This window comes from Lycium barbarum, chromosome 1, assembly GCF_019175385.1.
Source record: "Lycium barbarum isolate Lr01 chromosome 1, ASM1917538v2, whole genome shotgun sequence".
Classification (NCBI taxonomy): Eukaryota; Viridiplantae; Streptophyta; class Magnoliopsida; order Solanales; family Solanaceae; genus Lycium; species Lycium barbarum.
In genome coordinates this window covers 156,905,452-156,976,916 of record NC_083337.1, presented here as the reverse complement: position 1 = coordinate 156,976,916, position 71,465 = coordinate 156,905,452, and the positions used below count along the sequence as shown (strand labels likewise).

At 34.9% G+C, this 71,465-nt stretch overlaps 5 protein-coding genes and 1 pseudogene across 12 annotated transcripts; 5 read left to right on the top strand and 1 right to left on the bottom strand.

Annotated features, from left to right (window-relative positions):
* The first annotated feature begins 88 nt into the window (after positions 1-88).
* LOC132599649 (serine carboxypeptidase-like 45) lies at positions 89-3,669 on the top strand. The gene is made up of 10 exons (XM_060312948.1): positions 89-446; positions 563-664; positions 758-853; positions 1,194-1,286; positions 1,382-1,461; positions 1,705-1,986; positions 2,087-2,211; positions 2,530-2,622; positions 2,753-2,870; positions 3,133-3,669. The coding sequence occupies exons 1-10, from the start codon at positions 218-220 to the stop codon at positions 3,280-3,282; spliced, it is 1,368 nt and encodes a 455-aa protein (XP_060168931.1). The 5' UTR covers positions 89-217; the 3' UTR covers positions 3,283-3,669.
* A 12,417-nt stretch (positions 3,670-16,086) lies between these two features.
* On the top strand, positions 16,087-19,453 carry LOC132599638 (transcription factor ICE1-like). Its single transcript, XM_060312944.1, has 4 exons — positions 16,087-17,255; positions 18,148-18,384; positions 18,494-18,664; positions 19,168-19,453. Exons 1-4 carry the CDS (start codon positions 16,242-16,244, stop codon positions 19,249-19,251), a joined length of 1,506 nt encoding a protein of 501 aa, XP_060168927.1. The 5' UTR covers positions 16,087-16,241; the 3' UTR covers positions 19,252-19,453.
* Positions 19,454-19,825: 372 nt separating this feature from the next.
* On the bottom strand, positions 19,826-30,789 carry LOC132599619 (probable alpha-mannosidase At5g13980). Of its 2 annotated transcripts, XM_060312932.1 has the most exons (30): positions 30,368-30,788; positions 29,781-29,864; positions 29,598-29,686; positions 29,217-29,391; positions 28,938-29,057; positions 28,685-28,771; positions 28,530-28,601; positions 27,972-28,085; positions 27,378-27,478; positions 27,204-27,297; positions 26,938-27,105; positions 26,750-26,839; positions 25,934-25,999; positions 25,735-25,791; positions 25,274-25,493; positions 25,016-25,155; positions 24,729-24,806; positions 24,584-24,643; positions 24,430-24,501; positions 23,972-24,019; positions 23,729-23,848; positions 23,590-23,655; positions 23,037-23,149; positions 22,818-22,902; positions 21,307-21,417; positions 21,135-21,230; positions 21,006-21,053; positions 20,762-20,830; positions 20,442-20,656; positions 19,826-20,335 (listed from the first exon to the last, which is right to left on the bottom strand). In XM_060312932.1, the coding sequence occupies exons 1-30, from the start codon at positions 30,575-30,577 to the stop codon at positions 20,311-20,313; spliced, it is 3,093 nt and encodes a 1,030-aa protein (XP_060168915.1). In that variant the 5' UTR covers positions 30,578-30,788; the 3' UTR covers positions 19,826-20,310. The 2 variants fall into 2 exon arrangements, with proteins under 2 accessions (XP_060168915.1, XP_060168920.1); XM_060312937.1 differs by lacking the exon at positions 21,006-21,053 and having other exon boundaries at positions 30,368-30,789.
* Positions 30,790-37,920: 7,131 nt separating this feature from the next.
* Positions 37,921-44,929, top strand: LOC132599500 (uncharacterized). Of its 7 annotated transcripts, none has more exons than XM_060312879.1 (8): positions 37,921-38,059; positions 39,947-40,472; positions 41,110-41,223; positions 41,332-41,475; positions 41,697-41,933; positions 43,219-43,332; positions 43,443-43,930; positions 44,280-44,929. In XM_060312879.1, exons 2-8 carry the CDS (start codon positions 40,002-40,004, stop codon positions 44,716-44,718), a joined length of 2,007 nt encoding a protein of 668 aa, XP_060168862.1. In that variant the 5' UTR covers positions 37,921-38,059; positions 39,947-40,001; the 3' UTR covers positions 44,719-44,929. The 7 variants fall into 7 exon arrangements, with proteins under 7 accessions (XP_060168862.1, XP_060168845.1, XP_060168868.1 ...); XM_060312862.1 differs by having other exon boundaries at positions 41,332-41,559; XM_060312885.1 differs by having other exon boundaries at positions 41,332-41,559; positions 43,443-44,052; positions 44,280-44,418.
* An 872-nt stretch (positions 44,930-45,801) lies between these two features.
* LOC132599555 (protein BONZAI 1-like) lies at positions 45,802-57,924 on the top strand. Its single transcript, XM_060312892.1, has 16 exons — positions 45,802-46,330; positions 49,970-50,017; positions 50,925-51,073; positions 51,155-51,203; positions 52,390-52,446; positions 52,904-53,092; positions 53,178-53,312; positions 53,992-54,053; positions 54,139-54,241; positions 54,320-54,434; positions 54,962-55,038; positions 55,120-55,257; positions 55,370-55,534; positions 57,101-57,214; positions 57,301-57,394; positions 57,528-57,924. The coding sequence occupies exons 1-16, from the start codon at positions 46,160-46,162 to the stop codon at positions 57,614-57,616; spliced, it is 1,755 nt and encodes a 584-aa protein (XP_060168875.1). The 5' UTR covers positions 45,802-46,159; the 3' UTR covers positions 57,617-57,924.
* A 1,870-nt stretch (positions 57,925-59,794) lies between these two features.
* LOC132599489 (ethylene-responsive transcription factor ERF113-like) lies at positions 59,795-65,712 on the top strand (annotated as a pseudogene).
* The last annotated feature ends 5,753 nt before the right edge of the window (positions 65,713-71,465 follow it).

Genomic DNA, 71,465 nt, shown 5'->3' with positions numbered 1-71,465 from the left:
CGCCTGCAGACAAGAAAATATGACATTTTGATTATATTAACAACACTATAGTAAATTGGACTAGGCATGCTATTTGTTTAATGCCCCCCACTCATAAGTCCATGACTTTCTGTTTTTCCCCTCCAATTAGCCACAGTATATAACTCACCTCTCTCAAGTATTGTCACTCAAACTCCTTTTTTTTTTCTCCAACAAGGACTTGCAAACTTCAAAAGCAATGGCTATGTCTGTCTTGTTCTTTCTTCTTTATGCTTCTGTAGGAATTGTGAATGCATTTCCTCATCCAGACAAAATCATTCTATTGCCTGGACAACCTCAAGTGGGATTTCAACACTTCTCAGGCTATGTCACTGTTGATGACAAGAAACAAAAAGCTCTCTTTTACTACTTTGTGGAAGCAGAAACAGATCCAGCTTCCAAGCCTCTTGTTTTATGGTTAAATGGAGGTACACAAAAGTTTCTTGCTTTTCTTGAAACTTAGGGTCTTTACTCATTAGACAAACTTGCCATTCGGTTTCTTGAAGAAGTTTTAAACTATAAGTATTTTCACTTGTTTTTATAGGACCTGGTTGTTCTTCTGTGGGAGTAGGTGCATTCTCTGAGAATGGTCCATTTAGACCAAGGGGACAATTTCTTGTTAAGAATGAACACAGCTGGAACAAAGGTGGAAATTTGTCACTTTTTTTACTCTCTAAATGATTTGGATATATTCAGTCTTAAGCAGCCAAAAAAAAATGATTCTTTCTTGAATATGCAGAGGCAAATATGTTGTACTTGGAGTCTCCAATTGGGGTTGGCTTTTCTTATTCAACTAATACTTCTTCCTATGATACAGTTAATGATGAGATAACAGGTGAGTTTTAACTACTGATGACTATAGTTTCATCTGCGTACTTGCATTTCACGTTTAAATTTTCTTATTCAGACTTAAAGTTCATCTCCAAAAGTTCGCTCTTTTCTTGTTCTATTTTTATATTCTTTTATATAATGACCATGTGATGCCCATCACCATTTAAATACTGATTAGAGTAGTAAACTAGCTATTCTTTTTGGTGTAAAGGAAAAGGAACACGTTGATGAGGATTCTGGAATCCTACTAATTTGTCTTTGTGAAGTTTAACTGTTAATTGCTTTATATTTTTATATACATCCTAAAGCAGTTCAACTTTTGTATTTTTCTTAATGTTTTTAAGCTAGGGACAATGTTGTGTTCATGCAACGCTGGTTCAACAAATTCCCACAGTATAGAAACAACAATTTATTTTTAACGGGGGAGAGTTATGCAGGTATTTTTTTCTTAGGCATATTGATTAACATGAATTTTTGAAGTGCCAAATCTGGGCTAATATTTTTTACTCATATTTTTGTATGTTGATTACAGGCCATTATGTACCTCAACTTGCTAAGCTCATGATTGAGCTTAACAACAAAAAGAAGTTGTTCAATCTGAAAGGAGTTGCAGTAAGTATGTTAATGAAATGTATTTTTATTACTTGTACTTATCCCTATTGAGGATTTTTTTTAAAAATTATTATTAATAAAAGGCCACTAGACACTGTCTAGTGGTATAAATTCGCAAAAAAAAAAATGTAGAACTAAATTTAGAAAGAGTAATAGTTCATCAAATGGATTGTGTTTATAGTGCATGAGATAAAAAAATTAGTTCTTGTTTAATCCTTTTTTTTGCTTTCTTTGTCATGGCAGCTGGGTAATCCGGTTCTGGAATTCGCCACTGACTTCAATTCGAGGGCTGAGTACTTCTGGTCTCATGGCCTAATATCAGACTCTACATACAGAATGTTCACTTCCTTTTGCAATTATTCTCGCTATGTGAGCGAGTACTACAGGGACAATGTTTCGCCGATGTGTTCAAGAGTCATGAGCCTGGTAAGTAGAGAAACCAGTAAATTTGTGGACAAATATGATGTTACCCTGGATGTCTGTATGTCATCAGTGCTCTCTCAGTCCAAAATTATAAGTCCACAAGTAAGTAATTGCTTAAACTATGTAGATGTCCTTTTAATTTGTTAGGCTTCTTTAATGTCTTATTGAACTACACTGACTGTGTTTTGATTCTAATTAATAGGAAAATACTGAGAAGATAGATGTCTGCATCGATGATGAAACAGTCAATTACTTAAATCGACAAGATGTGAGAAAGGCTCTGCATGCTAGGCTTGTTGGTGTTCACAGCTGGGATGTTTGCAGCAAGTGAGTCTTTCTTGCTTAACTAAAAAGGCTAATAGTATGATATAGTGTCTGTCAATCCACAAGCTTATCTTAATTAAGAAAAGTTATTCACTTTCTAATCTCTTAATTAAGAAAAGTTATCACTTTTAAATATAAATGAACTTGTTTCTCCACATCACTTGCTACAAATCTGTTGAGTTTATTCCCAACACATGCCCATCAAAATCAACTTAATACAAAGCTATCGCATAGTTACAAGCTATGATTGTACCTTTAAAGGTCCACCTATTTTGTGAAGATTCACTGATTTTTTATTTTATTTTCATTCTGTTGCCACAGCATTCTAGATTATCAATTGCTTGACATAGAGATACCAACCATCTCTATAGTAGGATTGCTTGTCAAGGAGAGAATTCCAGTCTTAATTTACAGGTATTTTTAAAGTACAACCCAATATTATAATCTTACATCTAATGCCGATGCTAGTAAATAGATCTGTCATTTCTTGAAATCTCTTCTGATTCAAGATCATAGTGTATAACATGTAATTCTTGACAAACAGCGGGGATCAAGATTCTGTTGTTCCATTGACCGGAAGCCGCTCCGTTGTACATACACTAGCAAAACAGATGAGGCTGAACACTACTGTACCCTATAGAGTTTGGTTTGCAGGGCAGCAGGTAAAAATTCACATTTGGTCCATTTCGTGATATGCCAATCTTTACACAAATAGTTGGTCGAATGCACTGTTCACTTTTCCTAGCCGGTGTACATAGATTATACACTGAGTATACATGGCTATACATTGATTATACATATATTATACATTCACTGGCTATTTTTAGTTTAAGTGCACTTGAAGGTCGCTATTTAGGTTAATTCTTTTAATTTAATAGCATTACTTTCAAAAAGAAGCTTATTTTCTCTTTTCCCATGTTTTAGGTTGGTGGTTGGACTCAAGTGTATGATAATATCCTATCATTTGCCACCATTAGAGGTGCTGCTCATGAAGCTCCGTTCTCTCAGCCAGAGAGATCACTTGTTCTGTTCAAGTCATTTCTTCAAGGCAGGGCACTTCCTGAAGTATTCTAAGATCCCAAATTGGTGAATGATGATGGACAGCCAGAGTAAATAGGTCTTTCATGTGCATACACTACGCAATTAAATGTAAAAGGATCTTGATTTTTTCGCTTTTGCTCGTAAAGATTAGAAGAAGATGTCGAGGTGCGCGCAAGCTGATCAGGACACCACGATTATAAAAAATAAATACTGTAGAAGAAGACTAGAAGAGTCTGAAATGTTGTGCTAGGAAGAAAAATGTGTGATCTTTAGGGCCTACTATGTGAATTTAGTTTCTTTTTTCTTTCTTCAAATTTTGGCTGGAATGCAAATGAATGCAGGAAGAGCATCTGTAAGCTTTGCTGAAAGCAACCTTTTCCGTCTTTGGTAGCATAAAGAAAATAGATTCAGATTGACAAAGGGTCCACCATGACCAAATGTTGGATCTTTCCTAATTCATACTTCATGTGTTGGGTTAGTAGACATCAAGTTTGCTCAGTTAGTAAATTTGACTTCTTATAATGTTAAATTTACTAAATTGTAATCAAATACGAATTAAGAATAAATAGATATCGGAGTAACTGAAAAAGCAATACCAACTGAAACCAAAAAAACCTCAAACATTATGAAATTTCAACTTTCTAAGTAGATAGATTTTACAAATTAACCAAATGAATTACACAATAATAAATGATCATTTTCATTTTTTAGCACGGATTGTCCTTCAAAGGCGCTGGTCTTTAATTTTTGTCCCTCAAATTGCTGGTCTTTAATTTTTGTCTTTCGCTTAAAAAGTGGCCGAAAATACTCCGAGGTTCTGAGTGCAAACCCCCGCTCAGTAAAAAATAAATAAAAAATTGCAAGGCAAGACTTCGCAAAGAGTAAATTCTGCCTTAAGGCAGAAGTTTGCCTTTGCCTTAAAGGCAGAGGTTTTCCTTTTCCGTAATGCAAGTCCTTCATTTGGGGTGGTCTTTAATTGTTGCCCATCAAATTGGTGGTCTTTAAGTTTTGCCCTTCGCCTAATACCCCGAGGTTGTGGGTTCGAATCCTAGCTCAGTTAAAAAAAAAATACCAGATGTTTGGATTCGCAAGGCAGAATCATGCATGCACCCATGCAAATTTTGCCTGCCTACTTAGCTGCCTTAAGGCAAGGCCAAAATTTTGCCTTGCGAATCCAAACTCTACCTTACAAATTTTTTTAAGGAGGAGTTCGAACCCGAAATCAAGAAATTTTTAATGAAGGACAAAAGTTAAAGACCACCAATTTGAGGGACAAAAATTAAAGACCATCCCCAATGAAGAACAATCCTGCAAATTGCCCGTCAACAACTATATCATTTTTTTGCACGGATTGCCCTTCTTTTGGGGTGGTCTTTAAATTTTGCCCCTCATATTGCTGGTCTTTAATTTTGCCCTTCGCATTGCAACTTTGAGCGTTCACACAGAAATCATGAGATTCTGAGTTCGAACCCCTGCTCAAGCATAAATTAAAAAAAAATGCAAGGCAAGGTTTCGGTCGCGTGCATGTCGGACCCGACATACTGATGCCTTATGGGCAGACTTGGCATAAGTATGCCGGGTCCGGCATAACTTTGGTAATTCCTTCACAAGTTTATGCCGGTGAGGGCATACTTTTAATGGACAAACTTTTATGCCGGACCCGGCATAAACTTGTGAAGAAATTATCAAAGTTATGCTGGACCCGGCATACTTATGCCAAGTCTGCCCATAAGGCATAAGTATGTCGGGTCCGGCATAACTTTGGTAATTGCTTCACAAGTGTATGCCGGTGGGGGCATAGCGAAATTTAAACTCTGCCTTGCGATTTTTTTTTAAAATTTTGACTGTGTGTGGGTTCGAACCTGGAACCCATGGATTTTAGCCGAAGGGCAAAATTTAAAGATTTCAAATATGAGAGGCAAAATTTAAAGACCACCCCAAAAGACCCAACTATATCTGGCCAAGTCCGGTTACGGGTCCAAAATGCTGAATTGGCCCAGGCCCTTTGTCTTAATGACTGTCAGCCCAAGGTTAAGGGTCCGGCCCTTTATTAGTGACATTTAACCCGTTAACGCTATTCATTTTTCAGGACATGCAATTATTTAGTAAATGACTTTTTTATAACTTATGGACATTTTATACCATGGTTAAAGATCCCTTTTGAGCAAATTGAAAATCTTATGAGAACATGCTAGGCCATAGTTTAACATTTTGTAGGTTATTGCTAATGTTATACAATGGTCTTATGTTTTGTCTGTAAGATTAAACAATATATGAGCAAACATTAAACCTGGTATAACAAGAAAATTATCGATATACGAATTCATAAAATGTCAAGCATGTTTCACAGGACCGAAAGTAACGTAGTCGAGAAATTAAAAAAAAAAAAAAAAAAAAAAAAAGAGCCAAAAGGAGCAAATAAATAGTAGTAAATGTAAATCATGTGCGTGACAACAGTAAGTTCTGTAAATCAGTGTAATACATTAGAAATTACTTACACGCTATGTAGCACTTAGTCATAATAATGTTTTGTATTCATTAGTTTGGTTTATAATGGCTTATTTACTTTCATTGTTTTCATTTTCATAATTACTTTGAATTGTTTGCACGTATCTGACATTTCCTATGCTTTTTCTTGAGTCGAGGGTCATCCGGAAACAACCTTCCTACCTAAGGTAGGGGTAAGGTCTGCGTACACTCTACCCTCCCCAGACGCCACGTTGTGGGATTCATTGGATATGTTGTTGTTGTTTGTTTATTCATTAGTTTGGTGTGATTAAATATCGGATGTGTATAACTTTGTACTGTAGTTCATTTAAATGGTCTTCTTTTAAATTTATTGTATCTGTTATAAAATAATAAAACAAGAATAAGAATATTGTAGAGAAAGAGAGAAGAGGGTTCTTATTTCTTATAAGGGATGAAGTACAATGAAGAGAACCCCTCTATTTATAGGAGAGAATTGACTTGGTGCCAAAGTCACAAACCCTAAAATTCCTCCTAAAGATAGACATCACAATATTATAATAATATTTATAACACTCCCCCTTGATGTCTATTTCGATAGATAATGTGCCTCGTTAAAACCTTACTAGAAAAAACCCAATGGGAAAAAATCTAGTGAAGGAAAAAGAGTACACATTTCTAATAATACGTTATTTGGTTGCCTCATTAAAAACCTTACAAGGAAAAACCCAGTGGGACAAAAACCTTGAAAGGGAAAAAGAGTACAACGCGTATTAACTCCCCCTGATGAGAACTTCAATCCAAAAACTTGAATCTTCACATCTTCACTCGAGAGTTGCAGTTGGTATAGACTTGGTGAATAAATCAATCATATTATCACTCGAACAATTTGTTACACCTTGGTATCACCATTCTTTTGGAGCTCGTTTTTGAAGAACAACTTTGGTGAAATGAGCTTTGTCCTTTTATGAATCCACTCTTTAGTTGGACTATGTATGTTGTTGCATCTTCAGTCTCCGGATAGAGTTACATCAGGATATAATATTGTTGAAATCACTCCAAGTGCATTCCTGACTTTCTTTATAAACAGGTGTTATCTTTATATGATTTGACTATCATGTAAGACAACATCGTATGACCATAATCCTTCATAGTCATAGCAAAATATATAAATACATCAATTGCATAAAGATATGACACTTCAGGACCAAAAAATTTTGTAAGTTTCTTATTTCAACTTCTTTCAACAAATAATAAATTGCTTTCGAGAACTCTTCAAGAGTTTCAATAATATTCAAGTCATCAACTTGCACTAACAATATGACAGATTTTGATTTCCACAAAAACGTAGGGATAAATAGACCCTTAATCATTAAACATTCATTAAGGTGATTAAATCACATTCACCTTGCTTGACTTAATTCATATAAGAATTATAAACACATTTCTGCAACTTGTATATGCTTCAGGCATTTAAAATTCTTCAAGAATTTTCATATAATTTTGTCAAGTAATTCATATAGGATGTGACAACATCTATTTCTATTTAAATGATATGACATCTTCTGGTGTCTGGACAGCAGGTCAAATAAGCTTTATGCTTACTAAGATGCGTCATTTCACTTGATAATAATTTTTACGTTAGCATGCTTTAATAGACGTAGAATTTAGATCCTCACAACCTTTTACAATATTGCGCTATATTGTACCAAAGATATCATCGACGATATATTATCTTGTATCGGTTTGCAATAGGACATAACTTATTGAGATCTCATCACTTCCATTATTTTTAAGTTCCTAACCTCTCATAAGGTTTCATAAAGTGTTATGTCGTAGGCTCTTCAAGAGCACATTGCCTCCTTATAATGATCATTGATCATTTGCTCCTCTTTCTTTTCAATGATTATTGCATTTGGAACCGATTAGTCTACCACGCTTCATACATGCTATAGACTTTGTCCTTCAGGGACATGAATTTAATAGGAGCATTTTGCAGCTGAAATTAGAAATTAATTTTGGGTCAGCAAATGCTTCTAGCATTTGAGTTGAATTATCTTTTGAATGGGGATCATACTAATGATAATTCATAACATATTCCTCAGCTGCTTATTCTCTCCCCCTTATGTTAGAAAAACTAACATATATCCCATCTTCTTTGGGGGAATCCATCTTTGCGCATCATGGTAGATTCATTAATCATATACCACACATAAAAAACGGTTAGATGGAAACATTTGGTTCCTAACCCTGAACCAATTGTGAAGAGAGAATTTATCATAATTTATTAGTCTGAAGCATACAAGTGAATGTTGTATACAATATATCATATTTCAGATCACCACATGAACCTTTGTTCTCATAAGTAACGGTTTAGCTATTTAGTAGAGGCATTTAACGCCAAACCAGCTTGGATATAATCCAGCATTAACAAGATGAATTCTCTTGATTACATAATCTGAAAATTGTGCTCTCAACTCAATTATTTTGAGCAAGTAACTTTGCATATGTCAAACTGCGGGTTGACAATAAAAGCACACGTGACCGTCTTATCGATGCATCTATTTAAGACATCACATAACAGGTGAACGGGCCCATATTCACCTTTTATAGTTTTTCAGAATTTAGGGAACTCAATCCCAACTTTAGCAAGTATAATCAACTTATCATGAGAACAAGCAACAACAATAAATTATTGAAGAATCTTCTAGTTCTTCAATATATGTCAAATACTCAATCTGCACATCATATTTGAATTGGGATGATCAAATCGCTCATGCGGACTAATAAAATTATTTATACTAGTAAACTTCAAGTTACCATGTCATGTGCTATTTGTTTTAGTAAACTTCTGGTTTACTATGACATGAATTTTATATCAATATAAACTTCTGGTTTATTGTTCATGTGATTCATCATGCTTATATTTGTAGTACAAATCGGGCAACCTTTCATAAATATATTTCTTACCCGTAGCAACTTGAAGATATTCAATCTTCCAATCCTTTGTAGTATTGATCATTTTTATCAGTAAACTTCGGGTTTACTACAACTTGTATTTCGATCATAACAACTTTTTTATATTGTGATACAAGAAGAATGACATAATAATAGATAAACACTTCAGGAGCTTTCAATATGCTTTCCATAATCATATATTGTTTGGACACTGCTGGGTCATGATTCTTGTGCACAAATAATTAAGCTCTTCTGGAGACCTTGGTCACTAATTTTGCACTACCAAATATTGCTTAGACACTGCTGGTGTCACGAAAGAGAATTTGATGATCTTTCTGATGTCATGTAAGAATACAATAAACAAATTTACTTTTAACAATAATAAATTCATAAATAACTAACAATAAACATTATGCTCTAAACTTCAGTATTTCAAACATCTCCTTCAGGGAGATTCGCTATCAACATCTAAATATTTTGTATCTTAGCGGTCACCACATAAAATTACATCCTTGATCAAGAAAAATATATGAATTTGTTATCCTTCAGGGAAATCAATAACAACTAACCAATGCTATATCAATGTGGTTATAATAGAAAATATTCTTCAAAATCCCTTGGAATGATACGTTATAAAGGTATCCAAGATAATTTGACGTACGACAGGTACGTGCGACCTTCATACCACAAAATAACATCTATATCCTTTGTTATTTTATCTCTTCAGGAGGTGTGTTGTGGTATTTCTTCATTCACTTCGGGGAATGAAACTTGGTCATTTAGATGAGCTTTATACATAATTTTTAGCAGCTCATTATTTTACTCAAGCACAATAAACATATGAAAATATTACGAGCATATAATTAACACCATCGTCTATAAGCAAATTCATAATAACAATTGTGGATAAGCAAATTATAATAAACTTCAAGCATATCCATAGTAATAAAATTTCACAAGCATATTTTGATCTCATCAATAAACTTATATATATATATATATATATATATATATATATATATATATATATATATATATGCTACTGTTTGTTGAAAATAAGAATTTCCATATGTAATATCCATTTTTTTTTCAATTCTTAAAAGTCTGTTATCCATAGTAGCTGTTATCCATAGTAGCTTTAACCTATACAGTTAGTGCCACAAAACAGTAGCCTTAAGTTAATCATATGCCTCATATCAACTCAAAATTAACTAGAAATAGGCAGAAAATACGTCGCAAAAGAATTGCATCAAATTGAAACGGGTCTAACAACTTTAAAATTAGACTTTCCGTTAGTATATGAATGGTCATGTGAAGTGTTATGCTTGCTATAAGAAAAAGCACATGCCATATTTATACAAGTCCAGAAACTAACAAAACGTGTTAACTAGGATTAAAATAATATGAAATTACAGAAGGCTTCGGATGGTAAGCACGTATAGGCAAACAAGAAGTCAGTAGTTAATCATACCTTGCGGATAGAAGGGATTGAAACGTAACTTTGGCGGAGATAATATACTACTTCTGGAGTAAATTTTAGAGTTTTGCTACTTTGAGTAAATTTCAGATTTACTATGTCAAGCAAAGTTTTATGTTTTACTGCTTCAGGGGTAAAGTCCAAAATTTGCTACTTCCGGAGAAGATTTTAGAGTTTGCTACTTCGGGAGCAGATTTGTTTACTTCAGGAATAAAATATAGAATATTTAGAATATCTTTTCTAATTATTCCACCTCTTCTGGAGGTGAGGCGTGATATTTTCACAGCCAAGAGCACGTCTGTATTTATAATCTTTACTAGACATCATCACATTCACTTCAGGGAATGAATCTGTATTTAAAACATTTATCAAAAGTTCTCATTCTTCAGGAATAGAACAAAATCATCTCTACGTGTTCTAAGCATATCAAATTATGATAGCTTAATACCTCTTTTAAGATGTTGCTACTTCAGGAGCAAATCAAGGTATCCACATAACGTAGAGTATTTTTCTCTAACATATCTTCAATTGTAATCACAATATGCTTATGATAATATTATCACTTCATGTGACATAGGCATAAATTAAAAATTATCATAAAAAACATGATTAAGATGATTTAATTATTACATATCTGGATCATTACAAACTAAACTTCCGTGTTGTCCAGTAGTTAAAATTCCATGATTAACAAGAATAGATACAAATAGTAGCTATATTCAAAAAACATTTGTGCAACTTATTGTAATCAGAAAATATTGAAGTCCTTGACATATATAATAACATAATCAATAAATCTACCAGACTTATTTGAGATATATATAGCCATAAATTTACTTGACAGAAAAGTACTTACATCTCAATTACTTACCTTTGAGGTTGAGTAATAAAGCTACGAATTCAAAGTGCAAACCTTCCTCATCAAAGGTTTTCGTAGACAGAGTGTTCGGATCAGTAGCATACCCCAATCAAAAGAGCAACTCGTCAATCTATTGGAATCCAATTAATAATGGTAGAGTCTCGTGCTGATAACGTGTTATAAAATAATAAAGCAAGAATAAAAATATTGTAGAGAAAGAGAGAAGAGGGTTCTTATTTCTTATAAGGGATGAAATACAATGAAGAGAACCCCTCTATTTATAGAAGAGAATTGACTTGGTGTCAAAGTCACAAACCCTAAAATTCCTCCTAAAGATAGACATCACAATATTATAATAATATTTATAATAGTATCATGTTTGTTTTGGAAACTGAGTAATTTTCAGAACAAGAAGCAACAAATCACAATTCACGAGGAAAGGGAAGAAATTATGAAGGCTGCTGCTCTATATATGGTCCTTGTACATAGATTATACTTTCTGAAATGCAGCTCTTATTAATTACCCCTCCCTCTTGTATGGTTGTTTGAAAAGTTCATAAGTTTTGGCCATAATTCAATTCCCTCCACAACAGGATACAATAATATGTAGAAAATGAAGAACCAAAAACCCTATTGCCTTTGAACTATTTCCTTAGAAACTTACCGTGCAATCACATTTTATATAACATATTTGATCCCTCCATTGTTGATAAATTTTGATTTTAATTCCTATAATATCTGAAAATTACATTTAATTTTTAGTTATTTGAAATATGTGCTTTTATCTCTTTACTTGTAAATTTTCACAACAAAAAGGGAAATTGGAAAACCGGAAAGGTAAAAACTTAACCACATAGGGTGTTTACACCAAACTAACAAATGTAAGACTAGTGTCTTATGTACACACTTTTTATCACTTAACCATGGTTAAGTGATACACATTTTCACTTTAAACTGTAAACTTAGTTGTTTAGTTAAGTGTAAACACTCGATGCGGACAAATATTTACCGGAAAGTGACAGTGGACGTGTGAAAAAAGGAGCATTGCTGGACTCTCATGGATTTTGGGGCCCATCAGAATTCAAGTCTTCTTCTATAATTGAGAATTGGGGCGGTAAAATTGAAACGCCTCACGAGATTCTTGGCTCATTATAAATTTAGGATGCTCTGAATTAAGCACCAGTATGATATACTGTAATTATTATTGTTCCTAAAATTGTCATTCTTTTAGCAAATCGTTTTCATTACTTGGAGGGAGAAGCTTTTTTCCTTCTTTAAAACACAAATTGTCACTTCTGAAAATATAAAAGATTCAAACTCTCAACGGTGTTTAGCACAAAACTAAACATAATGAAGCGTACTAAACTTTATCAGAAGTGTTATAACAATCATAAATATTGTAATTGGACAACTATTTGGTAGCATTGTGAAAACAAATGCTTCCTAAGAGAGTAAGGAATAAATAAATAATTCAAACTAAATTTCTCTCATGTATATGACCCCCTCCCCGAAAACCTCTGGGAATAAAACCTCACAGTTCATTCGACTTGTCAAAATTAACTCGAAAAGTAGACATCTTTTATGACTTGAAAAACATGAAGGAAATATCACTTCTGCTTCCTTTTGTGCTATGAAATTCTGAATCGTAGTTAACTTGTTAGAGGGCCGGTATGAGTATACGTGAACTTTATACTATCTTTTTATCTAAAATCTTTGATATACTTAAAAGAAATTATATTAAATATTTATATATATTTGACTGTAAATTTAAATATGATACTAATTAACTTGAAATCACTGCATAAACTTGAAATTTTGAATCCGTCTCCGTTGTTACGTATCCAGAAAGCAAGTCAAGCACCTTTTTCTTATTAAGACCAGACATTTCAGATTGAATGCTCTTCTTTTTCCTAAGACTAGACAATCACATGCACTGGCTGCTACCTAAGAGTTCGTTCTCTATTTCCCTTTCTTCTATTATTTCACATGTTGATTACTACTTATTCCTATAATGTATGCATGAGTCGACGTATTAAATTACAGCTCACTAATGTAATGTTGAATTCAAAGTTTGAGTGGTAAAAAACTAATTATATCAAATGAAATTTAACCTCTATATATATATATATATATATATAGTGTCAAGTAGTTTTGTATTATAAGTGTAATTTAATTTCTTATAGCAGGTAATTAATTTTATTTTTCAGTTATTAATTTTTATGAATAATTATCTATTGTACTCCTATCAGCTAATTGTACCATTGTTCACGCCAATCTAAATATAATAAGATTTCGTTTTCCTCTTCTTTATACCTCTGTTGCTGTAATACAATAATTTAGTCTCTTAAAGTTGGATTTGTCGATCAGTTCATTATATTACCATGAAATCTAAGGAAGACTATCCCTTAAACTTATCGTAAATTAGTCAAAATTTAAAATAAGTAAATATTATCGAGTAACTTGCACTAAATACTCTTATATTGTGATTCAAAATGCAGATATATGATCTCTTTGTGTTTTTAAATCAAACACTTACATATGATATATTATGAAAATCCCATACATATATAACGATATTCCGACGTTTCCAAATCAACACTCAAACCCTTTATATAATGAAAATCCCACACAAAGGAATATTTATATACTAAGTAAATTTAAAAATTTAAAGCAAAATAATAAAAACTAAATTAAATAAAATTTGAAGTTCCTACATGTTAAATATCAAAACTTTTTAATTAAGAAATATACAAATAGTTTACATATTCAAAATGCAAGAAAGTTAATACGAGTAATCAATATATCTTAATATTAAGTATCTTATTTTATATTTAAGAGTTTTGAAAGATGCAGGAAAAAACATGTATTCTCTTTTTTATTGAAGGTGTGTATAAGAATATTCAACAAAAATATTTATTTTCTTTTGACAGGGCGAGAAAAAAAAGAAGACATTCGAATCCAAATAGCGGTTTTGGATTTTATGGAGATCAAAAAGGACAAAGGTGGGGTAATCAGCTCTCATCAAGATATTTGGCAGTTTGTTAATCATTACTTTGTGTACTAATTACTAATTACTGATTACAAGAAAACAGAAAGACCAGATACTATGCTATTTTATTTCACATTACCGACGTAGTTATGTTGAAAGATCCCAACATCAAGACAATACCACAACTTTAAATTACGCTTAATGCATATGCTGCTCCTAAACTTATCCTTTTTTCCATTATATCTTAATATTAAGTATTTTATATTTAAGAGTTTTGAAAGATGCAGGAAAAAACATGTATTCTCTTTTTTATTGAAGGTGTATATAAGAATATTCAACAAAAATATTTATTTTCTTTTGACAGGGGAGAAAAAAAAGAAGACATTCGAATTCAAAGTAGCGGTTTTGGATTTTATGGAGATCAAAAAGGACAAAGGTGGGGTAATCAGCTCTCGTCAAGATATTTGGCAGTTTGTTAATCATTCCTTTGTGTACTAATTACTAATTACTGATTACAAGAAAACAGAAGGACCAGATACTATGCTAACTTTTTGAGTTTTTTCACATTACCGACGTAGTTATGTTGAAAGATCCCAGCATCAAGACAATACCACAACTTTAAATTACGCTTAATGCATATGCTGCTCCTAAACTTATCCTTTTTTCCATTGTATCTTAATATTAAGTATTTTATTTTATATTTAAGAGTTTTGAAAGATGCAGGAAAAAACATGTATTCTCTTTTTTATTGAAGGTGTATATAAGAATATTCAACAAAAATATTTATTTTCTTTTGACAGGGGAGAAAAAAAGAAGACATTCGAATTCAAAGTAGCGGTTTTGGATTTTATGGAGATCAAAAAGGACAAAGGTGGGGTAATCAGCTCTCGTCAAGATATTTGGCAGTTTGTTAATCATTCCTTTATGTACTAATTACTAATTATTGATTACAAGAAAACAGAAGGACCAGATACTATGCTAACTTTTTTCACATTACCGACGTAGTTATGTTGAAAGATCCCAACATCAAGACAATACCACAACTTTAAATTACGCTTAATGCATATGCGGCCCATAAACTTATTCTTTTTTCTATTTTGGCACCTCAATTAAGTGTTGTTCCTATTGAACTCCTGAATTCTTCTCCAAGTATGTCTATCAAATACAATTCGACTTACATAGTATTCCATCTTCAATGTAGAAACATGCTAATATATATATATATATATACATATTCTAATTTAATTATGCCATGTTTTAGCTAAGATTAGCAGCAATTGAGAAGGAAAAAAGAGTAGCTCTTAATTAAGCTGATCAGAAACCGACACATCCATGACCTAAAGAATAGCTTACCACAAGTCTAAAATATTATTCCACCTTCATTTCCCCAATTTAATTTATGTTTCTAATAAACATTAGATTTAGGGAGTTTGATAGAAACACTTGAGGATGAGTTTAGGGATTCAATAGGAACAACATTTAGTTGAGGTGCCAAATAAAAAAATAAAAAATAAAAAATTTAAGGGGCCGCATATGCATTAAACCTTTAAATTACGATACATGTATAGCCTAAGTGAATGTAGTTTAATTGGTTCTAACAACATTTTTATTATAGACAAATTACAAATAATTAGAGTGTCATTACAATAAATATTTTGTATATATACAAAATAATAATATTAGTAGTAGTTTCAAAGGAAAAAATAGTACTCCTAATAGTAGTAATAAAAAAAAGTATCAGTAAGCATCAGGGATTATGGTGATCGGTGGAATGGTAAGTATTCACTTTCAAATAAAGATTTTGAATTCGAGTTCTGAATATAAAGTCGTCTTGATAAGGAATACTTATATCAGACTTGACGATAGCCAAAAATAAAATTTGAAAAAATAACAGCCTTAGTGAAAACGTGACGTTTGTTTATTTGCCTTTTAATATTTTTGAATGAGCACTTACTATGATTTGTAATACTTTTGACGTAATTTTGAATACATAAATTTATTTGTAAGATTTCATAGAATCTACCATCAAAATTTAAAATTTTGATATTCAAAATCTAAATTGGGGCATATAAATTGTGATACAGGGACTAAGTGTCATGTCATCTCTGAAAAGGCATTTCCCTTTTGCCTTTGCTGCATACATCTTTTTTCTCCTTTACCTTCCATTACTTTTAGTATAGCTTTAACAGCCTCATATATAATCCTTTTCTTTGAACCAACCCATTCAAGCTAACACAAAAAAAATGCTCTCAAGATCAAACAGTATGGTTTGGAACATGGAAAACAAAGAAGAAGAAACTGTTACCAACAAGGAGAATAACGATAGTGGTGTGCTTGAAAACAAAGACTATATAGAAATGGGTGCACTTTCTACATTCAAATCTATGTTAGATGGTGCAGATGTAGACTGGTACATGACCAGTAACAACAACATGCAAAACCATACTGAAAATAATATTTCTTTCACCCAAAATTTCACTGAATTAGCTGAAAACAACTTGTTTCTACAGCCAACCAGTTTCAACAATCTTGACCCATCTCAGGTACATTATTTCTTGGCCCAAAAAGCAATATCTAACAACCCTTTAGACAGTGGTTTTAATTTGGGTTATGAAAATGGTTTTCTTGAAACTCAAGGTTTGAATAAAGGTGGGATTTTTAATGGTGGGTTTCTTGATTTTAGCTCACAAAACCAAATGGGTAGTTCCAATTTGAATTCTTGTACTCAATTCCTGTCATCCCATTTGCCCCCAAATAGTACTACTGGTTTTAGTCCATTGGGGTTTGTTGATGGTTCTCCAAATGAGAATTCTGTGTTTCTCAATAGGTCTAAGTTGTTAAAGCCACTTGATAATTTTACTTCAATTGGAGCACAACCAACACTTTTCCAAAAAAGGGCTGCACTTAGGAAGAACTTAGCTAATAATAGTGGTGGCAATTTGGGGGATTTTGGAGGTGAAATTGGTCAAAAGAGAAAATGGGGTAATGGTGATCAAGAACTTGATGATGTGAGCTTTGATGGATGCACATTGAGTTATGATTCAGATGAACTTATAGAAAATGTTAGTGATAAGGTGGATGGTAGTGTTAAGAATGGTGGAAATAGCTCGAATGCAACGAGCACTGTCACCGCTGGGAATCAGAAAGGAAAGAAAAAGGGACTTCCAGCCAAGAATTTGATGGCTGAACGACGACGTAGGAAGAAGTTAAACGATAGGCTTTACATGTTGAGGTCTGTTGTACCAAGGATTAGTAAGGTATGAAATGTATTTACATCAAGTTCTCGTGAATTCCTATTCGATTCTAACATGTTTTAGCTATTTTACAATCATCAGCCTTTAGAAAAGGGGAAATGAACAATGCACTGTTATTTCTTCTTTTTTATTTTGAAGGTACTTCATTTACTCTTGTTAAGGCATGCAAGTTTGTCCCATGCATAGTTCAAAAAAGGTTTTTGGATTAAAGCTATATTGATAGTCGCATTAATTTCACTCACATGAACTAGATGAAAAGATTTCAAAAGGATCTTTTGTTTTGGACCACACAAGAGAACACAAATTGTCTTTTTTAGTTTGACTGGTAACTCTGCTTGGTGGATTCTTAATCTCTCTTGTATATATCTGCTTTAATTTGTTTTAGTTGCCCTCCGCCCCCCCCCCCCCCCCCTCCGGGGGGTGGAGTCTGGTTGCTGTCCTACCACTCCTCAAATTGCTTGGATTATTGTAAATGGTAATAAATGCTTTAATTAGGATGTCAAAATTTATGGTACGGCAACTGCAACAACATGGTACTTGAATCTCACCACTACCGTGCAGAAACAATTTTATTGGAGCTCTAAGTAACCTGAGACATAGGAAGTTATCTTTGATAGGGCTGAGATGCAGGAAGTAATTAAAATATACCTTGAATGTATTCATGCAAATCCTTTCTAAATGAAGTGAAATATATTTATGCAGAACTTATGGTGGTTAGAGCTGAACGTGAATTACCTGCTAGTTAACATTTGTGTCTTAATTGAGATTTAATTCCAAAGAACCATCGGACTTGATTTAACCTTACAGAATATTTCATGTTACCAATTTGTCTTCCGGACTACCTAATATCAAAAGCTTCTTCTTGGCTGCAATTTGTGACTTTGTATATTGACAGATGGACAGGGCTTCAATCTTAGGAGATGCGATCGAGTACTTAAAGGAGCTTCTACAGAAAATCAATGACCTGCATAATGAACTGGAGTCCACACCACCTAGCTCTTCATTGACCCAAACAACAAGCTTCTATCCTTTAGCACCAACTTCACCAGCTCTGCAGGGCTGCATCAAGGAAGAACTCTATCCGAGTTCATTTGCAAGTCCATTGTCTAGCCCGACTGGACAGCCTGCAAGGGTAAAAAAGCCGTGTCATCCAGAAGAAACTTATTATAGCACAAACATATGTTTCTAGTTAGATGTTTTTGGTTTGTGATGGTGTAATGCAGATTTTGTTTTAATTTTAGGTTGAAGTAAGGGCTAGAGATGGAAGAGCTGTGAATATCCATATGTTTTGCAGCCGCAGACCAGGCCTCTTACTCTCAGCAATGAGGGCTCTCGACAACCTCGGGCTGGACATCCAACAAGCTGTTATCAGCTGCTTCAATGGGTTTGCCTTAGATATCTTTAAAGCCGAGGTACTTCCTTTTATGTTTAATTTACAAAGTTGGACTCTTGGATTGGTCTATTGGAAACAGCCTCTCTACCCCACAAAGGTAGAGGTAAGGTCTGCGTACACCCTGCACCCCCCAGACCTCACTTGTGGGATTACACTGGGTATGTTGTTGTTGTTGTGGACTCTTGGATTAGAAAATGCTTCACCTGAGCAAAAGGTTGTATATAGAAAATTGAAGTCCAACAGTCCCTGCACAAATGCATATCCTTCTGGAATGAGCAAAACCTAAAACCATATTAAGCTTTTACCATGGGTTCGTCAAAGATAAGTTAAAAGATAATAGGTTGTACCGACTCCTATTGAACATCTCTTATCATATAAAAAAGTTTCTCTCTTGCTTATTTCAATTGATATTGGAGAAAAAGTATTTAACACTTGAGTTAAATGATCTGTGATTTAATTCGTGTGTTATTCTTGCCACGAAATGATTTCTTTTGATGATCGTTTTTCTTTATGTAATCTCAGCAATGCAAAGAAGGTCAAGACTTTCATCCTGATCAAATCAAAGCAGTACTCCTGGATTCTGCGGGCTGCCATGGGATGATATAAGCTTCTATGGTTCAAAAGGGAAACAATGCAGCCACCATTTTCAACTTTTAGACTCTAGTTCTTCTTCTCAGTTATTTTATGATCCTTTTGTACTTCTATATTTTATCTAGCAAGCCATTGTTTTTTTACTACAACTCATGATTGCTATTCCGTGAACCTTTGCTTTCATTTGCTAGTTAGTAAACCGATTAAGTTGCAATTTTCTCAATTGTTCTGCAGTCTTTGGCGCATAAAAAGCACACGCAAGGAAAATTTAAATGTGTCAATGAAATCATACACTTAATTAATTCTGATAGTTATCACCTAGATTTATTTTCCCTGTTTTCTTTTTGCTTTGTTGATGAGTGACATAAGATGGAATTGGTGGTCTGGCGCCATTTTCATTTTCATTTTCATGCCGCACATCACCTAGAGTTGGTGGAACATAAAATTGTTTAGTGGATGTTAATTTAGATGAAGTGGTAATTTTTGTTGTTAAATCAAGCTACTAACCCTATTTACGACATAATCCGATGATATACCATTCTGGAACATTATTAACATCTAGATATAACAAGAAAAGTCCATCGAGGGATGTCGTGAAATAGTTGAAATACATTGACCTTTTAACAAAAGATCCAACTTCGAGTCTTGGAAATGAAAAACTTTTCATTAATTTTGGATACTAGATGATTAAAGCGAAAAAGACAACCGAAAGGATAATATCTAAGCTTGTTTTTCTACATATACAATGCTTGGTCATCTTTATTGGGGGATTTCAAAGTGCTTTTGCATTTTTCTTCACCAGGCCCAACATACCATAGATGGACTGCATGAATAAACTTCTGCTCTGCTAAGACATGGACTCCTTCTCTTCAATATTATTATTATTATAGCTTATTGTTCTGCCAAAAGAGGTTTTTATTCCATTACAAAAAGGATAACACATCTTCTAACAAGAGACTCAATGCTGCATCCTCGAGGATCAACATAGGCAAATAGGTCCCTAGTAGGTTTCAAGCTGCTCATACCCTTTTGATGTCTAGCCGATTCGGATCGGACTGTGGCAGGGGACTGCTATTATAGAGACATATGTGACTTCCAACTGCAAACAATGCAACAAAATCAGATTATGATGAAGTTTGTAACAATAAAAACATTAGTATCTTGTTTCACATGGGGAACACAATCGAACAGCTTAAGTTGCTTACGATTCTGCAGCTGGCAAGCTCTGGCTGAGATCGATAACAAAGGTGCGGATTTCCATAGGGGCGAGCTCTACCACCAGCTTTTTAGGATCGACGGGTCCCCCTCTTGGCACGTCTCGCAAATCACTAGGAGTCTCTGCTTTCCACTTTATTCGTTTCTTCTCCATTTCTGCTCTTTCTTGGTTAGCAGTTAAACTCATCTCTTTGATCTTGTTTATCTGGAATAAAAAAAAAAAATAAGGAACATTAGTAGATTCAATTGAGACTTGTTTTCCTAATTACAGCCAAGAACTAGGCGGTGGATGCATGGATATTTGTTTTACCTTTCTCTTTGGGAACAATCTTTTCAATTCTACACTTGCCGTGGTGGATAGATCCTTATCTTCATCAACCTAGTGAACATAACAGTTTATCATCTCAGAACGCTTGGACTTGGAGCAATTAAGGCTCCAAACGATCACATAACTATTTTGTAGAAGCGAATGTCAAGTGACCAAGAAATGAATGAGGATTGAACTCAAACTTAAACATGTAAAACAGAATCATCACAAGGAGGAACCCATAAACCTCGTATAAATGAGCCAATCTGAGGAGGACGGTGTGATCCTCAAGTTCCTACATTTACCAAAGAAAAAGGTAATTTGGTAGATAACAAAAAAGTACTAAAACACAGAAAGTGCTTCCAAGATTAACTACCTGAAGGGTGATTATTGCAACATTATCAGGCAGACTGTAAGATGGATCTATCCCAGTAAAGGTTGGAACTTGAAATTTGGTAAATTTATCGCCATCCTGTGATTATGAAACAATACATCAAATTAGGCGGGATGCTGCATTAGCGATGGAAAATGCTTGGACTTTTCATAACCTGCTCAGTAAAAGCTAGAAGCAATGGAGAATATATCTCCTGTCCAAATGACCGCCGCCACTTCGCTCCCTCTCCAAGAGAATCAATCCGCATATAGTACTTGCCTTGGACCTGGGGAAATATGTTAACATGCTTAGGCCTCATTTGTTTTCATTAAGATTAAGACGTCTGAATCTGAATGCACATCTGAATGGTTAAGATGTTGTCTCTAGTTCTGAACACTGAATGATTAAGACTGTTTGTTTTTCAACATCTGAATGTGCATAATGTATTTATTTAAACACATTAAATATATAATCCAAATAAAAAAGTAACTAAATATTAGAAAATAAATACAAATTTAATAAAATAAAATATTATTTGATAAAAAATGAAAATTTTATTTGCGCTAGCAATGGTGGAGATGCTTTGTAGTGGTGGTGGGTAGGGCTAGGTGAGTAGTTTTGGGGTGGGGGTGGAGGATGTGGTAGAGGCTTGGGGTGTGGGGTAGGTTGGGGATGGGGTGGGGATGGATGGGTGGTGGGTGGGGTTAGAGGTGGGGTGGAATGGGGGTGGGGGTGGGGGTGAGGTGGGTTGGGGTTGGTGGTGGGGTGAAGGTGGGGTGTTGGGGAGTGGGGGTAGGGTGGTGGGGGGTGGGGATGGATGGTTGGGTGGAAAGTAGGGGTGGGGCTGGTGGTAAAAATTATGCATACAAAAATACCTCTTAATGATATTAAGACTTGATTTAAGATCTTAATAATTAAGACCTATTTAGACCTAATAAGTACTTAGATCTTAATTTAAACAAATGCACTTAATGGCCTAAGGTCTGAACCATTCAGATTCAGACCTCCATTAAGTGCAAACAAATGAGGCCTTAATCAGTTGGCTTTACATAAAAGCCAACGTACAATAAAAACTAGCACATTGTTTACACAAGGATTTCAGACAATGAAATTGCGGAGAAATATAGGATAGGGAACATTCCAAACACTACATATCTACGCTGCAGAAGAAAATAAAAGGTGAAAGCTGTACTGTTATTTATTAGGGGGAAAAAGTAAACTAAATGGGTAGCCACACATAAAGAACGGATGGAAACAATATGGTAATGGTATTGTATCAGAAGACGAAGTCAAATTATTAGATATATGTATAAACAAATATATATCACATTTGAGCTCATAAAACTAAAGCAATAATATACACGAAGGCCAAATTTAAATCCACAATATTCCAGAAGAGTTGGTCATTTTCATTTACTCTCCTACAAAGAAACAAGAAATGTAATAGATATTATGAAGATGTCTTTGAAAGTTTACTAGCTTCTTATGCTAAAATAGACATGTTAATATTAATCCTCGATCTCTTAGGCTTCATTCGCTGGCTCTTGTAGGTTTAAGCAAAGAGTTTGCAACAAGAAAATATAGACAAAAATTGCATTCACCATATTAAGCAATAACTAAAACTCTACAAGCAAAATTAAAGCCACAATCAAACTGGAGTATATCGTGATGGGGGACGGTGCTTACAGTCAAGCCCATGCATTTTCCAAGAGCACAGACGGTTTCATTCAGTGCTTCACCAACACCTCTTCCATCATCATGGAGTAACCTCCTACAAAGAAGGAATGTACAAATCGTTTACCTTGAGATTCTGCTATCAGTAGCTTCAAATAGTGATGAGTTAACAGGAGAAAGATTGCAATGATAAAAGCGATAAACACAGAATGAAAAATGAGCAGAGCAAACCGGTGAAGCATTAGCTCCAATTGGCCATCAACAAGGCTGGATCCACCTACAGATCTATCAACCAAAACTGAGAACTCATTGTTGTTGTCTTTCAGGAAAAGTCCAAGATTGATCTGTAATGTATTAGACGAAATAACATAATTAACATCACCAGTAGGTATTCTAGAACAGGGTATCTAATAAACAGGCTACTTTACGGGACATATTTCTCGAGTTTTCTGAAATAAAATCTTTACGCAAAATAAGGAAATACACGTGCATATAAGAAAGTCACAGCAATTTGGAGGTGCAAAAATCCCAAGTAACCGCGTCAAAGAACATAGTAAAACATATGGAAGCCCAAAAAATAAGCACCTCCATCCCAACCAAAGGTAGGACGAAGGAACTTCTGCACCACTTCAGATTTCAAAATGGTTTGCCACGAATAGTTTTTAAAATTTTCGATAGGCAAGTTTAGCTCAGAAACTAGATTAGAAAAACAGTAGATTCAAATCTTGACATGATACTTCAATATCAGAAAACAATGCTATATTTTATAAGTCTACTAACATACAGGATAATAATTTCCCGCGGCAGGTTGGTTCACTTGAAGATTCCAATCAGCTCTATAATCACGAATCTGCAGATATAAATGGAACAAAAAATGTCATTTTCTAATGACTATCATGCTAGAGGAAGAAAATTCAACTCACCCTTTTGATGAAATCACGTCCATTAGAGTCGGTGTAAAATGTTTTGTTGCTTTTGATGTCAGTTTGAATCTGAGTCACCAGCTCTTTCCCAATTCCATTGTCAATAGGTATGGGGCCAACCTGAAGTCATGACTGCTTAATCACTGGAGCTGTGAAAGCTTAGCAATTCCAAGCAATTTGGGTATCTTATCTCCACCAATAAGAGAGACAATACAGGTGAAGCAAATATGAGACTTAACTTACAGTGAACTCAACTTCAATGTGCTCCTTTTCCTTGTACACTCTAGTGATCTGGTCATTTACATGTTAAATCTGTGTGAGAAACATGATTTAAGATTGTTCTGAAATTGTTTGTCTATCACGAGAGTAAAATATTGTTCACTTGACCATATAATTTTTCATGTTTACCAAATAGAATATCCACAGAGGTAGATAGAGCGAGCGGAAGACAAACTAATTTTCATACAATAAGGAAATATTGCAACCTGATGCTCCCAAACAATCAATGGAATCACATCCAGAACATATATGTATTAAGTTTAAGTTCTATTCAGACACTATAACTACTTTGATTATACTTTTAAAGGGCTCAATGCATCAAATGTCGTCTTTGTCATTGTACTTCTTCTGTGAATAGGACAAAGAGAAAAAATACCGTGATGAGTTTGTACAAGTTCTTTGATATTTATTAATATAACAACCTGATATATCCATGAATTAATATTTTGATGAACTTCATCTAGCAGTGAACCTCGTATAATGGTAACTGGAACCTGATCAAGAATAAACAGCTTCAAGTTAATTACTGCCAACTTTTTATATTGCAAATTTGATGCTTTAAGGGGCCTTACTTACCTTTCCCTCAGGGTGGATGGGAAATGAACCATTTGGGCGAAATACATATGCTCCAGAGGCCTTGAAAATTCAGGATAGACATCTTAACTTATGTGTGTGTGAAATAAGAAAATAAGAATAGCACTGAATCATCAGATTCTACTACCTGAAGGTCTTTCCAATCATCCTTGCTTCCATCATCTGCAGAATAATAACTGAATGATTGCTCCAGAGAGCTTCTAACCTTCACACACAATATAAAGAAATATTTCCATCATCAGCATCTTCTAGTGTAAGCACGGGTAGCCCACAACTAGAAAAGCTATACAATTCTATCATGTGAATAACCAAGTCTGCATTGCTGGTTATTATAGAGGAACAGATGAAGTTTCAAATAACAGATAACGACCATTTTGAAACAGGACAAGCATATAAGCTGGCCAACTAAATTACCTGGTTTCTCTTATTAAAATATTGAGTAAACTTTCCTCCATTTGCAGAATATGACAGTTTCAAGTTCCCTGGCCCCACTTCTACAGCATCACTTTGACTTCCATCAGTTTTGTAGAACGTCTGTGGTATTGAGGCAGAAACTGCATGTGTGATGTATACAAGAAGAGATTTTATTTATCAAGACTCTGAACAACTGGAGACAATTACAATCATCAGTTTGCATGTAAACTTTCAGGATATACCAATCAGATATCTAACCTGCTTGTTTACCACTTGTTATAACATAGGAGCTAAAGCCCAAAGCTGGAACAGTAACTGTAAACGCGAGCCAATATTTTGGGCTTGATGTAGGGGATTCACCGACATATGCTGTAGCATAGTAGTTCCTTATTGCTATTGAAGCTTTAACTATTGGAAGAAGTTGTGATTCAATTTCTTTTCCATTGGAATCCTGAACGATGACATTTTTATTGACAACCTGGCACAAAAGTTTATGTAAAGCATGAGAGTGATGTCAGTGATAAATGATAAGTTATCCATTTTATGCATAAATATTGTCAAAAGTGGCAAATAACTAGGATAATTATCTACACACAACCACCACACACAAAGATGAATGAGAGGACATATTTTTGTGCAGGAAGAATGAGAATCAAAGCAGCAGAGAAATTGTTTAAAATGCATAACGACTTGAGAAACGAAGAGATCAAAATACTCACAGGGATTCTGACAACATCTGTTCTTTTCCATCCAAGAGCATTGTACACAACAACCACCTACATAAGTGGAAATTAATGATTTGAAAATCTGCTCTTTACTAATGTGGGGCTCAGGTAGTGTTCCTCACTTCCCACCACACAAAAATTTAATGTGAAGGTTTTCAAAAGTATGAAAAGCTATTGGAAATAGACTACTCACTAATTTTTTGCCAGGAGCAAGATCAGCTTCTGTTGGGGGACAGTAACTTATATTCAACAGTGGGCACTGGAAGAATAGAGCAACAAAAGAGTTAATTCTGAATAATGTATTCAACAGTAGTTGGATATGGTTACTGGGGGAGAACATGGGCATGTAGCTTCTTTATAATTTTCATGAATTTGACAAGCAAAACCTCAGCCCACCCCAGGTAAAAGGCAACATGGAATTGATCTTGAATAGTTAGATTTCCTATTTGTTGTTGATCTAAAGGAAAAAAATATTTTACGAGGTGCACTCGATGCCCAAGATCAAAGTGTAAAACCAGAAAGCAAACATATGTGTGTGTGTCGATGCATATCCTGGTTGAAAATGACCTTGAGACAGTTTAATAATAGCTACAGTAATATTTCATACATGTATAATTAGGTATATTTCTCTTGAACATTGGCTAAAAACTTTAACTAGTCCAATTTGTGGCAGCTCAAACAACTGAAAAAACTGAAAGAGTACTCCCTCCAACCCATTTCCATTGACCCACCTTAACCTGCTTGGATATTAAGAGTAAAATGTTTTTACAAATTACTATATTGAGTTTATCAGAAGAGTGGTGAAAATACTAGTTTCAGGGGAAAAAAAAAGGGGGTTCGTTTAATATATGCAAAATCACCATTTTAGGAAGGCGGTTAACTTCTTGAACGGGCTAAAATGGAGTGTAATGAAAAATGGAACAGAGGGATATTGCAGAAAATCATATAAAGACAATGCAAACTCAATATGAAGAAAGCCGATATTAAAGAAAGGGCTCCAAATGTTTGCCTGCTTGAAATTTATCTGAGGATTCTTGCATCCAGATGCTGAAGCTGATTCCACCATACAAGCAAGTGAATTAGACACTAAATCTTCAGCCTGCAAGTAGTTTTTGGTAATTATAATCATATGAAATACAAGTTGAAAAAATCCATAACAAATCACAAGCTTTTCTTAAGAATGTAGAGCAAACTCACCTGCTTGTAACCTATGAACAGTCGTTTCGAATAATCATCAGCAACATGTTGCTTTGAAGTGCCACTGACGGCATCATGATGTTGAGCAATGGCTAGGGCATCAGCCAATAATTCGGTTGTTGTTCCTGTATCACTTCTTCCTTTAAAGAATTCCAATTGTCTTGCTGCCTATTACACAAAGGAGCCAAGTAAGAATTACATATTCAAAATTCCGCAGATCGTGCAGCTTCTTAATATCAGGAAAATGGAAAAGCAGCATGGCCTACCAGATAATAGCCACTCATCATTCTAACATAGAGTTTGAGAGCAGGCCTACTTGTAAAGTATCCAGTCCAATAAGCATTAATACGATCTGCATACCTGATAAAGAATACGCATCAAACACTAAATACCGAGATTCAAAATGACCAGAAATTACTAACATTTAAAAGGAAACTCACGGGAAATAGTCATCCGTCTTAAGAGGCCATGACTCGTCCAAAGCATGTTTTGCATCAGTGTAAATTGAAGGGCTCGAGTATAAGGCATTGACACGACCATCCTATGAGCATGTGGTACATGTCAGTCGGGCCGTATACCAGGGATATACTGAAAGGTAAAGAATCTACAAAAAGACATGATTCTCTACAAACTCCACTCCTTCTTCTACACAATAAGGAACTTTATGGGTGCACCAAAAGAAAGTAAGGGACCGGAGGCTACTCCTCAACTGAGCAAAACGAGACTCTACCCCCTCAAAAGCTCTCTAAGGTGCTTTCCATTAGAAACCTAGCTTGATTAAATATGTAAGCTTTTTTTCCCTCCGTCATTCTGATTTCAGTCCTATGACAAACACAGGATACAAGAAATGCCATGTGCCCCAACTTTATAGTGGCTTTCACATATAGCAACCGAAACATGCCAATAATCAATTATCATCCATAAAAGAAACAGTAATTCCGGGATGCCCAACCAAATAGTAGGAAAATACAGAGTACAAAGCTGTACGTGAATGCCTGAATTCTGAATCACAGGAATGACAGTGGAAAACTAACTTGGTTCACGTAGTGAATGAGCTTGTCCATATTCTTAAACCATGACTCAGCGTATTGGTACTTAAAATCAGTTCCCATGGTCCACATTATATGGTTTGAGCGAGTAATATTGGCCTGCAAGGGAAACAAGAAAAATTTGCATGATACTCCTTAGAGAAGTCTACAAACAAGATTGGTTATGATCACTTCGTCAGACAAACTTTATTGAGAAATGCTGTCAGACACGTAATTCCACGTACAGTTGAATTTTTCGCTTGTCAGCATGGATGGTTGACTTCTTTTGACAGCGGAAAAATAGTAAAAAGATAATAGACTCAAAACAGTAGAGTATCAGCCAGGTAGCTTTATGGCTTGTGTTATCAATAGCAGATTTTAGGGGGTCTAATACCCTTAAGATGCATTAAGCAGGTCATGACATATAAACAACACCATTCCATGTCTCTGTCTTTGACTTCAATTCCCCTTTCTACCCTTAAATTGGTTATTACCAAAGAAGATAACGACATACTGTTTGCGAGAAGCAATTTGACACTCACGTGAGCTATGTATGGGACTTACTTGTGACAAAGCAGCAGCAACAAAATCATTGACCCGCTCTTGGACATTGTAGTCAAACAGGTTGACATCATCCTTCAGTCAATAAAGAAACAATCATCTGCATATCCTGATGCGAAAGCTAAAGAGCATACTGGCTTACTCCTTCAAAGAATTACCTGAACAGGGATGGCGGAATTATCATTGACTTCAAAGTAAAATCCACTGGGAGGTTCATAATTCTTAGGGAATGCACCAGCAAATATCTGAAACGAAATAAAGGTAACATCTTTATCACAAAAAGAAAAGAAAATGTAACACTCATTGGCAAAATAAAATTTAGAGTGCGATAGATTGAAAAAATAAAGGCTGGAATAACTTTAAACATGTTTCGCCACTCTTATAGAATAATTGGAAGGAAAAGAAGCATACTTGTGTGGATGAACTGAGGCTCTTAGAACCCTGCCATATGACCTCAAGGCTCTTCTCAGCTTTCCTCTTTTCTCTGTCTTGGTAGTCAATGCGTCCAAAGAAAAGAGAGTCGAATCCAACCTAAAGCAGTAAAATACATGAGGTCAGCATAGTTTCTTAAATGTGATTGGAGTTTAGTTACACCATTCCAGCAGAATGTTGAATAATTCCTTATACTTCAAGAGCCAGCTCATTGTCAATTAACAACTAATCAAGCTTTCAATTGAGAACAGTTGACACCTCTGCTCCCAGAAGGTACGCCTGAACAGCAGAATGTCCAAAAGGGTCAATTTGCCAGCCAATTCTAGGAGTAACATTGAACTGTTGTTTAATGTAATTGTGCCCTAGAGTTGTCTGATCTATCATGTCAATATAATGTGTTGCTGCCTCATCATGCATGCACCAACCCCCATTTCTGTACAAATAGTGAATAAGATACCATTTGTATAAGCATTCCAACAAAGAATAAACAATCCACCCACTATCCTACACCATCCAGGAAAAGAAAAGGAAAAAATAATGAGCATCTAGAGTGCTAAGCAACTTTAGTCCACTGCAATATGATCTCTCTTTTGATATATTTCTATACAAATGTGCAGTTTAGCTTATGTAATTACATACATGAACTCAAGTTGACCCGAGTTGACAAGCTGTCTGACTGTGTTTTGCATTCTGGGGCTCTGGTTCCTCCACCAACGCTGAAAAAAAGCCTACACTCCGATCCGGAGGAAAAATAAACCAGCATTCATCAGTATGTCCCAGAAATACACACACACTGAGAAGAAGATGATAGTCAGGACTTGCCTGTTCAACGTAAATGAACTTCCGGTTTTTATCAGCCAACAATGCTGGGATCAATGAATCCAATACATTCTCAACACAAGCACCCTGCAAAATTACAACACAATGTTATAGCCATAATGAATTTATGAAGAATGAGCACTTGAACTGTTGTTTATATCCATTGAAAGTGGAAATAATTTTTACAATGTCTGGTGTAATTTCAGTTACTCCTCTGTCCCAATTTATGTGAAAGGGTGCAGAGTACAAAGGTCAAAAAGCTTAATCTGACTATGAATTCGGGTACCTATTCCTTAAAATTTTTAAAATAAAATCTACATATTTAAAAACTACACGAAAATCACTACAAGTCAACATAGCTAATGATACAATATAAAAAAAAGTTTGAAAAGATTATAGCCAAATAAAAAACTGTTGACTCCCCAAGCAGCAACACATTCACATAAAATGGGACAGAGGGAATACTTACAAAAATCTCAACTTACTAACTCACACTACCTATAATTGTCATTTAAATAACATTACAGTATAAATTTTATCAATGTATAAAAGTCAAACACCATTTATCACTAGTATGAAAAAGAGGGTACCTGAATGGAATTGTTGGAACCAACATAGTACTGATCGACAGTTTTCAACCAGCCAACATCATCGTGAGTATGAGGAACCAAATGAACATTCAGCTTCCCTGCAACAATCCCCTGTGATGTATTGTAAACCATATACTTTGCTTCCACCATCCACAAACCACACACCATCAAAATCAAGAACCATATTTCAAACTTCGCCATATCTTTCATTTCACAGCTACTGAGTGTGTTCACTGAAGTGTATAAATAGCCTAAATTTGTGTACAAAACAAGAAGGGGAATGAAAGCCAAAGGACCTACAAGATAAATTACAAAAAAATAAAGGGTCGTATTCAAGATTTGTGAAGTCTTGAAGAAGTAATGTATTTTTGTTAATGATTGTGGATTTTCTTATGATGGGGTACTTTATTTTATGTTGCTTAGGAATTTGACTTGGTTACTGACAAAGTTAAGTGTTGATAATTGACAGTGCGGAAAAGTTTTACTGCGTGGGAGATATTGTATGTTATATTTGTGTGAGGGTGCCTATTAATCGGCAAGTGTAAAGTGAGTCTTATATTTTTACTCTTTTCACCAGTGACCTTTCATTTTCTCATCACATGCCACGCTACTATCTTGAAAAATTTATTGTGCTTTTTTTTTTCTTTTAAGTATATATTCAATTCAAAGTTGTTACATTCTACATTCGAAAAATTTTAAATTTTAAGTGTCATCAAAGTAGACCCTGAATAGGGCTTTGCAAATATCGATTTAACCAATAAAATTGAAGGAAAAAAATATTATTGATTTACCGATATAGAATTATTGAGTTAATGATTTTTATACGATTTTGTAATTTTTTTTATTGGACTATCAGTTCGATTATGATTTTTACATTTTTATTAACAGATAACCGGTAACCCAATAAGAATATAAGGTCTTATTAAAATTATACTTTTAAGTATATTTCAGTGATATATCTTTGTGAAGATGCGGGAGGCCAAACCAGTTATGTTTGAAAACTTTGTTGGTCCAGTTTATCGGTTAATCGATTTTTGCACAGCTCTAGATTCAGGGTCTACTTGTGTAAAGCATCAACAACTTCATGTTGTGTGGTTTCTAATTCAAAAAAAAACTTTTCGAAGTATCCTAAATTTCATCTTTAGTTATCAGTTTTTTAATTTAAAACTTTTTTTAAGACCAAATATTTTCTTTTAAGGTAGTTCGGAGTTTAACTGAATTATTAAGAAGAAATTGAAAAATTGAATAATGAAACGGAAGAATATCTTAAAGAATTTTGATCTGTGTATAATAAAATTGATTTTAGAATTAATAAAAAACAGAAAATGAGAAGAGGGGAAAAGGATTTAAAAATTAATGAAAAACAGAAAATGAGAAAAAAAGGAAAAGAGGAGAGAGAAATTAAAGAGGATGAGAAAGAAGAGGATGAGAGGATAAAGTGATGGGCCTCGTATTATAATTCAATTAAATATTTCCTCACACGCCATGTTATACATATGCCTGGTAAAAAAATTCGATAGTGTGGGGCCGACTGATTCAGTATCTAGTCTTTATCCATAGTACTGGTACTATGTCGTATTCGACATCTTTTGTTCTTTTTTACTTACTTTTCTATCTATCTTTTGCAATTTTTAGGGGGCAAAGGAAAAAAGGCTATGTCTTTTGCGCTGGATGCCATTTGATTGAACTGATAAATGTAGGTATCTTCCAGTTACCAAATTTGGTGCAATTCAATTTTTTTTTTTTTAGTAAGGAAATTTATTCCTTAAACATAATTTAAGAGTAGTATAAGGGGACTAGCCTAGGCAACATAATACCTATTTCATCCGTTTAAAAATTACAATTAACAAAAGCAAGGGGATTGGGATATATCGTCAAGCTACCAAAAATATCTAGTTCACTTTCTTTCTTTGCTAATTGGTCCGCCACTTCATTAGCCTCCCTAAAAATGTGCAATTCAAATTGTTAAACACAAAGGCGTAAATACTCCGGAGTACTTATACTAAACGATGTAAATTTAATATAATTAAGTAATTTGATGAGGTCAAAATATATAATAATTAATTTATATTAAGTGTTAAAATTTCTGTAAAAGTCATATTAAGCATTTATTGATTTAGTATAAATATCAAGTGTGCTAATATTGATCCAAGGCAGTTACTTTATTCTTTAGACTTTTGGTAAATGATGTCTACTTTATTTACATTTTTTTATTTGTAAAAGATAAAGCATGTATTTATTTTTCTCATGTCTTTTTATGTGTAGCTTAAAGTTATGACACATCTTTTAACAAAATTAATTAGAATAATATTAATGATGAAGGGTATTTGAATAAATTACTCTTATCTCTTCTTTAAACTATGTGTCTCGGGTAGAAATGAGTATTACATTAATATTATTTCACTTGAGAAATTTTGAACTTGTCGACATTTTAAGTTGTTAAACATAAGGCATGTAATTCTCTCAATTTTTTTGTGGATAAATATATACAAGAAAATTAAATTTAAAATTCAGATACTAGAGTCGTTGATAAAAGCTTGGCTCGCCGGACCAACTTAGTCTAGCTCGTGATTTGATAGAATTGGCTTAGATTTTTCGAACCCATTTAAAAACAAGACTTTTGGGTCTCGCCCAAGTAAGCGTGTTGGTCAGTGAGGCTTGACCGAGATTGTGTTGGGCCGCCCATGGGTCAAATAAGAAAATATCAATTAAAATTTTAAAGAAAACGGGAAATTAAAAATAACAAACAAAAAAAATAAGGTGCTCAAGCTCAAAGTCTATTTAGAGCCCGTTTGGATTGGCTTATAAGTTGGCTTATAAGCTGTTTTCAGCTTTTTTGAGTGTTTGGCTGGCCAGCTTAAAGTCATTTTATGCTTAAAATAAACTCAAAAAAATAATTGGACCCATTTGACTTAGTTTATCTAAAGCAGCTTATAAGCTGAAAACAGCTTATAAGCCAAAAAAAATAAGTTGGACTACCCCAACTTATTTTTTTCAGCTTATAAGCTGCAAACAGCTTATAAGCTGTAAGCCAATCCAAACGGGCTCTTAGATCATCATAACAAAGCCCAAGACTAAAGTGTTAAATTTAAGGGAAAACTACGTGTATATACATGTTAAGGAGAAATATTTACAAAACGTGACGATAGTTTTCCTTATTTACAAAACATAATAATATATTACGAAACATGACAGATTTTCATATATTTTTCGTTTTTTTTTTTTTTTGAAAATATATATTTAAAAAAAAAAATTATATTTTTTTTAATTTTTTTGCTCAGAGGCTTAAAAAATTACCTCAAATTTTTGTGTATGAAAGCTGTATGAAAAATGTCTGAAATGTGTATGTATGGGCGAAATTTTTAATATAATTTTCATACACAAAATTGTGAGCGAAAACTTTAAGCCTTGAGTATTGCATGAAAGTTGTTACAATATTGTTGTAGTTGTATTAATTTTTCAGAAACCTAATATGAACATTAAATACGAAAAATGTGAATGAAATTCTAAGTCTTGAGCGAGATATACACATTTTATACCATTCTCATGCATAAAATTTTGAGTGTAATGTTTAAGCCTTGATCGAGATATACACACTTCATACATAAAATTTGAGCGAAGTTTTTAAGCCTTGAGTAAGATATACACATTTCATACACAAAAATTTGAGTGATTATTTTAAGTCTTGAATATTGTATCAAAGTTGTATACAATGTTGTTGTAGTTGTATTAATTTTACAGAACTCTAACATGAACTTTATACACAAAAATGGGAGCGAAATTTTACGACTTGAGCGAGATACAAATTTCATATTGTTTTCATACACACAATTTTGAGCGGATTTTCAAAGCCTTGAATGAGATATACACATTTCATACATTTTTCATACCGTTTTCATACACTAAATTTTGAGCGAACTTTTTAAGCCTTGAGCGAAATATACACATTTCATACATAAAATTTTGATCCAAAAAAATATATAAAAAAAGGCATTTTTTAAAATAAAAAAATATTTTTTTTTTAAATAAAAAAATATTTTTTTTAAATAATAATAATATTTTAAAAAAAAAAAAAAAACATGTTTTGTATAGGGTTTTTAATGTTATGTTTTGTAAATATAAAACTATCGTCATGTTTCGTAAATATTTCTCCTTAAGATGTATATATACGTAGTTGTCCCTATATTTAAATAATACTAAGTTATGTTAAATAAAATTATAAATAACTACATAACAAAATTCTAATTTTTCTAACCCAAAAAAAGGAGGAGCCGCTCTTTGACTCTCTTCTCTCCTCCTTATATTGGGATAATTTAATGGGAAAAGGGTCAAAAATGTCCTTTTACTCTGGAAAAAGGCTAATTATGATTGGGTCACTCATATGGGTTTTTTATTTAGTTGAGTCGGGTTTAAATGGAGCGGATAATCATAGCAAAATTGGGTTTTGAATTAATTTGTAGTGGAATGAAAATTGGGTTTCCATTCAGTTTTGAAATTTGCATTTTCAAAATTGAGTTTTGAAAGATCAAAGATCGAAGTTGATTTTTTGGACTATAGAGCATGGCCCGTGCTCAAAAATCACCTCTACTTTCAGTTTTTCTTAATGTGGGTTTTGAATTAGTTTGTAATGGAATGAAATTACTAGTTAGGTCCCTTGATATTTCATTTTCTCATCTTGTTTTTTTCTAAAAAATGATTTGTGATTAATGAAAATTAGTTTGTAATGGAATGAAATTACTAATTGGATCTCTTGATATTTCATTTTCTCATCTTATTTTTTCTAAAAATTAATTTGTGATTAATGAAAATTAGTCTGTAGTGGAATGAAATTACTAGTTGGGTCTCTTGATATTTCATTTTCTCATCTTGTTTTTCTAAAAAATGATTTGTGATTAATGAAAATTAGTTTCGAAATTGTGAAACTCGAAGGGGAACGAAAGACCAAAAAAAAAAAAAAGAAATCGCCGGAAATTGCATACTTCGGTGAGGGGAAGTGTGTGTAACAAAGAAGAAGAAAGGGATAACAGATAAAGAAAAAAAGGAAAATAATAAGCAATATTTTTATTGTATTTGAGGGGGCATTTGACGATTTTCTCAAATATCCTCTATTATGAATTTGGGTCAAAAATACCCCTCCAGTCATTAAAGTTTTAAAATATACCCTTGTCTTAACGGAAATTTCAAATCTCCCAAAATAACCCGATTTCATTTTTTAAAACCGCTCTATTTAAATCTAACTCAACTAAATAAAAACCTCATATGGGTTACCCGACCCAACTAAATAAAAAACCCATATGGGTTACCCGCTTTCAGCAATTTACGTGAATGACCTCACAAGAGCAAATGTACCATTTTCCAAATTTTAATGGCTCCACTCCAGTGGCCTAAGATATACCAGTTAGCTTTCGGCCAATCAGAGAATGTGCAACCAATAAGTGAAAGGATGAAGTCAGACGGAAGTTGTGATGTGTTGATGACAGCAAAGCACTCCCCATTAATGCTCCGAACGGCAAGCATTACACCGGCAGCAATAATATGCAATTTTTATTGTTATCTTGGCTTGTAAGCACTTAGTATTAACTGTTTTTTATATTTAGCAATTGGTGAAAATCATGTGGCTATTTATACATTGTATTTAAGTATATACATATCGAGTGACTTTGGTATAGAGAAAAATATTTTCTACATTTTTTTTTTCAATTTTTTGATGTTTGGTTGGTTAACGTCGTGAAAAATATTTTTTTTAGCAAAACAAATTTCTTAAAATTAGGAAAATAATTTCTCTAATAGAAGTAACGTAAACAAATTTTACATATAACATTGCATGCTCAGTGTTTCCGTACATAGCGGCCAAAGTTTAATTAAAAAAAAAAAAAGTCTCCGTACGACACGGCCACACCCCACCCCACCCCTAACCTCGATCCTCACATCCACTTTGAAACTCCTATCCCCCCCCCCCCCTTCCTTTACCATATGGCGGTTGAAAACAAGTGCTTCCAGATACATCACTGTGCTCATCCAAGGCATATTTACGACGAAAGTAGAAGGAAACTTGACCGTCAAGCCCCGCCCTCCTAACCCGTCTATACCCACACCTTTATCACTACCGTCGCCCCCAAACCCCATTCCTTACCTTGACTCCATCCCATCCCTGATCGCCTCACATTTCAAATGAGAAATTGACAAAAATGGTCCCTCGTGTTTAAGGGTATGTTCAAAATAAGTCGTTAAATATGCACTGAACAAATTTTATTTTTTGAATTTGTTAAAAGCTAGCACTTTTAGTCTCAATCAAGTATTTAAAATTTTATGTTCGCTAGATTCGATGGAAACATTGGAGAAAAAGATTTAACCATAAACACCAAGTAGTCTCATCAAATCTCAAAACACATGACACAAAAAAATGCACCAGACACTAAAATAACAGAAATTACAAAAATTGTATCTCTAAGAATTCCTTCCTTTTTTTCATAGTTTATATTAAATCTAACAAACATAAAAAATACATTTTACAAAAACTAAAAATGTTAGCTTTTGACAAACTTAATGGACCAAAACTATTCCAGGCATAAGAGACTATTTTGAACGTACCCTCAAACATAAATGGTCATTTTTATTTGTCTAAATAATTGTATATAAATATTCTTTACTTTCTCTACCGAAAAATAAGTAAAAACTTTTTACTTTAAAAAAAAAAAATAGAAAAACATTTTCCCCATTTTCTCCCCCTACCAAACCCCACTCTACAGGCATATAAAAGAAAAACTTGATGGTGGTTTCCCGTGATTCATTAATGTATGGTTTTCTATGAAATTATGTTTGTTTCTATTATTTTTAAAATTATGTGATATGGTGTTGTAAACCTGTGATTCATTCCATGGTTATATAATCATGAAAAGTCCTAATTTTTCTAAACACAAATTTAGTGATTTTTTCGTGATTACATATTTTCATTTCTCCATTATTACCCACCCTCCATCATCCACCCCACCCTACCACTCACCCCTGCCCCACGTTACCACGCACCCACCCCACCCCCACTACTCACTCCACCCACCCTACCATTCACCCCCACCCTACGCTTGCCTTAACTACTCCATTCCTCTGCTACACACTCCCACCACCCCAATCACCACGCACTACCCCTCATCACCGCCCAACCCCACTCCACAACAACTCACCCCACCCTCATCCCACCACCACTCACCTCACACCACCCACCCCTCCCCCTACTACCCCTCACCACCACCCAACCCACCCCATCCTACCACCCACTACCCCCACCCTCATCCCACTCTCACTCACTACCTACTTATTTTTTAAAGTTCATATTTTATTCTTTATCTGAGTTTTATTAATACATATAAATTAATTTCTAATTAAGAGTTAAGATATTTCAGTAAACTTATAAGTTATTATACAATATCATACAGTCAAATCAAATAATATAAATATTATTAAATCACAACAAATAATACAGTCTATCCAAATATTATATTCATAAATATAATATAATACAATACAAACACTATATTGTATGTAACACTATACTATGCTGTACCATATGATAATGTACAGTAATGAACCACGCGAAACAACCATCCAAACAGAGGGTTAGGAAAATCAAAAGGAAAAAAAAGGTACAGAGGACCGTTCACTCTCACTCGCGGAAGCATTGCTCGCTACTCGTTGGTATGCACTCTGCCACTACCTTAAATGGGTTTTTCTTTTAATTTTTTAATAAAAATTTATGTTTATTTTTTTATGCATGAACATTTGGTTATATATAATAGAGTTGCTAGGATTTTTCATTGTGGACTGTAACTTTCTTATTCGGGGTTCTTGGTTTTTTGGCGCTAGTCTTTAAGTATAACTGAGTTTGGAATTTAGATAGGTTTTTCTGTTTCTTGGCCTGAGTTGTTAAGGATTGTGGGTAGTGATTATACTTGACAAAGTTTTGATTTTGATAACTTTCTTGGGTTGTTAAGCATTGTGGGTTGTGATTATATTTGACAAAGTACTGATTTTGATAGCTTTCTTGGGTTTAATTTTGATTTTGATAGCTTTCTTGGGTTGTTAAGCATCGTGGGTAGTGATTATATTTGACAAAGTTCTGATTTTGATAGCTTTCTTGAGTTGTTAAGCATTGTGGGTAGTGATTATATTTAACCAAGTTCTGATTTTGATAGCTTTCTTGGGTTGTTATGCGTATCCTGATGCGTGAACATTTGCTATTTTTCTTTTTGGAGAAAGAATTACTCGGATTTTTCCTTGACATTGATGGTTCCTATTTCTCTTTGAGGCACCATATGATGGGACTGGTTTTTTGTGTTGCTACTCTTTCTATCTGTGAAAGAGAAGCTTTTGATTTCCTTTTTATTCTTGCTAATAGGTAGCTTTATTAATGTTATTGGTAAGATATTTTGACACATTTTATTTTAGTGGTCACATATTTCTTATTCTTAGTTTTCAATTGCTACTTGTTGTCTTTTCTACTTTAGTCTTCTTGCTACTCTGATGTTGTTTTTGTGTTACTTGAGCCGAGCCGAGGGTCTATTGGAAACAACCTCTCTACCTGCCAAGGTAGAGGTAAGGTCTGCGTAGAGGGAGACCCACTTGTGGGATCACATTGGGTATGTTGTTGTTTGTAAAATATTTTGACAAGCTTCACAATTGAGTTACACCAACTGCCTCACTCTCCTTAATTTTAGTTATGGTACTTGGGTTCTTCAAATGTTGGCGATTGGAAGAAGAAATAGAAAAAAAAAAAAGCTTTCTTCCTTATTTATGGTTTATCCTTAATAAGCCTGTTGCTGGAAAGGGATTACTAAAAGGTAGTTTTCAAATGATAAGTGAGCCAATGAGCTACTTACTTTAAACATAGACTGATGACATTTTCCAATTTTAGAGAACAAGTGCACAAAATATAATCTTGGCCTATTTTAACATCCCAAGGACATTAGATGATGTGTATTTGATGCCAGAATAAATTGGTTAATAAGAACTGTCTTTCCTAGAAGCAGCTCTATACAGAAAATAAAGATGAATTGTCTTCTTTTATTTCATTTGTTTTAAAGGAACTCCTAGAAGATGTAGAGTCCTTACTAGACGTTATAGAGTCCTTGTAAGAAGAAGAAGGATTATGTTTGATGTATTTTTTTTTTTTTTCGAAAAGGTAAATATGTCTTCAGCACAAACTTTGTGCTAAAAGATTAATAATATATTCTCAGAAGGAATTGTCTTTCCTACATCGATTGTTAGAAGTGAGATCTTCAAATCATAGAAATGGTCGTTTTTCTTACTGATCCAAAAGAAAGAAAAAGTCTGAGAAATGTTCCTAAATCAGATAACAGAAAAGTGCCTGGGACGTACTTACTTTCTTAAGCAGTAGGCCCAACACATGCTCCACGTTTTCTCTGTCCACATTTGTTTTTCAAGATTGCAGGTTTTACTCTTGTCATGTTTCTTTGATACCAGCATATGGTTCATCATTACTGTTCTTTGCAAAATTATCGGTTCTTTGTATACATTCCCGCTTCTTCAACTTGACTCTGTTTCCTCATTGTGGTACTCGTGTAGCTAAGGAGTGCTCCTTTCCTTTGCAAAGCAGCAACTAACTTCACTCATAGTCGGGATGAAAGGCAAGAGGTGGAAAAAGAAGGGGAAAAGTTTCAATCAATTAAATAAAAAGATACTTTTGAAGAAAAAGGAGGAGGCTGCAAAGGTTAAGCCAAGTAATGTGATACATCAAGCTTTTCTCCCTATTATTGACTCAGCAGGAGTCTCAGCTCCTGCTGCTTCTCCAGCTCCTGCTTCTAGTCTTGGTAGATCTGCCTCACAAGATAAAGAGAAAGACAAGGAAGCTTTCAAGGACCTTTCTGGTTTTATATTTTTGTGCAGTGCAGGGACAAAACTCGATTGTTTCACATATCGTGTTTTTGGGCTTCGTGCAAGTAAAAAGGAAACTGTAGAAAAGATTAAACCTGGAACAAAGCTCTTCCTGTTTGATGTTGATATGAAGCTCTTGTATGGTGTGTATGAGGCAACATCCACTGGAAAATTAGACTTGGAACCACATGCTTTTGGAGGCAAATTTCGAGCACAGGTAAATCATGTTTGCACTTTGCTGTCAGTTATTTAAAATTCGGTCCAAACTGTTTGTTAGTCTTAATTTAAAAGATGCATGATGTCTTAGGTAATGGGATTGGGACCCTCTGGTTTAACGTGGTTTGAACTGATCCTGCTTGCATTTATGATTTGCTTGACTTTTAAGCCCAGAGGCTTGGCATGTATGTGTATTATGCAAGAGCTTCCTTCACCAATCTTTCCAAGTTATTGGAGGCAAGTGCTTAGGCCTTGATGTGGACGTTATCTTGTCCCGGTAGGAGGAAGTTCGGAGGATAATTATGTTCCTTCACTTGGCTCTAGCCCGTGTGATGCATTTATTTCTGTGAAGTTGTCACTATTTCATAAAACTATCCACTGTAGAAATCCATTGCTAATTTATTGTACATGGCTGCTGCCTTTGTTTTGTCCGTGGGTGTTCGTTTCATATTGTACATGGCTGCTGCCTTTTTGATATGGTAGAATAAATCGCCAAAACACTATGTCCAGGAGCTTAATCGTGACACATTTGGTGTGGTGTTCAAGTTATTTGGGTTGATGAAAATCACTTTCGCCACCTAATTGGTTTGCGAGAGTAGATACTAGCATCATGTTTCTGTTGCTCTCTTTCCATTCAGGTGAAATATCACAAATTTAAGGAATGTCTTCCCCTGCGAGAATCTTCTCTGAGAGACGCCATAAAGGACAATTATCATGGCAGAAAGTTTGAACCCGAACTAAATGGTCATCAGGTAAGGTTTTTTTCCTTAGATATGGAGTGCTGGCATATTTCACACAAGTAGTTGTCTTACAAATGCTTTACCACTTTCTGTTCTTTAAAGAGAATTTGAAATATACAGGTGAGGAATCTATTATCCCTGTTTCGTCCCCTGCCTGCATTAGCAACAGCAGCAGCTGTATCCCATCCACTAGCAAAAGAGGGCCCGTCATTGGCTAATGTTGGCGTGCCAAAGATTATGCCTGCCTTGGCTGTGGAAGATCAGGTTAAGTTGCTGCCATATCCTCAGGAAGTGGTTCCATCCATGGCCAATGTTGGCCCACCAAATAATAATCCTGCTTTTGCTAAGGCATTATCCATTTATCCTTCTGTCACAATAATAGCATGTTATTTTTTTATCGGCATCTTTGTGGCAATCAAAAGCATACATTTGATCAGTCTGTTCTACTTCTTAGTTTCTGAAATGTGTTCTTTTTGGTCTCGCAGGATGTCCTTTCTGGTTTTATATTTTTGTGCTGTGGAAATACAAAACCTGATTGTTACAGATTCCGTGTTTTTGGGCTTCCATTAAACAGAAAGGAAAAGATAAAAAAGATTAAGCCAGGAACAAAGCTTTTCCTGTTTGATTTCGAGTTGAAGCTTCTGTATGGTGTATATGAAGCAACATCCACTGGAATAATAGACTTGGAACCACTTGCTTTTGCAGGCAAATTTCCAGTACAGGTAAATCAGTTTATTGTCAGTTATTTAAAATTCTGGCTGCTTCTTGAACTTCATTGGTCTTGATTTAAAAAATGCATGATGATAGTAAGAAATGGGTTTGGAACTCTCTTGTTATATGTGATTTAAGTTCATCCTGCTTGAATTTTTGATTTGCTTGGCTCTTAAGCCTCAAGCTTAGCATGTAATGTTTATTATTAAGAATTTTTCTTCACCAATCTTTCCAAGTCATTGGGCAAGTACTTAGGTTTCGATGTGAATAATACCAAAGATAAAAGGAAGAAGCTCTGAGCCATACTTTATCTTCCCTTTTTTTGGCGCTATTCCACATGATGTCGTCACTATCAGTAGAAAGTCATTGCTAATTTATTCCACATCCTTCTGTCTGCTCTTATGTGTCTTCAGCGTAAGTGTGTAGCATGTTATTGTTAGTCAGAGGGAGAGTTGTAACAGATATTTTCTAAATTGTTACATCTCAAACCTATTGGCTATGGCTCAACTTATTCATGATTATGCGTTCTTAATTCTAGTTTGTTTCTGAATTTTACTCCCCGAAAAAAATCTAGATAATTTAGTGTCTTGGACCAACAAACACCTATATTGTATTTGACAATTGAACTTAGGTTGACAAAACAATAGAAAAATTCTTTTGAAAATTCCAGAGAGATTCGAGTCTAAAATTTCATCTCTGGTGAAGAACTAATAAGTGCTCTTCAAGCGCAGGAGCAAAGAAGAGCCTTCAGACAAGACAGTGTTATTGAGGGTGTTTTTTTAAATACTGCAAAAAGAAAACACACTTGGAAATTCTTTGTTGGTGGAGACCTGACGCAATATGTGGAACTTGCAAACAAACAGGCCATGCCACGAAAGTGTGCAAGTTTAAAAACAATCCTCAAGCACAAACAGTAGAAGCATAAATTGAGGAGCAACTCTTTTAAAATGCAGCAATTGAAGCAAAGGACGAGTGTTGAAAATTGCTTACAGTTACTGCAGTAACTTTCTTTTTAGAAATAAGTTGGTTAGGATTAGGATGAATCTACTTTTGAATTTTAATTTTTTTTATCAAGTAGATTAGTCTAGTTGAGATATTTTAGGATTTGAAATTATCTTGCAGATTTTATGCATATTTTCTCTTATTAAGTTGGCTATTTAAAGCCCTTCTATGCTTAATAAAAATTGACACACATTTTCAATCAATACTTTCAACCTTTTTGCTGCACCATCTTTTAAAAAATCCAACATTGTGCAACTAGTTAAGAAGATTCATGTTACTATCGCTCTCATTCAGGTGAAATTTCGAATTTTTAAGGAGTGTCTTCCCCTGCCAGAAGCTTCTTTCAGACACTCTATAAAGGACTTTTGGCGCCACACCAAGTTTGAACCAGAACTAAATGATCAACAGGTGAGGCGTTTCTTTCTTAGATATGGAGTGCGAATATATTTAGCGCACTAGTTGGTGTCTTGCATATGCTTTACTGCTTGCTGTTCATTAAGGGCCTTTGAAATATACAGGTGAGGGACTTGTTATCTTTATTTCATCCCCTGCCAACATCAGCAACAGCGGCACCCCATCCACTGGCTAAAGTGGGCCAGTCTTTTGCTAATGTTGACATGCCAAAGATTATGCCCGCCTTGGCTATGGAAGATCAGGCTAAGGTGCTGTCTTATCCCCAGCCAAAAGTGGGTTCGTCATTGGCCAATGTTCCACCGCCAAATACAATTCCTGCTTTGGATATGGTTAAGAATTCCTCGATGCCCACTTCTGCAGAGGATCCATACATGGCCAGAATACAGCACGTTCATCCTCCACCGATTGTGGAGTATCAACAAGTCTATGAACTCCAAAGTGCTCAGCATGGGTGGCTTAGAACCACGAACTTCGTGGAGACTGCTCTTACAGTTACGGAGCATAAACAATTGACTGCTCCCAGTCATGCATATTCTCATCAACCATATGTCACTCAAGGCATTTCCCCCGATATACAGAACCCATATCTCAGGTGCTGTGTCCTTTGCTTTCTTTCTTTTCTTTATTCTGTGAGGATTTATTTCTCCCTTCAGTTCTGGAAGCTGTGAGGTAGGGGACAGAAGAAGCGAGGTTTTTGATTGCTTGCTTTATTAGGTATGGTAATTCTTCTTACCGTCAGCCGTTGGGTGTACTTATATTTGCAATTCAGTGACGATGTTCTAGCATGTATTAAGTTGAACTCAGAACTGGTAGCCCTATGTTTGAGAGTTTAAGTATTCCAAGTGACCAAATTGCTCCGCTGTTTCCCCTTCTTTCTTTTGTCAGTCCATTTTCAAACTTGATAAATATAGAAGGGTGATCTTAAGTTGTCACTTTGACAGGTATAATTCAGCACAAGACGTGGTCCCGTCACAGCAGTATCTCATGGGGCTAAATGACAGGAATTACCAATCGTATTCGCAGGTAGAGCAAGGAATGCTGCAACCACAGGAGAGTATTGTCACACACAACTACTACTCTGGCCCTTCAGCTCCTTACGTTCCTCCTCCATTTCCGCAGCAATATGCTTCCGAAGCTGTAATACACACAACTACACACGACTACTACTCTGGCCCTTCAGCTTCTTATGTCCCCCCTCCAGTTCCGCAGCAGTATGCTTCAGAAGCTGTAATACACACAAGTACACACGACTACTGCTCTGGCCCTTCAGCTCCTTACGTTCCTCCTCTAGTTCCGCAGCAATATGCTTCAGAAGCTGTAATACAAGAAAGGACTTCTTCCATGTCATTCGAGTATTCAGTTGTAAGGCGTCTTGGGTAGACTTTTGATGATCGGGTTGTTAATGGAATGATAGAAATGTAAAAAAACATGTTACATGCTAACCGAAGACATCTGTTGTCCCCTGGAGGCAAATGTAGATTCGTTTTAGGAAGCAAGTTCTGTGTCTAAATCTAAGCTAATCTTATCTAATTTTGGTTACTAGTGGTAAAATTAGGATCTTTTGGTGTCATTTGAGGCTGGTGTTGTTAAACGTATGTCTCACATCCTATCTGTAGATCTGTTTGTGCTCCACTATCTATCTGGTAAATGGTCATACGAGTCTCTAGTGGTTGATCTCTCTTGCTTGCCATATCATTGACCACAAACTAAGGACTTTCCGTGGCAACACAAAGTGTTAGAATATGTGGTCATGCTAAGCACACATAAGAAGACACTGATAGGTGCAGATTTGATTGCGTAACAGCTAAGTGGACATTAGTTCCAATCAAGAAAAAAGTATTGAGAACTGAATATTTTTTTGGGTCTGAAAGAAACACTACTTATATCAAGTCAACTAAAACTACATACATGGTGGCTAATACAACTGTGTGTACTTGGGGAATGACCCGAATGGGATACCAAGTTGTTACACAAAAAAGTCTCAACAGTGAGTGATATAATTATCATTCTATGGGGGTCAGCAATCGCTAGTCAAGGTTTTTGTTTTTCCACTATAAAAACTTATATGAACGTATAGAGATTATAGAGTGAATTTCCGTACAACTATAACATACCTAACACGATATAACATAGGAGTTTTTATGGGAAAATTACATCATACGTAGCTCATACTTTGTGTATACACACCTGATTTAGCTCATATTTGTGTATAAAGCACATTTTTTTTAAAAAAATAAATCAAGGCCCTATGCGCTATTTTATTAAATAATCAGTAGAGGAGTCTTACAACAAAACAAATAAACAAGCACCATTCTAGGGAATAACGAAAGGAAAGTAAAAAAGAATCCTAAATTAGAAAGTAAAATGTTATTCTTCCAGATCAAAATTGTGCTAATTTCCAGCTTATACACTTTATTATACAAGATTGCTACATTAGTTTCCTCCAAAGAAATTTCCTCTACAGACACAAACTTTATTTAAGGAATCTTCCATCAGTTACAGCAGGGCTTACCCCTATAACAAAAGGAGGATAACCTCTTTCCAACTCTTTTCTTATCTCTAACTAATCTCGAAATAGAGACCAATACTTAATCTTAAAGGAATAAGCATCATTAATATTCGAAACAAGTAGTAATTTCAACATACTTAGAATTTTATCGGAAATAAACGCGTTTTTATTTGATTATATAATACTACTCTTACTAGTGGGTCCGTTTGTACCCTTTCTCTGTCAGTTCCATATTCAACGCCCATTACATTACATATCACAACTTCAATAAAGTTACACAAATATCTACATAGTTGAGTAGATATTTGCGGGATGGGTAATTGTTGCTCCGAAGAGAAGGGTGGACATTCGGCAGTTGGTGGTAACGGTGCTTACGTGGCAAATCGAAACAATAACGGTGGTGGTGGTGGTGGTGGTCATAACGAAGCTGTCGATGCTCTCCTTAAGTCTCGTGGTTACCAAGGCCTCTACTCTCATGTCCAGGTTATTTACATTTTACTCATATCACACAAAGTGTATTAGTATCAGATCATTAGCTTTTATTAATTGTGTCGGATAATTTAATTGGACCTGTTGTGGTTGAATTGATATCTTTTTAGTGAGAAGATGAGTAAATGTTGCTGGATTTTGACATTTTATTTGATTGGACTAGAAGTTGACTTAGCTTTGACCCTAAGAAGATACACCCTCTGTCCCAATTTATGTGATTCAGTTCGGATTTCGAGAGTCAAAACAAGAAAATCTTTGACCATGATTTATTAGTATGCCCTTTAATTTTTTTTTTTTGTTTTTTTCAAAAAACTTAAAGATTGTGTGTCCGAATTCACAGGTCAAAATAAAGAAGTTTGACTCTCGAAATCCGAACCGTATCTTGAGACAAAAGGAGTAATTCAAAAACTGCCTTATTAGTTATTATGCCATTTCTGAACTGATAGCATGAGTAGATGTATCCTCCACGTTTTAGCGTGATTTCGTTAGAGTTTAGTTGGATCATTGTGGTTGATTAAGAACTTTGATGGAGAATTCGTGTTAGGTGAGGATATGTAGTGCAGTCTCTTGACATCTATCAGATTGGATTGCAAGTTGAATTGACATTGAATGTGGGTAGAACATTCCAGAAAGTGCCTTATTATGTGATTGCCAAACCGAGCTTGCTTGGATGTCTCCCTACACGTTTTTTGCTGGGATAAAGAAGTTGATATAGACACCTTAGATCAAAATTGTTTGATTAGGAACTTGTGCTGACTAGTTGACTTTGTTCTATATCTATGCTAAGGGATAGGATGCTTGTCCATAACAAAGAAAGAGTGTATTATGTTACTAAACCGAAGTCTATTGGTTGGAGAGGATACTACAGGTGTATCACAACAAAGATTTTAAAGTAATTTGTTCATTCCAAGTCGATGGAATTGAGGGCGGGGGAGGGTGCGAGAATGTCACGACCCAATTTAGGACTGTGACTGACGCTTAAGGTTAGTGCCCCAAGCAAGCCTCATCGGTATTTTACAGAAAATCGGATAGAGTTTCCCCTATTTTTAGGACTATCCAAAGTCATCCTCAATCAACCGTTTTTCAACATAATCATACTAAAACCATCTCCAAAATATGGGAAGAACATGTAATACTAGTCACTAGTCTATAATAAAAGAATACTCATGGAACTAATAATTATGACTGACGGAGCGACTCTAAGAGTTTTAAAAGAAAAGGACGATAGCAAAGAAATAAACTTCTTGCCCACGCGAAGCAATGGGGGGTTCACCAGAAACTGTCAACTCGTATGCTTAGTTAATGAAATCCTTGCTGGCGTCAACAGGTGTCTCAGTAAAAAAAATAGCGGTTATGAGTCACTAGCTTAGTAAGTAATAGCACCTAACCACAACTGTTTTTAATGGGGACAAGTGAGAAACATAGCTAGTATAATGATTAGAGATATCATAACAATGCCCTTTCAGAAATGGAAACAATAATCAGTCTCATGTGTTTCTTGTAAACATAATCAATTAACAATTCGGTAAACACTGTGTCATATAAAATATGTATGTTTGGTAGATTTCCAAGAAGGAATCATGAAATGGGTGTTGTTCCCTACCTTGAGCCAATAACTGTGGACCCCTCGTAAAGGAGTCAAATACAATGGTAGGTCCCTCTGCGAGAGAAATCAGTAACGGTATGCTAGTTCTACCTTTCCACTAGCGAGGGCTGTAACAGTAATCTGTAATTACAAGGTGCACCAGATCTAACGAACCCGCCACTAGCTACGAGATCCATCAAGGTCTACTCCCAAACTATACTTTCTTTATAACCAGTAAAGTACTCGTATAAACATTTTAAAAAAAAACAGGGCATTTTTAGTTCTTATCAAATCAGGCATTATGTCAAACTTTAACAAACAAACTTGTCAAGATAACAATTTTTCAAGTAATGGTAAAACAAGTCTAGGAATGGTGAAAGCATTTCAAATAAGCGGTAAATATCTCAAGTAAACGGTTCAGTATCATATTATCTATAAAGTAAAAGACTTGTCCCACATGCAAATTCAAAATATTTGGTAACACTCTCTTTAAAAATCATCTTTAAATCATGCAAGTTATGGAAACACAATTTCCGGTAAAGTTACTACTTACAGTACTCGTCGAAATACCAAACTCGTCACCTCGAGTTATCCGTTCGACTTCTTCGATCAATCTATAATCACATCATATCGATCTCATGTTAATTCCTTTATTTAGGCTAACTCATAACTAAATTAGAATACCCAACCCTCGGGTTTTCAGGTTTGAATCTCAATTCGTCGAATTATATTTACCTATGCAGCAGATAATTCGGCCAGTGTATAATCTTCCAACACCGACCGATTCATATGATTTACTTATTTATTTCTTTCTTTTAACACCAGATTATGCCAAATATGTGCATAAGTCTAAATCATATCGGATCATTGTCGGCAATACTTCCTTTAGTATCCAAATGAATTACATACACACGGAGGATAAGCTTAAGGAAACTGCAAGTAAGAAAATTTACCTTTTAATTTGAAAGATGCCTCCAACAGTTTCTGTTTGCTTCTCTGTCTCACACCACAATATTGCAGCAAAATAAGCTTAATTAATCCTCCTTTTCCTTCACATTTCAATGCCAGCAATTCTCCTTATCTTTTCAATTTCAGTATTCATCCGCGGCTCTTACAAGGTTTTGGAGAATGTAATGCAAATAATATAAGTGTGTACCTTATCCATGTTTCAATTTCTCGGTCATTGAAGAGAAGACAAAAATATATGAGGGAGAAGTCAGAAGAGGAAATGTTAGTTTACTTTAGAGTGGATCGCAAGTAGAATCTAGCGGTAGTATGCTGCAGCTTAATAAGGCACTCACTCTATGTATATGATTAATGTACAGTATGAACGTGATCTATACTTTAATTAACAGGATTGGGATTCTCGCTTCTGAAAATGTACTTTTACTTTGACACTTCCCAATTATCATGACTTAAATCGATCAAGTTTGACTGCAAAGTACAGTAAAAGGAATATTTCAAAACATTTATGCTACACAACTTAATTGCCTTATATAAACTAAAAGGTCACCAATTTTAGGTATGCAGTAGTTATTCATTGAAATCCAAAAAGATTAGACTTCTAGCCAAAGGTGTTCTCAAGGAGTGCTCGAGCTGTTGCTCGGTCAATTTTGTAACTGGATATCTTTTGCATCCTTTTACAGTTTTCCAGTGAAGGTCCCAGTGGACAACAGACCAAATATAAATTTGAAGGTTGCCAAGTTGCATAGAAGTAATTGGCCTACTGTTGATTTAATAATATTTATAATGCTCTGAAAAGGAAGATAAAGTATTAGGCATTTCAAATTGATGACAAAATCTCCAACTTTTGGTTTCCGGCGGCGTAAGTATTCCGATGCTGTGCTATATCAGATTATGTGAGCTTCTTATTGAGCATTTTGCTGCTTAAAATCATTTTGCATGCCCATCATTATCTGCAAACTATTTATCAGTTCTAGTTCTTGGCTATTAGCCTGTGGCAAAATTAAGCATTGAGGATTAACTGTGAATATTGAAATATTCCTTTTACTGTACTTTTTGGTTTAAACTATTCTATTCACTTGCAGTTATCTCTATCTGCTACCGGTTTGCGTGATCGCGATGTACTTTCTAAGGTTTGTTCCTTAATCATTAGAGTTTGGTATTGTGAATGACAAATATTTTCATGTGATGTGATTCATGGTAATACTGCTTCAATAGTATTATTACTTAATGTTTTCTATATACAATTTCTGTAACTTCATTTCCATAGTTGGCCCAAGGCATTGAATATTTGCACTCAGAATTATGTGTATTTCATTAGAGCTATCATTTTAAGGATCCAGTTTCAGTGTTAATGCTTAAGGTGTAGACGGAGAAGGCCATTCTTTACATAGGATATCCTCCAAATCTAGCTTCTAGAGACAAACTAGTGTAGTGAAAGGTTGACGGAACTATACTTCCAGAACTTGGGTATCAATCATACTGGTTGTTGTTCATGTGATATGAATAGTAGTTGCTGCTTTATCTGATATCTTCCATTTATTTCTGGTTTTCTATGGCTAGCTTTAGAAATATGGTATGGTGGAAAATGTCAAATTATCATACTCACTTAAGAGTTCGTTTTAGAAAGTTATTAACTATCGTTCTATAGCATATATCACAAGTTCTTTTAATAAACTTGCCTGTCCGAACTGGCATTTTTGAAACTTACTGACTTCTGTGGGGTTTATGGTCTATGTATTTCTATGATGTTGAACGAAGTAGTAACCTAACTAAGAAGTATACTATTTCGTTACACTAGATAATTAAATGATGTACTTAGTGTATTTTTCTTCTAAAACTCGCAGGAGCCTATTTTCTTGTATGTTGGTAGATGCATCCCCTCCTCCCTTTCTATTCCTTTCTTTTCTGACACGAATGGTTCCGTCGTTAATCTACAATGCGTTTTATTTGCTAGCATTATTGTCCATTTCTTGACTTAAAGATGCATTTGACTTTACCAAGTTATCAGACTCTGTCTAAATTTTTTATTATTTACAGAGTGACCCTATGGTAGTAATTTATTCAAAAGGAAGAGATGGTTCATTGCAAGAGCTTGCCCGTACCGAAGTAGTTCCAAACTCATTGAATCCCAAGTGGATTACAAAGTATACTATTGCCTATCATTTTGAGACAGTGCAGAATTTGGTGTGAGTCTTGACATTTCAGAATCTGATGTTTCTGTCAATTAGATACCTCTTTTCTGTCTTACAAGATTCTTTTTATCTCAGGTTCCGTGTCTGTGATATTGACACTCAATATCATAATCAAGATGTCAAGGTATATTTGTGTGCTCTTTTAAGGATTTCAAAGGTCAAAAATACCGTTAGCAAAAATTTATGTTTACCAAACTACCCCAAAATTATGAACAAATACTAACTTTATGCATTGTCGGCAATACATCTATGAGTAAAGTCTCAAAAACATGCTTATTCTTTGTTTTGTGATTTTATCTGATATGTTTGTCAGATAGAGTCAAAATCTATCCTAAGCTCCCAAATTAGACCAATGGAATTCTGTCTGCTATATTTAAAACTAATAAATAAGTGCATCTGAAGTGTCCGAGTAGATGCTGCTACTTTCTCTCGAACCGTAGTACTATTATTTGATTAGATCATTGAATCTTTTATTTCTCTTGAGATTCTTCCATGTTATGTTCTTTTGAGTAATATATCTGGATTCCACAAACAACATAGGGGAGAAGAATAACGGAGTCATATTTCTTTCAGCGGACTTGTATTCATGGAGAGCTGTTTATTGAGATGTAGTATAACATGTGATTTCCACCGAACATATTAATTTATTACATTTTATTCAAATGAAATTGAAAAGCTTTATTAAAGTTTCTCATAATAAACATTTATCATTTATCGATTTAGATGATACTGATTATAAAGTGATCTTTTACATGGCCTCTTTGAAAATTTGACACTAGATTGGCCCATCACAAACTGCTAGTATTCGAATGTACTTTTTTGCTGAAACCCCATTTGACAAAAAATACTTTTCAAAATAAGCAAATTTAGAAAGTTGGCGAAACATACTCTTTGTCTAGAGCATGAGATTCTAGATAAGATTTGTAAGACAACTTCAAGTTCATGGAGTCTTGCATATGGTAGTTTGTGTAATCCTTGTATCCGCTGATACCTAAAATTTAGCCATGAACTTCTCCTGATTCACCTGGACTCGCCGTAGAGAAGTAGTTAGAGAAGCATGTAAAGGTAAGCGTTTCTGCTTCCATTTTCTTCACTCTGCTTTGTCATCTGTACAGGCTGTTGGACAATAAGTTTCCTTTCTTACCTGATGAGTACATTTCATGTGCCTAGCAATTCATTTATTTGTTCCATCATTTACTGTCTATGGGCAAATGATTAGACCATTTTAATTTTTCAAGCAATATTAAAGGATACGAACATATATAATCATGGCTCACGATTAATACATGAAGTCTGCATAACTTATGCAGATTCTTAAACTGGAGGAGCAGGACTTTCTTGGAGAGGCTAGTTGCACATTATCTGAGGTGCGGATCACTTGTCAATCCAATATTTATTTTTGAAATTATAGTGTCACCGTAGTTTTCTTACTTATGGTGTAAGAGACAAGGGCATGACTCGATATTGAGCCTGTAATTGGTATGTGAACTGAAGTGCTAAGAGAAGACACATTTCACATTTAAGGCTCTATACTTTGTGTAACTCGGTTATGCATATCCCACCACTGGTTGTCTTGTGTGTAGGCTGGTAGCTAAAACATTGTGGATTTGCTTGACAATCATCTTATTCTGCTTGATTATCCAGATGTTACCAGCAAGATAATAGCCAAATTTGATGCCCGCTTTAAGCCTGTTTGATATATTTCTCCTGTTTAAGTTCTTGCATGCAGCTATTTTTTTCAACCAATGATTTCATAATAAATATAGTTCTATGCATGCAATTACTTTTTCTTATTAATCTGATGATTATTGAATTTCCTTGTAGATTGTCACAAAGTCAAATGGGTCCCTGACCTTAGACCTTATACGTGGAGAACAATCTTCTGGTCCAACGCATGCACAAAAATCTGGTAAGCTTACCGTTTGTGCTGAAGAAAGTGTTGCCTCAAAGACGACTGTAGAGTTGAAATTGAGATGTTCAGAGTTGGTGTCCAAGGATTTGTTCTCAAAAAGTGTAAGAACTCATCAAAATAGTTTTATCTTTTGTCATTTTGAATTGTGTAATGGATTTAAGTTAACTATCTCATTGATTGTGGCAGGATCCATTTTTGGTGATATCTAAAACTACAGAGTGTGGAATGGTGGTTCCAATTTGCAAAACAGAAGTTATAAAAGATGATCATAGTCCAAATTGGAAACCAGTTTCCATAAGTATTCAACAAGTTGGAAGTAAGGTACAAAAGAAATGTTCCTCCATGTGCTTCCTAAAAAGTATTTCTGAGACCCTCCCCAAAAAAATGTAAATCTTGGAAGGGACCTAACAGGAAACCTTGCGAGACATATGTTGCTATGAGCTAGAGTGCCACTTTCTATGGGACTATATGCTATTCCATGTGAATCAGATGTTGGTATGAGCAAGTGTGAAATTGTTAGAATTTTATGAATTGAATTTGGTGAAAAAAGAAATTATTTTCATGTAGTAATTAGCCATATTTTTTGCGGGTTTCTAACTCAATGGTAGATATTTGGATTTTAAGTGTAGCTAATTATCTTTTTTCACATCGATGAGTTGAGGGATGACCATACAATTTGTACTACTGAATTTTGGCAGATTGTATGCTCTCACTGAGAAGAATTTCCATGTATTTGCTCTTGAATGTAACATGAAATTTCCTGATTTTATTAGCTAGTTAAATAATTTTATTGTCGGGATTCTTCAGAAGTATTTGATGCATTGTCCATTGTGGAATACAGCCAAAGGTTTCTCATCTTATAGTAGTCGTCTATAGCTTTGAAATTGAGGGCCTGTACCGACAATAGTTTCACTAAATTGATGGGGATGTATCTTCTAAACAATACTCTTCAAGTATGTCAGGAAACTATATGGTATCAATAACATCTGAACAAATGCAGGACAGTCCATTGACTATTGAATGTTATGACTTCAATTCAAACGGAAAGCATGATTTAATTGGGTAAATGACCTTTCTTTCATCTTTCTGTCATTTCTGACGTCTACAGACTGTAAACTGACAGTCTTTCTTCATTGCCAATTGTCAGAAAGGTTCAGAAATCACTAGCAGATTTAAAAGTGTTGCATTCGACTGGTTCGAGTGCAAATCTTTTCATACCAGCTGCTGTGGGACAAAATTCGCAAAACAAGGTAAAAATCTCTGTTGTCAGGAAAAGATACTTCTACTTTAAACTTTCTGCATTTCATCGAGGTCACAAATTTTACCAGGTCCTAAAGAGCCAGCTTTTTGTGGAAAGCTTTTTTGAGAAAACCCAGCATACATTCCTCGATTACTTGGCAGGGGGCTGTGAACTTAACTTCATGGTGGCCATCGACTTTACTGGTATGTATTGGTCTGTGTATATGTTTTGTACTCTTTCTCCTTCATGATATCAGGTTTGAGCAAGGTTGCTTATATTTCTGTAGCTATGCATGGGTATATTGTGTTGCCTTCAACAATCTTATGATCATTATATCTGACCCCTTATTTATTTTTGGCATTGGAGGGGTTAGATTGAGCCACCTTAGGGGCTTGAAGTTCTTATTCTTGGAAGGCCCATAGTTCTGTATGCTCTGATTGTCTGTGTGACTGTAGCTATATCATCTTGAATATAGCTAATTTGTGGCACTTTACTCCACATCCGCAGGAATTCTTCAGTGTCATTACAATAAGAATTGCTTGGATTAACTGAAAGATGTAATAGTATGACAAAGTTTGGTTGGCCCCTTCAAAATGATATGTTATGTCGATTCTATTAGTTCACCTACATTTATTTACTTTTCTTACCTTTCTTCTGCTATGGATGTTGGATATTTCTTATTTTTCATCTCAGCATGCATTTGTTCTCTCACACGAGTTGTGTTTGTCAGCTTCTAATGGAAATCCACGCTTACCTGATTCATTGCATTATATCGATCCTTCAGGCCGGCCAAATGATTATCAAAGAGTGAGAAACTGGTCTTGTACATAATGATATTATGTGTTCCCTTCATATGAATAACTTCATCGAATCGGATTCAAATTTCAGGCAATCTTGGATGCTGGAGAAGTGTTGCAGTTCTACGATAAAGACCGACGTTACCCTGCTTGGGGTTTTGGAGCGCGGCCCATTGATGGCCCTGTTTCTCATTGCTTCAATCTAAATGGCAGCAGTGACTACTGTGAGGTATATCCAAAAGAGCATTAAATGTGATTTTGTTACCATATCTTAATGTTGTGACCTCCATAATTTCTGTTTATTTCGTTTTATTTTATTAATCAGTATTTTCTTATTCTAGGTGGAAGGAATCCAGGGTATCATGACGGCATACATGGGTGCCCTTTTTAATGTTTCGCTTGCAGGACCAACTATATTTGGACCAGTTGTTACGTCAGCTGCCAATATAGCAAATCAGTCTTTGATGAAGGGCGAGCGGAAGTACTTCGTTTTGTTAATAATCACGGTACATCTCAGTTTGTAAACGTAGATCATCTCTTTTTCAATTCGCGATGACCACTGTACTTTCACCTTATTTACTGATGGTCGTGGTTTTTAGGTCAAGTAAAATGCTAACCATCATGTACTAGCATGTTGGCTTTCATTGATTAGACTTCTAGCCAATTGCTCTCTTTTCAAACATGTGATCTTTTTGGCTTTTGAGTGGGAGCTGTGCTTTCTATTCAACGAATTAGCAAAGTTTGAACCTTGATTGGTAGCATGAACCTGAGTTACCATCAAGCCTTGCAGTTAAGCTAGGCAAATGGTACTGATATATAGACATAAATATTTATGTACATGTAAATATTCCTCTGTTGCTTTGGCGATGGACGCACTGATGCGTCACATTCAAGGAGAGGTGTTGTGCTGCATGTTATTTGTAGATGACATTGTGCTTATTGACGAGACGCGAGGCTGGAGGTTTGGAGACAGACCCTGAAGTTGAAAGGTTTCAAGTTGAGCAAGACTAAGACAAAGTACTTGGAGAGCAAGTTCAGTGACGTGATATCGGTAGAGGACGAGGACGCGCGACTTGATACTCAGGTCATCCCTAAGAAAGAAAGTTTCAAGTACCTGGGGTCGATCATCAAAAAGAATGCTGAGATTGATGACGATGTCAGACATCGTATTGGAGCATGATGGATGAAATGGAAGCTCGCATCGGGTGTGTTGTGCGATAAGAAGGTGCCGCCTAGACTTAAAGGAAAGTTCTACAAAATGGTGGTTAGGTGGACTATGTTGTATACGGAGTGCTGGCCATTTAAGAAAGCTCATGTCCAGAAATGAAGGTAGCAGAGATGCGGATGTTGAGATGGATGTGCGGGCATACTAGGAGAGATGATTCGGGACAAGGTGGGTGTGCCCGCCGTGGTGGACAAGATGCGGGAAGGAAGGTTGAGATGGTTCTGCCATGTGCAGCGGAGATGGAGAGGGAGGGGTAGGCCGAAGAAGTCCTGGGGAGGGGTGATTCGGCAGGATATGGCGCAGCTTCAGCTTACCGAGGACATGACCCTTGATAGGAGGGTGTGGAGGTCGAGTATCAGGGTAGGGGTAGAGTGCTAGTAGGGGGCCGCGAGGATTTGTTTTCCGTACTAGAAGTCTTATTATCTTTGCTCATTCCCTTATTTTTTAGATCTCTAATATAGCTTAATTATTTCTTTTCTTATCAAAATAAAAATAAAAATTGATTGTTTCTTTTCCTTTAACTTCATTTATCTTATTATATGTCGCTATTACTGCCTATTATCGGAAACAGCCTCGCTACCTCCCAAGATAGGGATAGGGGTAAGGTCTGCGTACATTCTACCCTCCCAGACCCCACCTTGTGGGATTATACTGGGTATGTCATTTTTGTATGTAAATATTCCACTGAAACGCATAAAAATGGTGTAGAAAACCTTTAACTTGAATTTCACTTGGAGTGAAGCTCTTTATCTAATTCGGGCCGAGGCTGAATTTCATTATGCCCATTTGTGAGTAAATTTCGTATGGTTATTTCGATATGCTGATTACATTATTACAAAAATCCCAGGACGGAGTGATAACAGATCTCCAGGAAACAATGGATGCCATTGTTCATGCTGCGGATTTGCCATTGTCAATTCTTATTGTTGGGGTGGGAGGAGCTGATTACAAGGAAATGGAGGTGTGTATTTACTCTTTATCCACATGCAGCATTGGTATCAAATCGTCTAGTGGTGTAAAGACAATTCCTATTTTGTATGTCCACAGATTTTAGATGCTGATAAACAGAGGCTTGAATCAACACGTGGACGTGTTGCAGTGCGTGACATAGTCCAATTTGTTCCCTACCGGGATGTACAAAGTAGGTTATTTTAACGCTTAACACGAGCTATCTCTTATTGAGGAGGATGGATCAAATGTCTTTCTCTAAGAACGACACTAGTGTGAGTAGGCTTTCTCTGTATGCGACCTGATTCCTTTGAATTGATTTGTAGGTGGAGACTCAGTCCTTCAGTCACTTTTAGCAGAATTACCTTCCCAGTTTTTGGAATACATGCGGCTCAAAAGGATCCAGCCAACTTGATGATCATACAAGAATTGTACATACAAATGTTGATTCGTGTATTGCCCTGTTAACATCGCCATTTTCAAGTTTGTTTCCCAATGCTGTCAAAAGTTTTGCTTTTCGATGTCTGGTTACATCTTTTACTTCATATTTCCCAGAAGCTTGTACTTATTATATTTCTTCATAATCATGTTATTTATTTTGTTGATAAAAATTCAACGAAGCTCGTTACCTTTGTACTGATTGAGTAAATGTAATTAGTCAGGATGAGAGGATGCAGCAATTCCTCCCTTTTGTGAGTATCTATAGATTACTTTGCCATTTCATCCCAACTAGTTATGGAGCTTGCCACTCGAACATGCTGGGTTTAGATCGTAAAAGTGGTAAATTGGTGAAACAAATAGAAGCCTCACACAACTTGTGTCAGTTGTGACTTGTGAGAGGCACAAAATAGAGTTTCTCGCATAGAAAAATCTTCAAGAGATTGTAAAAGGGGCCAGGTTAGTCTGGTTTCTTCTAGTAACACATTGTCAGTCTGCTTTGTCAAGTCTAAGCAAAGATAGTCATTCCGTTAACAAAATCAAATGTTCTATTTTAGCTTGTCTTATTCTCAAATGCAAAATCAAATAGTTGGATCATGCATTTCACTTCGATTAACATTTCTCTCTCTTTTATATTCCCTTTTAAAGGTTGGCTGACACTTTGTATACTCTCCCTTTCTCTGGACTCTGATTTCCTTGCTATAAATGAATTTGTTAAAAGGTTCTCAGGTTAAAACTTGTACCTCAATTTTGGTGTTCTTTCACTTTAATTTTATAGTCTTATCATGATCATCTCTTTCTTAGAAATTTTCCTAAAGAGTGAAAAATATTGAACATTATTAATACATTTAATAAGATAACCAAATAGCACATGCATGAACAATGTTTGAGCAGAGTTTTCGTTTTCAAAATAAAACAAGAAAATAATTTTTTTTCCCAAAAAAGGGGGGATATTAAGTTTTGTTCCACGGGAGGTTGATAACTTGATGGTGACAATAAGAACAAAAATCAAATAAGCTGAAGTATTTGTGTCTGCTGACCGAGTCCTCCGGCTTTTTTTCTTTCAATATCTTAATTTTCCTCCCTAGTTGGACAAGTATTGACTTGACCTGTAACATCAATAATCGAGCTATCACTGGTTTACTGCTACACTCAATTTTCTTTCTTTGCCCTAAATATTCTATTTAAATCATCCAGACTCCAGAGCATCTCCCTCCCCCACACCCCCGTACCCAACCCAAAAAGAAGAAAATATTTGAATATGAGGATAAACATCTAACAAATACATTTCTAAATAATCATATAGATTTTGTAATTTATAATATTACACGGAGAATGAGACATATAGAGGAATTTGTGCAACATGCAATTTGAATAAAAGTAAATAATGATGCAAAAATTTCTTGTGTTCTATTTTTTGATACGGGTAAAATAAAAGTCTCTTGAAAGATTTAAGATAAAAATATAGAACGAATTATAACGAACCACAAAACAACTAGTGGCATGATACCATGCAAGAAACACTTAAAAAATTAGTTCTTCGTCCATCTTAAAGAAAGAAAAAATAATACAGTATTTATTTAAAGAAGAAAGCAGGGAAAATGGGTCTCAAATTTGTCTACCAAAAGAAGCTTATGAAGTACTCCCTCTGTTTTAATTTGTTTGAACCTATTTCTTTTTTAGTCCGTGTCAAAATGAATGACCTCTTTCCTAATTTGGAAACAAATTCACTTTATGAATGATTTACAGCCACACAAATTTTCAAGGCTTATTTTGAACCACAAGTTTCAAAAGTCTTCTCTCTTTCTTAAATGTCGTGCCCAGTCAAATAGGTTCATATAAATTGAAACGGAGGGAGTAATTTTTATTTTATTTTTTGTAAACTCTATGAAGTTTTGTTTTATATCCATTGTGGGACAGCCTCCATTCTCGACTAGGACTCAAGTTTGTAGTCCACTCCATTGCAAGATAATTTTAAAAAAGGAGAAAGGGTCAAATATACCCCTCTACTTTACTTTATTGGTTAAATATACTCTCCGTTAGTCAAAGTATCTAAATATACCCCTCTGCTAGTCAAAGTTGTTAAACATACCCCTACATGGATGGAAATGCCCAAATCAGATGAAATTAATCATTTAACTTTAAAAAAAAATCATACCCCATAATTTTAACCCGACCCCACCCACAAATTTTACTACTTTTGAGCCCTCAAGAATCCACTAAAAGTATTTAAACATATATTAATGTAAATCATACATTCTAAAGTATATTCAGACGAAAAGGAAACACAAGAAGGAGATTCTTGAAATAAATAGTACCTTCATCCCATTTATGTACAATCTTTCAAGCAAGTTCTGATTCTTCAAGTGAAGTTGCAGTAGCACTGAAAACAATAAAGACATATATACTTTTTAACAATTGAACACATGGGAAATTTGATTAATCAAGAAGAACTTTTTTTTTTTTTTTTTTAATTTTCTTTGCACAAAAAGAAGTGTAATTTAAAGATGGGATTTTGCGTCCTGCGAGGGTTGACGTTTTGGGGAATGGATTTAAGATGAAGGTAAGCTTGATCCGCATCGAATTGTTCCCTAAGAGCATTGGTCAGGTTAATTTTGATTGAAACAACATTCTTGAATTTGTGGGTCAGGTTGGGTTAAAATTATGGGGCATGTTTTTTTTTAAGTTAAATGGTTAATTTCATCTGATTTGGGCATTTCCATCCATGTGGGGTATATTTAACAACTTTGGCTAACAGAGGGGGGTATGTTTAGGTACTTTGACTAACGGAGGGTATATTTAACCAATAAAGTAAAATAGAGGGGTATATTTGACCCTTTGCCCTTTAAAAAATGAGCAATATAACGACAAATTATTAGTGTATGACCAACAAATATTCTAACTTCTACATTCATCCAGCTAGAAACTAGTTCACATAAAGTCTACAAAGCTACACAATTGTAAACCCTAGCATTTTGTTCTCCTTTTTTATGCATTCTTCAGTTTAATCTCTTGGTTTTCAACTTCTTCATGTGTTTTCCTTTCAGCAGTTAACACAAAGTTAGAGCTACTAATTGATTAGCTATACTGTGAATGAATTATCATATATGAATCGAATTAGACATGGGAAGAGGCCATATGAATCATCGGAGAAAGAAGAAGAAAATCATATTACTAATCAACAAGACATATGTCCCAATATGTACTCAGCAGCTCGATCTCAACATGACATGTCTACTATGGTTGGTGTCCTCTCTCAGGTTATTGGGAACACCACTGCTGGAAACACCATTAATAATACCCATTCTTCTTCAGCTTCCTCTGTGCATAATACGCCATTAACCCTAACTCAGTCTATGCAAAGCCAACCTCAGCCCAATCAACAACAAGGTATATATTATATATACAGAATGTATATTTGCAATTGATGATCCTCATCATAATCAACCAAATTTTGTTAGGGCTTTTCCTGACTATGACGAATTAATTATACGATGGATTTAAATGATACACACTATTAGTGTAATGATTTTTTATACTACAGTTACATGTTCATACTTTCAGATTAATTACCATATCAAGCTTGATACACGAAGAGCTAAGTTAATTTTATTTGATGGTTTACACTGTCAGAGATATCTTATTATCTGATCCTTCTTAGCTTGTGCTTGAGATCGTTATTAGTACTCCCCTATCCCAATCTATGTGTCACGTCTTTTTTTTAATCTGTCCCAGAAAGCATGGTATACTTTTTTATTTAGAAACATTTTAATTTTAAACTTCTTACTTTATTCTGATGAATAAGATGATTTGCCATACAAATATATATATATATATATGATTTGTTTTAAATCATAAATTTCAAAAGTCTTTCTTTCCTTCTTAATTTTCATGCATAATCAAACACCATCACATACAAATTGGGACGAAAGGAATGACTTCTTCAAGTGGAAGCTTATCACTTCTGGGATTCCAAGAGCAAAATAACCTAATTAAGCATCTTCTTCAAAAAGTTACCACTCAGAGTATTGTTGATTTTGCTTATAATAAAAAGATCTCCGTCCACCTTCCACAAATGGACATATAAACTGACGTGTTTCTTGTCGTATATTAAACCATTTTTGTTTTACGTGTATTAATGTGTGAAGGGAATCAAAGAAGAAGACACTACAGAGGTGTGAGGCAAAGACCTTGGGGTAAGTGGGCGGCCGAAATCCGTGACCCTAAAAAAGCTGCTAGAGTTTGGCTTGGGACTTTTTACACTGATGTGGATGCTGCTATTGCATATGATGAAGCTGCCCTTAAATTTAAAGGAAACAAAGCTAAACTAAACTTCCCAGAAAGGGTTGAATGCAAAACTGAATTTTGGGACATACATTACTACTGATCATCATCATCATCATCAAGAACAATTTCCAGCTGCGCCTAGCTCCAATAATGATCTTCCAACTTATTTGGGGACTTTCTCTCAATTAGAACATGATGTTCACCACAACGCCCAGCTACTTCGCAGTAGGGGTAATAATAATGCTGATTTGAGCTTTGGAGTCTCACCAAGAGTCGATCAACCTTCAGGTAAAGTATAGAGGATCCTAAATTTAGACACTGTAGGGTTTAAAGTTTAGTCAAATTGACTCTCACAAAGTGAAACATATCACATAAGTTGGGACGAAGGGTACTATTTTATTTATTTATTTAACTTTGCCTTCGACATGCTCCTAACTCTTTTTTCATGGATCGAGGAAGTGTAAACTACTTTTGGTAATGGTTGGGGGTGCCAAAAATTTAAAATAGTCACTTTTCAGACCGTTCATTAATATTTAACCACTATCTCAAGGGCAAGTTCTACAAAGTGGTGGTTAGACTGACCCTGATGTACGGGGCAGAGTGTTGGCCAGTCAAGAACTCTCGAGTGCAGAAGATGGAAGTCGCGGAATTGAGAATGCTGCGGTGGATGTGTGGGCACACTAGGAGAGATAGGAGGCATGAAGACATCCGGGACAAGGTGGGAGTGGCATCGGTGGAGGACAAGTTCCGGGAAGCGAGGCTGAGATGGTTTAGGCATGTGAAGAGGAGAGACATAGATGCCCCAGTGCGGAGGTGTGAGAGGTTGGCTATGGACGGTTTTAGGAAAAGTAGAGGTAGGCCAAAGAAGTATTGGGGAGAGGTAATTAGACAGGACATGGTGCAGTTTCAGATTACCGAGGACATGACCTTAGATAGGAGGTTGTGGAGGACTCAGATTAGGATAGAAGGCTAGTACGTAGTCTCGCTTTTTCTTTCGCACTAGTAGGCGTAGTTTTGCTCTACTGTTTATTGCCCTTTGATTCCTACTTTTATGTGTTGGGTCTTGTCTTTCCAGGGTGTTTTATCATGACTTTTTCGCTCTTGTTATTTCTCATTTTCGCATTGCTTTGATATGCTTGTCCGTATCTGACTCTTTTGCCTTGTTTTGCCTTGTTTTCTTTTGAGCCGAGGGTCTTTCGGAAACAGCCTCCCTACCTTCCAAGGTGGGGGTAAGGTCTGCATACACTTTACCCTCCTCAGACCTCACATTGTGGGATTCCACTGGGTATGTTGTTATTGTATCTCAAAACTAATGAACATTTAACCACTCTTTAAAACAAAAAGATGTTTGGATAAAATACTCCTACCAAAACAACGAAAACACTCAAGAAATTTCTACTAGAGTTTGAAAATTTATCAATTTAAAGTCCAGAATTTGTCGTGGAGTTTGAAATCCGAAAATTTGAAGTGCTGCATTGTTTGAGCTTTAGGACACTCTCCGAGAGTTCCATTTGTAAAAATTGAAAATCCTAAAAGGTGTCATGGAGTTCGAAGATATACCATTAATATTTTTTTTTTTTTACATAATTTATCTATGTCAAACTCCATGAAAAATTTCCGGTGTTACAGGAATTTTTTCTGAAGTTTGAATTGCATTTGAAACTCCAAGAATTCTTCAAATTAATCCTAGCACATTTTACTACAGTTTCACTTTGTTATAGCTTCGAACTCTAGCATTATGTGTTGAAGTTGTTTCGTATAGGGGTGTCAAGTGGGCCGGGCCGGGCCTGGTTGGGCCATTTAAATGTGGGCCACAAAGGGCCGGGCCTGGCCGTAAGTTAAGTGGGCCGGGCTGGGTTTTAGTTAGTGGGCCGGGCCAAGTTTTAGTTAGTGGGCCGGGCCGGGTTTTAGTTAGTGGGCCGAGCCGGATTTTAATTATTTTAAAAAAAAATTCTAATGCTAAAATTTATTAAGTTTAATACTTTAAAATCTAGTTGTTGTCAACTTTATTTTAACCTTCAAGTTCCTTAAATTATACTTTGGCCCTATTTTCAAACTATAAATACCATTCATTCTTCTCCATATTATCTCACAATTCCCTACTCTCCTCTTTCTCTAAATTTCCTACTCATCTAAATGGGAACAATGCACATGAGTTTTGATACTAAACCAAAGTTCTTAATTTAATTATCTCATCTGATCCTAAGTCCTAATGTCATGTGCAGATTGTCACGTCTCCATCATCGGTGGAGACATTTCAATATGCTAAAAAATATTTAATTATTATTATATATAAATTATTTGAAACTAATAAGATTATATTAATATATTATTATATATATAACTAATAGTTTATATTATTATATAGTATACTGTATAACCTATTGAAACATTTTTGAACTTGTGTAAGCCAACAGCAAGATAGTAACTTAAAAGGGGTATTTGATTTATTTCACGCATCAGCAATTTCAGAGGTAAATTATTTTTCATTTAGTAGCAATTAAATATTAACGAATTCGATTCCTCTTCATTTTTATTGTCTCCATTTTTCTCAAGTTCTTACTTGAATAAGAGACACATTACATGAGTTAAAATTAATGGTTAAGTTTTAATTAACTAAAGTAAGATTCTAACTATGGTTTGAATAATTAATAAATATTTCATATATTTGCTTCCAAAATTTTAAGAATCCCACAATTATAGCTACAACTATTTTATTGGGATACAATGTTTTTAAAATACTTATTATTAGTAATAAATGTAATACTTATCTTTTTTTTTTAATTTGAAGTGGGCCGGGCTGGGCCGGGCCGGTGCCCCGGTGGGCCATCACCCGGGCTTATGGTGGGCCGGGCTGGTGGGCTGTCCACCTTGTCCGGCCCAACCCCCTAATAAAACCCACCTAGCCCAGCCCCTTACACCTATTAGTGGGCTTGGGCCGGGCCGGTGGTGGGCCGGGTTTACCGGGCCGGGTTCGGGCTGGCCCGGCCCACTTGACACCCTTAGTTTCGTATTTTAGTAAGGAGTAGTTTGTCCAAATATTTTTTTTGCCTTAAAAAAAGCTATTTCTCAATTATATTTCAAATGGTAACAGACCATCCAACCTAATTTTTACGATTAGCATCTAGGACCTCTGTCTGCTTTAATACCACGTTGAAGTGTGTGATCATCTCATCTCAAAACTTAAGTCGTTAGAGAGATCAACACATTTTTATTTCTACTTAGTTGTCTTCAACAATATCTAATTTTATCTATACCTATTTTCGCACATATATAGGGTTCGTCTCTAAAGCACTGAATTTTGCCGAACCTACTTTGATTTCGGAATCATCAACAATCACATATTTGGTACAACAAGCGCCAAGTTATCACAAAGAAGATGAAAATATTCCGAGATTTTCATCCCATTTGGGGACTTCTTCAAGCTCAGGGCCTAGTGAAAGTGGTTTGGAGGAGCTTGACGATCCAAAATAAATATTCTTTCGACAACATGAAGGTAATTTCTTGAGGATGTCTGTTATTATAAGTTTTTTCTTAGTTCCAAGTTTTTGGTTTTAAAAGTGGTTTTTCTTTCTCGTTTGTCTTGCAATTAATAGCACTACTTGGTTCGATTAATAAATTCAGTTGGTTAGACAGGAACTATAGTCATGTACCTACGAAAATACATTGATATCATGTGATTAAATGTCCTTTTAACTCTTTAGTTCAAGAGGTCACAATTTATCTAGTGTCATGTACGTTAGAATATTGATAGCTCCTATATATTGTAATTTTCCAATTTTCTCTTCTGTCATCTTAACTAGGAGTATAAAAATGACTTATCTCCGCCAACATAACTTTACCTAACAGCTAATTAATACGAATATTCCAATCGATATTTATATAACCTTTGTGCAAGTGCATGTATATCACTTAATTAAAGTTAATATTGCATATAGTAATGCAATTGGACGGTATATACATTTGAACGCATAATTGCCTAAACTACTAGAAGCATTATATATAGCTTGTGGAAGAGTACTGTATCGTCTCCATTTTTCGTAGCTAAAGCTTGATTCCTTGTGAACATATGTATATATACGACTACAAGTACTGTTCCTTCGTTTCCTTTCATGTGAACATCAAGATTTATAAGCACACATAAAAAAGCCTTGGACGTTGTTGCCTATAATTTTTTTTTTATAAGTTTATAGAATTTAAATCTAGTACAACTTTTGACAAAATCATGTTGACATACATACCATTTAATATAATGAAATTAAATCTATTAAACCCTCCCAAACCTATATATATTTATTGGCAGGAACTACAATCTCAAGATCATCTTGATTCTTGATTTGTATACGATGTTCTCCAAGAATTTTGCCTAGCAGTTATGTATTATTCTCATGCTAAAGGGTGAAAATCATTTTCACCTCCCAACTATGCTTTAAAATTCAAACTCCCTCCTCAACTTTGAACAATAGACATTCTCCCTCCTTTATCCTATGCAATGTCTATTTCACCCTTGTTATTTTCAATCCTCCACTAATGTAATATATTTTAATATTATATATAATATTTACTTTTTTAACATAGGTATTCATAGATTCTTATCCAAAGTCATTAACATTATAAATAGAATAATACTTTTATTTGAATTTGTCACAAAATCTAATGCTATTTTTTAAGATTGTTACTTCAATATTATATGTATATATGTATGTACATGAACGTGTGTGTAAATTTAAGTTTCACTTCTCTCTTATTTGATATTGTTTATATAAATAAACAAGTTTTGGTTGTCATTAACGAAATATTTCTTAAATTATAATTTCAAATTCATTTCCAATATAAATAAATCCGAGGGTCTTTCAGAAACAGCATCTCACCTTTCGTAAGGTCTGCGTACACACTACCCTCCCCAGACCCCACATTGTGGGAGTTTACTGGGTATGTTGTTGTTGTTGTTGTTGTTGTTGTATTTCCAATATAAATAAATAATTTCTAAAATATTTTCTCTATTTTTATTCATTTTTTATTACCTACATTAAAATAAATCTTTTAAAGTTATATTACCTGTTATTTTCACTTGTATAAATAAAAATTAGAGTTTTGATAATTATTAATAAAAATAATTTTTTAGTCTGCTAATTTATTGTATTATAGAACAACATTACTTATATACTCAATTATTAATTATCACTTTTCTTTTCTTCGCCGAAATGATAATATTTATTTTTTTCATCAGAAATTTGTTATATAGATTTAAAAAAGAAAACTATAATGATTTTAAAGAAGTGGAAAAAGAAGATAAATATTGATAATGTAAGGGTAAATTAGGCATTTTAACAAGTCAACTAGGATAAAGGGGGGAGAATATCTATTGTTCAAAGTTGAGGGGGGAGTTTGATTTTTAAAGCAAAGTTGGGGGCTGTAAATGATTTTCACCCCATGCTAAAAGATCGAGTAAACAACAACGAATGTGTTTTCCCTAATAACTTAAGCTTTTAAAAGAGATAGGGCTCATACTTCAACATGATATTAGAGCTTATTGCCACCTATTATTAAAAATAATTTCCATGTGCTTGTATCATAAGTTAAAAAAGAAATCACACCCACACGTGACACACTTCAACAATTAAATAGCTTGAGTCACTGCAGAAGTATGGTCATTGCTGGAGATTGGAGAGTGAGAAGTAGTAGGAAATCAATGAGCTATGTGTAAAATGTTACTACCAAATAGGCCAAGCCAAGCCAACTCTAAGTCTAGTTGGAATAGAACTTTGAACCTTTTTAGTAGAGATTTGGGCCTGTCCAATCTCATTAAAAACTTGAGAATTTTACATAAATGACTACACTTTGGGAGTTTAAAATTTGTCATAGCTACAGTTTCAATATTTACATGGCATAGCTACTATTTTCCCGCTGTATTCATAAAACGGCTTAGTTGTATTCATGAATACAACGAATAATTTTTTTTCAAAAAATCTTTTCATTATATTCAAGTCATATGTATTCAACTCAGTTGTATTCACGTCAATTGTATTCAACTCAGTTGTATTCATTTATAGCTACTTTTACATTGTATTCACTTTATTGTATTTAAAAATCAGTGGTATTCAAACAACATAAATACAAAAAAATTATATTCAGCTTGCACAACTGAGTTGAATTTTCCCAAAAAAATTAACTAATACACTCAAATATTGAATACAAGAAATAAAATTCACTGTATTCATTTGTATACACTTCAAAATTACTGTATTCATTTTGTATACAAAAAGATCTCCTTCGAAATACATGCGATAAAACACTGTATACACTATATGTATACACTCCAATTTGAAATTAAGAAAAATAAAAATCTCAGATCTGAGCCGCCACGGGAAAACGATCGGAGGCAGCAACGACGTAGATACAAAAAAAAAAGCTTTCTCTCTCTAAGAAAACAATAAAGCTCAGATATGTTGTTGATGATGAGGAGGTGGCGACGGCAGCGGCAGCGATGAACGACGCCAGATCTGAGCATAGCTCTGGCGGACTTTGAAGCTTTGAAGCCATTAATGTAACTTTGGAGCTTTCTCTCTCTAGAAAAACAAAGAGATTTAAAGATAGAGAGAGAACAACGACGGTGGTGGAACTCGCCGGAGATCTCCATGGTGGCAGGTGGCGGTGGAGAGAGAAGAAGCGGTAGTGGAGGAGGCGTGTGAGTGCTGTTGGAGTACCGCCGGTGGTGGTGGTGGTTGTTGAAGCAAAAAAGAAGACGGCTTGGAGAGAGATGTGATGGAGGAGAGAGAAAATGAAGGAAATGTGAGGAGATTGTGAGAGAATAAAGAGAAAATAGTTTTAAATATTAAATACAATATAATTTTACTATACTAGTTATCTTGTGTAATTGACATATATGATTTAGCTATGAGATGTAATTTAGGCAAAATATAGCTACTAAATATAAATAAGGCTTAATGTTTTCTATACCATGTAGATTTCCCTAAAAACTTTGGAGAAGTTAAGACTTCATATTCCTCTCGTTCATGTATTTTGATTTTGGCTTAAAATAATATACATGGTTGGGGTCTGCCTAGCCCCCCACCAGTAAGATGACTTCAACTAAAAAAATAAAATAAAAGAATAGGCCAAGCCGTTAATTAGCCTCAAGCGGTGACACCAAGTATTCCATTTCGCTGGGTTCTTCATCGAGGAGAGTACCCCTCGATCACTAAAACTATTGCATAGTACACAGCTCATCAGTCATCATATATGCACATATTTATCTATTTGCTTTTGTCAAGAAGATGTGGTTCTTTCTTTTTATATAAGAGAAGATATATATAGTTCGAGCTCACCTTTAATTTGACACTTCCAAGGTTTGATGTGGCTGATGATCTACTGCGCAATTCGCCTTTAATTCTAGCATGTAAACATGTGTTATACCCCATTTTAACCGGGTTGAAGCGGAGTACAACATATTGGAGATTCCCAAATTGTTTTGTTTTAAGGAGTCGCCACCTAATTGATTTTAAGGTGAATTAGGGCACCTGATTTTAACTAAGGTAAAGCTAACTAAACCTCCGTTAATAGTCTGCTTAATCAGTGTGATTCTAGGTAAGGGTTCTATATTATCCTAAAGGGAAGGGGTTAGGCATCCTTTAGAATCCGTTAACTACGGTTATCCGGCCAATCTTAGGTTAATTAATTGAGGTTTAAATTTAAGAAAATAGCTTTGAGAAAAGAAAAAGAAAGAAGTAAAAAAAAAAAAAAGAAAAAAAAAGATAACTTATATCTAACAAAGTTTAAAATATTATCATATGAATGATGCACTCTATACGGTGAAAATAAGTACTTAATGTTCAGAGTGATAATCCTAAATGATAGAAGCTACCCCTTTCTAATCCTATATGAATCATAGGCTCTCCACCTAATTTTAAAACACACACAATCCAAAACGCAGACAAATCGGCAATCATAAAATGGACGAAAGAAAAAGAATGATAAGAAAAAAAAGAATAAAATGCTACAGGCGGCCTCTAACGAGTTTCGCCTGCCCGATGTGATCTGAGAATTGCGGCACGAGATGACTCTATGGATGGGTGTGCTAAGTCTCCTCTTGAGACTTTGTTTTGATAAAATCCCAAATTAAGACTCCGTTTGCTCCGATGTGTACATGTAAAAGAAACGGGAAAAGAGATAAAGATTAGCATCCAACTGTGACAAAGCTATTATTGTTCTGAGAAAAGGTAACAGATTAATTAGTTCCTTCTTTACTTTAACCCAAGTATAGAAAACAACAAAAAGAAGCTAAAAACATGAGCGACATTATTTTCAAAGTGAACCACATAGAAGAACCACAAGCAAGAGCTAACTAATACCAGTAACTGAGAAACAACCGTGATAAGAAACTACCCATAACATGAACGCAAATAAACAGAAACAAGAATTTCAAAGCAAACCACATAGAAGAACAGGATTGTAAAATGAAAAAGAAGAAGGAAAATCACTTAAACAGATTCTAAAAGAAAAGGGGAAACTAATTAATTGAAAACACCACAGTGAGGGAAAGCTAAGGCGGAACCAAACTTGAAATTAACAAAATATTCATAACTAGTGACTCTGTTCCGTTGGCAAACCGCTAACATTTAGTTACGTTTGGCATGGTATGATTATTCTTGGATCATGAACAAAATTAGCTCAATGTTTAATCGAAATCCAGAGCCAGAAAAGGTAACGTATTGGTTATGCTTAGTTCTATCTCCGTTAAAAATAACAAGTTGTTGAGTTTTAACTAGTTGCTCTTAATAGTGACCTTCACCATATACTAAGGGAGAAAACGCAAAGAAAACACAGTAAAACTTCATATTTTCATACAGTAGCAAGGAAAACTAATTTTTTTAGCTAGATAAAACAAACTTAAGCTGATCTTATACGAAACAGACACATAGAGTTAAAAGTAGAAGAATTCTAAAATAAAGAAGGAAATTACTGACACTACTAATCTAATCTACTTCTAATAAAGCTAATAAATCAACTAATCTCTAAACTAATATAAAATTATAATCGGCAGAATTAAAATAGAAATGCTAAGATAATGAGAGAATTACCTTCTTCGGGTGCAGCGAAGTGGGTACGGGGTTTCGATATCCGCTCGAACACTTTTAACACTCAATATCCAGAAGTAAACAAGACTGCTAAAATTAAAATTTTTGCTTAAGGGATTTTTAGCGACAAAACGAAAGCTTTCAATTTCTATGGAATTCAGGCTAAAGGACTCAATTTTTTAGGGGATTTTGTGCGGCTGAGAACTTAGTTCTTGGGGAATTTCATGAAAAAATCTCCAGGTTTTTGGGGGTTTTCACTAATCCGAAAAATCCCCCCCTCTTTCCAATCTCTCCCCTTTCTTTATAGTTGTTTGAAGGAAGCGAGAGAGGGAAGAGCGTGGGGAACAAGGGTAGTGGAAATGGCAGAAGACGTGGGGGAACAGGAAGGAGAGAGGCGATGGGGGAACACGAGAAAATAGAGGTGTCAGAGGCGTGGGGTGGAGTGTCAGAGATGTCGGATGA

Coding starts and splice junctions, on each gene's coding strand:
- LOC132599619 (XM_060312932.1), bottom strand. CDS start 30,577: ATGAAAGATATGGCGAAGTTTGAAATATGGTTCTTGATTTTGATGGTG. Junction 27,106..27,203: donor TGATGAGTGGCTATTATCTG/GTAGGCCATGCT, acceptor TTTGTGTAATAG/GCAGCAAGACAATTGGAATT. Junction 23,656..23,728: donor GACGTGATTTCATCAAAAGG/GTGAGTTGAATT, acceptor TTATATCTGCAG/ATTCGTGATTATAGAGCTGA.
- LOC132599638 (XM_060312944.1), top strand. CDS start 16,242: ATGCTCTCAAGATCAAACAGTATGGTTTGGAACATGGAAAACAAAGAA. Junction 18,385..18,493: donor CGACTGGACAGCCTGCAAGG/GTAAAAAAGCCG, acceptor TTTTAATTTTAG/GTTGAAGTAAGGGCTAGAGA. Junction 18,665..19,167: donor TAGATATCTTTAAAGCCGAG/GTACTTCCTTTT, acceptor ATGTAATCTCAG/CAATGCAAAGAAGGTCAAGA.
- LOC132599500 (XM_060312862.1), top strand. CDS start 40,002: ATGAAAGGCAAGAGGTGGAAAAAGAAGGGGAAAAGTTTCAATCAATTA. Junction 41,934..43,218: donor CAGGCAAATTTCCAGTACAG/GTAAATCAGTTT, acceptor GCTCTCATTCAG/GTGAAATTTCGAATTTTTAA. Junction 43,333..43,442: donor CAGAACTAAATGATCAACAG/GTGAGGCGTTTC, acceptor TGAAATATACAG/GTGAGGGACTTGTTATCTTT.
- LOC132599649 (XM_060312948.1), top strand. CDS start 218: ATGGCTATGTCTGTCTTGTTCTTTCTTCTTTATGCTTCTGTAGGAATT. Junction 665..757: donor TGAACACAGCTGGAACAAAG/GTGGAAATTTGT, acceptor TTGAATATGCAG/AGGCAAATATGTTGTACTTG. Junction 1,287..1,381: donor AACGGGGGAGAGTTATGCAG/GTATTTTTTTCT, acceptor TGTTGATTACAG/GCCATTATGTACCTCAACTT.
- LOC132599555 (XM_060312892.1), top strand. CDS start 46,160: ATGGGTAATTGTTGCTCCGAAGAGAAGGGTGGACATTCGGCAGTTGGT. Junction 46,331..49,969: donor GCCTCTACTCTCATGTCCAG/GTTATTTACATT, acceptor ATTCACTTGCAG/TTATCTCTATCTGCTACCGG. Junction 57,215..57,300: donor CTGATTACAAGGAAATGGAG/GTGTGTATTTAC, acceptor GTATGTCCACAG/ATTTTAGATGCTGATAAACA.